The 72,089-nt window shown below is 40.7% G+C and overlaps 1 protein-coding gene across 2 annotated transcripts; it reads right to left on the bottom strand.

Annotated features, from left to right (window-relative positions):
* Positions 1 to 17,118: 17,118 nt before the first annotated feature.
* LOC129775219 (uncharacterized) lies at positions 17,119 to 67,981 on the bottom strand. 2 transcript variants are annotated; one of them, XM_055779636.1, is made up of 7 exons: positions 67,724 to 67,981; positions 66,922 to 66,986; positions 66,128 to 66,481; positions 49,033 to 50,055; positions 47,425 to 48,969; positions 47,012 to 47,119; positions 17,119 to 23,514 (listed from the first exon to the last, which is right to left on the bottom strand). In XM_055779636.1, the coding sequence occupies exons 1-7, from the start codon at positions 67,797 to 67,799 to the stop codon at positions 22,489 to 22,491; spliced, it is 4,197 nt and encodes a 1,398-aa protein (XP_055635611.1). In that variant the 5' UTR covers positions 67,800 to 67,981; the 3' UTR covers positions 17,119 to 22,488. The 2 variants fall into 2 exon arrangements, with proteins under 2 accessions (XP_055635611.1, XP_055635612.1); XM_055779637.1 differs by lacking the exon at positions 47,012 to 47,119.
* Positions 67,982 to 72,089: the final 4,108 nt, after the last annotated feature.

The following is a 72,089-nucleotide window of genomic DNA, read 5'->3' as shown; positions in this document are numbered from 1 at the left end:
TTTTTGCCAGTCGATGTTCCTTGTTAGATCAAATGGAACTCGAGATGGTTCAGTGGATTGCGGGCTACACTTGATTGATATATTGATTGGCAAGTGATCGCTACCATGGGGATCATTGATGACCTTCCACTGACAATCTAATGATAGCGAGTTTGAGCACAAAGATAGATCGAGTCGGCTTTCCCGAGCCGGAGGTTTTGCAATTCGTGTCACTTCACCAGTGTTCAAGATGGTCAAGTTGAAATCGTCACATAAATCGTAAAAAATAGCCGCCCTAGCGTCATCATAAAGATCGCCCCACCCACTACCATGGTAGTTCATGTCACCCAAAATTAGAACTGGGGTTGAGAGAATCGAAATTAGATTCCAAAGTTGACTACGGCTAATGGAAGTATTCGGGGGAACGTATACTGAAGCTATGCAGAGTTCTTTATTCTTTGCAGTTATTTGACAAGCGACGATTTCGACGTCTGATAGAGCTGGGAGAGGAATTTTATAGAAAGAGTAGCACTTTTTGATCCCTAAAAGTACACCTCCATAGGAATCATCTCTATCCAGGCGAATAATATTAAAATCGTGGAAGTTGAGTTCTGTGTCAGAAGAAAGCCATGTTTCGGAAAGAGCGAATATATCACAATCATAATTTTGAAGTAAAAATTTGAACGAGTCTAGTTTAGGCACTAGACTACGGCAGTTCCATTGTAGCACATTGATCATATCTTCCACTACGTTAGGTGAATTATCCATCGAAAGATATGATTGATGCAAGGAGGGGCCATGAAGCAGTCAATTGCTTAAGGTAAGACTTTAAAGATGGAAGCAAGGCAGAAATAAGGCTTCTGAGGGGGTCTTGAATTTTGAACGTGTTTAGTATGAAGTCCACAATGTCCGAAAAAGCTATCAATCCTCGATTAGACGCGAATTTTCTACGAGAAGATCGAGGAGCAGCGTTTTTATTTCTCTCTTCTCTGGGTAATGACGTAAAATCCTTGCTGCAACCAGGAACTGGCTGAGAAGGAGCCTTCGGATTCGTTTTTTTGCTACTATTACCCTTGGAATTAGACAATCTTCCGAGGGTCATTTTAGCTTTCTTACGGTGCACCATTGGTGAAGAGAGCTTTCTTTTTGATGATTCATCCTTTATTGAAGATTCTGGTGCAGCCGAAGTATGACCCTCATCAGAATCAGAATCCGATTCTTGAGATGACAAAACCGAAAATTGGTTTTCATTTTGAGCGGCTGATGCGGTCTTTAGCATTTCAGCATAAGTCCGCTTGGAGCGTCCAGCGATAGAACGCTTCACTTTATCGGAATGCTGTTTGTACCTTGGGCACTCTTGTAGAGGGTGAGGATTCTCGCCACAGTGAATGCATGTTTCCACTGTTTGAGTGCAAGAATCCTCACTATGTTTATCGCCACATTTGCCGCAACGAAATTTGTTGCCGCAGTGGCTAACCGAGTGTCCCAACTTTTTACATTTGGTACAATTATAAACCCGCGGTACAAACAGGCGCACTGGGAAAAAAACATTTTCTACTTTCACATAGTTTGGGAGAACAGAACCTGCGAAAGTAACTCGAAAAGAGTGCGAGGGCTTATAAACTTTTTTATTTTCTTCCAAAGATGCTGAATGCAGATTTCTAACATCCAGGATCTTTACAAGATCTCCAATCATCGAGTTTTTGAAGGAACCCGACGCTTGTTTTAGTTCATCGACACTCAGACTCGCGTCGGTTACTACGCCTTCTATCTCCACATCTCGAGAAGGGATGTAGATGTGATACTCCCTGTTAAAAACTTCGTGGTCAACAATCTTGTTGGCCACATCAAAAGTCGGTGCTTCTACACGCAGTTTGTCCGGTCTCTCTTTATGTATCGAGACGCCCTTATAATTACGCAGCAAATCTCTTGAAATATCAAGAGTTCTCAAAGCTTTTTCCTTGGGCCGAAAGAAAACAACCCATGGTGCCTTCGAGGACTGTTGATAATAACGCGTCCGCGCAACATTGGCATCAGCAGATGTCATAACGGTTGCGCAGACGGTGCGCAACCGCCTATGAAAACGAAAAAAAAACTCGCACGCACACACACAACTCACACCCACGCACTCGCGCAAAAACTCAACTTAAAACTAACTTAGACTAAAAACTAACTTAAACTAAAAACTAGCTAAAATCAAAAATCTTCTTGAAAAAAAAACAATAATTTCGTAAAAAAAAAAAATTTAATAAATAAAAACTCAATAAAAAAATTTAGTCTGATGAGTTCGAGCAACTTGAACAACCCTATTCAGGGATCTATACAACGCTGCACGCTACGGTATAAGCACAATAGCGAGACGGCAAAAACTATTCTATTGTACTTCTCTGTTTGATGTTTGGTGAAGATACAAATGTGACGCTCAATGGAACCAATTCACAGAACACCGGTCCAGCGTCGCTGGAGAGGTGCTGCTTCCTCGCTGTTCCGGATGCGTTGGCACGTAACTTGTCACCAATGGGCGAAAGAAAAAAAAACAACCAAAAATCACTTTGGCGGAGGGGGAAGAAAAAAACTTTCCAGCTTCGATATTGTAGCGGAGGACGGACAATGTGTGTCCGTCTCTTGCAAATAATCGACGAGGAATGAAGTGGCGAACTTTAATAAGCAATTTCCAAGGTATTTAGTATTTCGATTTAGATTTTACCAAAGAAGTCGGTTTTTTTCAGAAACGCAATTAAATTGGTTTCTTGGGTCTCGTCTCTACTGAGGATATCTCGGAGACTCTGACCTATGTTGTGTCGGACTCGAGCATCTTTGGTATGTTGACATTCAAGTAAAAGATGGCTAACGGAAACCAGAGCTTCGTTGCAAGCACATTGGGGTTTTTCGGCTCTGCAGAACAAGTGTGAGTGGGTGAAGTTAGTGTGCCCAATTCGAAGACGGGTAAGGACTTGCCTTTCCCTACTATTGAGACGGTCCTCCCAAGGGAGAGTGGAATTTTTAATTTTATGAAGATGAGTGGGACGGCAGTTTATCCAACCTATGTCCCAACTTTCACGGACTTGCTGTTTTACCCAGCGGACAATGTCAGATGGAGGACAGGGCATGTCTGGGGGTTCTATTTTGCTGCCCTTGCCGGCCAGTATGTCGGCGGCTGTGTTTCCGCGGATTCCTGAGTGACCAGGAACCCAGCAGAAGGAGATGTTTTTATTTGAAGCAGCCTCTTCTGTTTGCTTAATCCATGGGTGTTTGCTGTTTCCACTTAGAAGATCGTGGAGACAGCTAGCTGAGTCTGAGAATATTGTGGTAGGAAGAAACTCATGGGTGCATTCTTGGGTAGCTATTAAAAGGGCGAAAGCTTCCGCACTGAAGATGGAGCATTGCGGTGGAAGAGAAAAGCTACCAGTGTATCTACTCTCAAAGATTCCACATCCAACTCCATCGGCACTGACTGAACCATCTGTGTATACCTGGTGGTTGATTTGAAAATTGGATGCAACGAGGTTATTGAAGCAGGCTTTGACTTTTGGAGAAGGGTCTCCCGCCCGAACTGCCTTGAGAAGTTCAAGGTTAATGTTCGGCGGTTTGACGTTCCAATTTCTTCCCGTCGCAGATGAACGTTCACATATATCGGGAAGATCTTTGTTCGTGAGATTTTTGAACCATGTTTTAGCTCTATGTATTAATGGGACATTGTGGTCGCTTTCGGGGAGTGACAAGTGACGGATGGCTTTATTAGTGATGGCTTTTGTTACCAGGTGGGTGAAGGGAAGTTGCCCACTTTCTGCCATTACAGCAAGAGTAGGACTGGTGGGAAAAGCGCCAATTGCGAGCCGAATTGCTTTATTGTAAATTGGTTGAATGGTGTTTAACACCCTGTCCCCTCCACGGCTGAAGGTGCCTATTCCGTAAAGGATTTGTGGGACCAACCAAACATTTACAACATTTAGCAGCGTCTTTCTATGGCCAGAGGCTAGGTTGCCTGCGATAGCCTTGATGATGTTCAATTTCTTTCTGGTGGCTATTTTGGTCTTTTGGGAATGTGATAGGAAGTTGAGTTTCTTGTCGAAAGTAACCCCTAGTATTTTCAATGTCCTCATTGTAGGGATCGGGATTTTGTTGAGCTGAAGATAGGTTCTCCTTCTGAGAGCTTTTCCGATATGTATGTGTTTGGATTTCTCCGGGGAAATTTTAAAACCTGTTTTTAGAGCCCAGTTTTGGATGGAGTCTAAGGTTTTTTGAAGCCTCTTTCTCTGAATTAAGCCGAAGCAGCTCGTAGAGATAAGAGTGATGTCATCTGCATAGACTATGATCTTTATATGGTCCGGGATAATCTCGAATAGAGATTGCATGGCAATGTTGAAGAGGGTTGGTGAAAGTGCTGAGCCTTGTGGGAAGCCGTTTTCTGGGATTTTTAGAGAAGATTGGTGGTTGTTAATAACGGTTTTGAAAGATCGGTTTTCTAGGAAACTTTTAACGAAGAGACCTAATCTCCCACGAATCCCCCAGTCGAAAAGGCTTTTCAGCACTGGGTACCTCCTTGCCCGATCGAAGGCCTTGGATAAATCCAGGGAAACAATATCAATGTGGTGTAACTTTTCAGTTGCGTCGTCTAGGATTTTTTCGATTGCTACAAGGCAATCTTCTGTACCTTTTCCCGCACGGAAGGCGAATTGTCTGGGATCAATCAGCTTATTTGACTCTAGAAAAGTCGTTAAGCGTCGATTGATCATTTTTTCCAAGACTTTCCCAACACAACTTAGGAGAGTGATGGGGCGGAAATTGTCAAGAAGATGATTGTTCATGTCTGGTTTCGGGATACAGATCATTAAACCCTCTTTCCAGCAACTGGGGAGGGTTCCACTGTCCCAGACTTTGTTGAGGAGCTTCAGAAGTGCTTTTTTCCCGAGATGGGGTAGATTCTTAAGCATAGGGTAGCTGATGTCATCAGGTCCTGTGGATCCTTGTTTGACTTTGTTCAGTACCCAATCGAGCTCTTTGAGGGAGAGGTTTTTGTTGAAGTCAAATTCCACATCGGTATGAAAATCGATGGGAATTCTTTCGCATTCCGTTTTGTGGGTTAGAAAGGTTTGGTCGTAGTTTTGGTTGGAGGAGGCGGAAGCAAAGAAATCTCCAAACGCCTCGGCGATGATTTTCCGGTCATTGGTGTATTGACCGTTAATTAGAAGATTATATTCTTTGCTTTTTTTCTTTCCATGAAGCCTGCCAATCTTACTCCATAACTCCTTTGTTGACGCGTTGGGATTAATTTCGCTGACGAATTTAACCCAACTGTTGTGCTTGGCTGTGTTGATAGCAGTCTTAGCTTCTTTGCGAGCCCTTTAGAACTCTGTAAGCAGAGTGGGTCTCAGTGGGCTGTCCGGATGGGCCTTTCTTAATTTGCGTAGGGTCTTACGTCGACCTTTGATCGCTGCCTTCAGCTCAGGTGACCACCATGGGACACATTTCCTGCCAGGGATGCCACTGGTTCTGGGGATGTGCACCATTGCAACTTCTAGGACAACTTTGGAGAATTCCTCGGCTGTCCAATCTCGTTTAGCGGAGAGGTGGTTTTCAATGTCAAACTGATAGCCAGCCCAGTCAGCGTATTCAAATTTCCATCTTGGCCTTGTTGAAAACTCTGGAGAAGTTTGGCCGAAGGAAGTGAAGATTGGAAAATGATCGCTTCCGCAAGTATCATCGTGGATGTTCCAAGAAAGTTTTGAAGATAGTTTGTCTGATACTATAGTGAGATCGATGGCTGAAGTAGTACCAGAATAATGGATTCTGGTGTGTTGGCCGTTGTTAAGAAGGAGAAGAGAATGGTCGGATATGAAATCCTCAATGATGGATCCTTTTCGATCGAGGTATGCACCTCCCCAGGCGTATGAGTGGGCGTTGATCACCCATAAGCATGATTGGGGCGGGAAGTTGGGCGAACAGATGGTCCAGTTGTCCGCGTAGAGTGTTCGGATCGGGATCATTAGTGATGTAGATGCTAACGACGGTGATTGGAACGGGGTGTTTAATGCGCACTACCACTGCCTGAAGATCAGTGGTAATGGGAAGAAGATCATGTGGAGTGCCATCTTTGATTGCGATTGCAACTCCGTTTTTTGAGGGGTTGGGACCCTCTTTGAAATATGTGATATATTTTGAGATGAAGTGTTTATCGAAGTTGTTTGGAGTCATAGTTTCTTGAAGGGCTATGACTGTGGGATTAGTGTTTGAAATAAGCATTTTCAGTTCTAGAATATTTCGTCGGATACTTCTGATGTTCCATTGTATCCCGAATTTCTGTGTTGGAGTGAATGTGTTGGTGTTTTTAACTCTAATTCCTAAGTCTTAATTGTGTGTATGTTTGAACTATTCAAAGAGAATTAGTTCGATGGTCCTTTACCCTTGGAAAGAGAAGCTTTCTTTGAGGTATTGGTGTTGTTTTTGTTTGGTGTAGAAGTCTTTGGAGTGTTTGTTGTGTTTGTATTGTTTTTTGTTGAATGTGCGTTGCTGTTGTTGTTATTGTTGTTTTTTGTTTGATGTGTGTTGTTGTTGTTGTTGTTTTCTGTTGGTGTTGTGTTGTTATTTGTTGGTGGTGTAGTTCTTTGTTCATTCTTAGTTCTTTTCTTGTCCTTGTTTGTTTGGATTTCATCTTCGGATTTTTGATCTGAATCTGAAGATGATCCTTTCGCCATTTTCCTTTTATTTTTATTTTTGTTTGGAACATCAGAAGTGTCCATTGAAATGATTGATTCGTTTTCAGATTCCGTTGTTGAGCTGTCGGTTGTCGACTCTGTCATGGAAGTATCGATTGTAGTGTCAATTGGGGGAGTGCTTTCGCGGCTAGAAGAGGCCGAAGCGGCCGAGGCGCAGTTACATTTGCAGTTGCAGCTGGGTGTTGGCTTTTGCAAGTTGGAGAGTCTGTCTTGCAAAACACTTGCAAAAGTTGGTCCATTATTTTGACCGTTGTGTTTTTCTTTCGCCTCTTTGTAGGAGATACCATAATCGATTCTGATTTTTGTGATGTTGTTCTCGGTTTGCCATACGGGGCATTTCCTATTCGAAGAGGAATGGTCCCCTTGGCAATTCAAGCAAAATGCTGAAGCGTTGCAGGTTTTAATTCCATCCTTTTGTTCTGTATGTTCCTGTCCACAATTTCGGCAAAGCGGGTTCTCGCGTTTGCATCGTTTGCTAGTATGTCCAAATTTGCATCGTTTGCTAGTATGTCCAAATTTGTAACACTTAAAGCATTGCATTGGGTTGGGGTAGAAATTTCTAGTCCCAGCCCGAATAAATCCAAAATTAATGAAATCGGGAACAACAGTTCCACGAATCGTCAAAATAAGAGTGGCAGTTGGCACAACAATATTGTTCTCCTTTCTGGTGATGCGCTTGACATCGATCACACCTTGATCGGAAAGCTCTGTCACCAGTTCGGATTCTTTGATGTCCATGACATCACGGCAAGTAACAACACATTTGCGTTGGTTAAGGGTTGGGTGGTAAATCACTTCAATAGGGGTTTCATCAATTAATTTGTTGATTAAGAGGAGCTTACCAATGATATCTTCGTCCTTGGCCGTAAGGATATATTGCGTCCTCTTCTTTTCGTCTCGTTGCGGTCGCGCTGTGTAGTACTTCTTTCCTACAGCGTTGGCGATCGTCTTACTCACGACGAACGGGTTAGCCGGGATCACGTTCTCTCCTGTGGCACGTAGTAACAGGATCTGTAGGTTGCCGTTCAGTGGGTCGGCCCATCTTGGAGCAGTACGTTGGGTAGGTTTACCCTCGTACAAATTTGTAGCCCGGCCTCCCGGAGGCCCGGAGCTACTGGAAGCCATGCTGTTGTCAGGCTATCCCCTAGGTATAGCCGACAAGTGGGTTAATCTTCAGATGAAAACACTGAGAAATTTTGTTGGGTCTTTACACTTGGGGATATGTGTCCAGAAATTCGCACTTTTTTAGCAAGAGCACAAAACCACCAATTATCGCGAATAAACTTTCAAAATTATTTTAAAACTGTTTTTCCTACTGTCACTTCACTGTCCGTATGCGCGTGTTATTTCTTTTTTTTTTTAATTATAACTAGAGATAACTACAATCACTACAAAATAATTGGCAACACTCCCCGGAAAAAGGGGGCGTGGCGTCAGTGACGCCGTAAAAAGCGCGCGCTTTTCCGGTTTGCCGGTAAGCGCTCGCTCTCCACGGTCGAAACGAGCTATTGCCTTTTCCCGCTCTCCTTCTGCTGCCACTTAAAAATAATTAAAGTTAACTCCTTCGGAATCGCCAGGGGGAGACGTCCTAGTCCGCTGTCCAAAACGCCAAACTGCCGAGCTGAAAAAAACGTGACCTTCTCGGTCGGAGGTTAAAATCAGTATGATGTATTTTTTTGCCATCGCTCCCTTTTAACGCTCATTCGTTCGTCTCGTTGGACTCGCCCCTCTGGCTGAGTCTGCCGATTTGTCTCTATCCTGTGAGTGTGTACCGCTAGAGTATAAAACACGCGGACCCCAAAAAATATCTTATTTTATTTCAAACCGTAAACCCGTGTGGTTATACGGCATCGACATCGTGGACGTAACAAAGGAGGACAAGTTAAGGGAAAGGCAAAGTCTCACTCGAACCGTGCAGGTCTCCAGTTCCCTGTTGGTTGCATTCACTGATTGCTCCGCAAGGGTAACTAGGCCGAACGGATTGGTGTCGGAGCACCAGTATACCTAACAGCGGTTATAGAGTTTCGGTCTTCGGAGTGCTCGAGTTGGCTTGCAAAGCTGCTCACGACAATCAGAAAACCCGCATCAAGAACAGAGCTGCTTCGGTTCGGCGCTCATCAAGGCAACAATTAGTTTCAGTGAGTGGCAAAGTGTTTCACCGGCACGTCGCATTAAATGTAATTTACTGAACAACATGTCACAAGCTGGATGGGAAGAAATTTTCCAACTGTGAAAGCTGTGGCGAGTAGCAAACGCAATAGCTAAACAGGAAGGTTTAACAGAACAAGATGGGAATATCGAGTGATAACAAAAACACAACACCAAAGGTTCTTTTCAGAACCATCAACATATTCATAAAGAATAAACAGTAAACTAATCCATTTTCAGGTAGATAGGTAGGTATTCACGTAGGAGAAGAAAATAAAACAATATATTTAAAATATATATTTAACAAAAGCTGTCCCCTTTGTATAGTCCTACGTCACTCCGGTTATGTCCCCGACATTACCCACCCGTCTTTTTTATTATTAACATGTAGTCAGTTCCCTGACCCGGCGAACTTCGTCCCACCCATAATTGATATATTGATATAAATCATTTCGAACACTCTAGTTCCCACAGAAATTATATTTATTTACGTAATCTATACTCGCGGTATAAAAATCCTTTTTTGACATATAAACCTGATGCAGACTAAGACGCATCAATCCTGATACCGACTGTTTAAATCCGTGGCTCCGTTCTTGAGTTAAATCGTGAGGAACGGACACCAAATCATTTTTATTTATATAGATCAAGTATACAAATACATAGTTGTGTGATTTTAACCACAAAGACACCAGCCATTTTGGACATGCTATATATTTCGGTTCTCAGAACACGACTCACCTTCACCGCAGTCCGGATACGAAAGGGCACGAGAACTTGTGCTGCGTGATTGGGTTGAATAATGCAGGGCTGGAACAATCCTCAAAACGGGCGAAATATAGGTGACAGGGCTGCGTCGCATAGACATGGTATGTATAAAGGGTAGGCTATGAATTTCAGTCGAAATACTTTAGATGTAAAGGGAGGATTGCATTCACCAACCACACAATAGTTACCTTCACTTGATTTATTTGAAACTCGTTGTTGATTTGAAGTTCATTGTGAAAACATAAACATAAACGAAACATAACCGTCATTGAGTTGAATGCATGGTGAAAATAAAAACATTTTTCATTTGAATTTCATTTTGAATTGTTTATTTTTATTCCTCATCTTGGATTTCGGTCCTGAGGATTCCGACGCTTCGCCTTGGAGCGCTGATGCTTCGTTGCGCTGTTGTGGGGTTCGGAGAGACAGACGGTGGTAACATATGAAGCTAGAAGCCCAATCTCTTCCTGCTAGTTGAATTCGTGCTGGAGGTTGTTGGCTTCCGAAAAATCGAACACCATGCGCCGTAAATCTTTGAGAGTCATACCATAGAAAACATTGTCCAGTGGCCTGCAGATCCTCAGACTGCTCACTCGTAAATACCTATCTGAACCGCACGAGGTGCTCGTTAACACATTCCAGCAGAAGTAGAAATGTCAATAAAAGAAGATTCAAATCATAAATCACTTTCTTATATGAGCCTCTTCCTCAGAGCTGATTCAGGAATACCGAGGTCTGCCGCAATCCGACACTTCGAGACTCCCTCCCGAAGCCTCTGTCGGGCCATTTGAGCATTTCTGGAGTGAATTTCTTCAAATTAGTTTTTTTTGTGGGTCCCGTTAAAAATGTTGTTGAAAACATTTTATAATTTTTTTTCAGAGCAAAACTCTAGTGCGAGCTTTTACCCCACAACCACTGCGCACCTTTGCCCCACAAGCAATTTTTTAACTAATCGAATTTTTTAAAAGAGCTCTTGAACTTATTCACAAAAACGAACACGCACTATCATCTACTATAGAATGAAAATTTCCTTGACAGTGTAGTTTCGAACTCTCCAGTTATTTTAGGTAAGTAAATCGTCATCTCCAAAACTGAAAAAAAATTGGATCAAAACATCGCAAAACTCTTTTTACCTCATAACTTTTTGCCACTTTCATGAAATGTATCTTTTTTATATATGTGTGAGCTGCTGGTGTAATAATGTATCAAACGACTACACAGTTGTCGAAATTTTATACTCGTTTGCTTCAAAATGTCCAATGCGCACCTTTGCCCCGCATTACTCTATGTGGTGTACTTTATATCGTTTTGCGAGTTGGTTGAAGGTGGCATACTTTTCAATACACCAAGTGTGCAGAATTTTCTTTCTTGTCTAAAGATCAATTCTAGTCGTAGCGAAAACTTATACGAACTTAAACGGAATGAATCGATTGCACAAACTTGTGTTGACATGTAAACAAACTTTTGCTTGTATGCACACTACAACAAGTTCACCCATTTTTGAGTAGGATAATTACCAAGGAGCTGGAATTGACAGGTAGTTCGTTTTCGACAGTATGAGGATAAGGCATGGATGATGCGAGAGGGGATGAAAAATGACAGCGGCTTTTTTTGTTTATAAACAAAGTAGATCAAATCTTTATGCTACATAGCGGTCCCCACCAACATATACCTACGCTGGGCTGGTTTCAATCGAACTAGCTGTTGTGTCTCACAACCCGAACGATCAGGCGAGTCTTCAGCTAAAACAATACGGCACAAGCCCACCGGTTATTAAGAGCCACCTCTTTTATATACCCACTAGCAAAGCTCCCACAATCGCTGAGTTTCCAATCCCAGCAGCAACGGCAACAACCCTCACGTCCCGTAGAACAGCAATGCAGACAATAACTTGCAGCAGTCACCGAAACACTACAATGATGCCAACAGCGTAAACAAAACCAACATTTATGCGCAGCAAACACATAGCGGCATGCACTCCTCATTGCATGCCATTTGTTATACTCTTTCTCGGAAAACTCTAGCCGTTCGTTTGGCCGCTGTCAATTCGAACTCAAGTAATGGCTGAACAGCAGTTCTGACATAACGTTCCACCTTATTATACCGCCTTCCTAATTACTTTTCGATACAGTTCCAAGTCAAATATCTGCTGATCTATTCTTGCTTTCTTTCTCTTGTGCTAGGCGCAGCTGGTTATAACTTCCGATGCATTTTGTTACGTAATAGATGTAAGATTTTTTTTTTAATTAATCCGTTTATTTTTACAGGCTCAGTTACATAAGTTTAATGGAGCCAAACTCTTAACTATATTTCAACTAGCATATATCAACATGTTGTTTCCTTAATTCTATGGTTAATGAAATAGGAAACCGATTACCCGCGGTCGACTCGAGTTTAGAAGGGTGACACATTTTCATTAGGAAAAGGATGGGATGTAAGGAGATGTGTGCTTACACTCGCACTCACATTCACATTCACATTCTCATTCACACTGACACTTCACACTCAATTCTTAAAACTATCCTTACATCTAATATGTATTTACAATTTAACTTATTCTAATGTTAGTAGGAAGGGAACCGATAGCTCGCGAAGGACGAAAAGGAGGGGAAATGGATGTATGAACAATCACACTCGAAGATCGATAGCTTTAAGGAAAACATATATTTGGGACATGTAATCAAGGTCTAACCGAGCCAACACATCTCTCACTGGCACATTGGACTGCTTTCCTCCAGCCCGAAGGGAGTTTTCTAAATTCGATCTGGCGACAAGATACAACTCGCACGACCAAACAACGTGTTCGATGTCGTGGTAACCATGGCCACAACCGCAGAGATTGCTGTCGGCAAGATTAAAACGAAAAAGCAGCGCGTCTAACGAACAGTGATTGGACATGAGTCGGGAGAAGGTGCGAATAAAGTCCCGACTCAAGTCCAGACTTTTGAACCACGGATTGAGGCTAACCTTAGGGATAATTGAGTGGAGCCACCGGCCCATTTCATCTTCGTTCCATTTGCGTTGTCAGTTAACGATGGTATTTTTACGAACTAAAGAATAAAATTCATTGAAGGCGATTTGACGCTGATAAATTTCGCCTTCAATTGCACCTACCTTTGCTAATGAGTCAGCCCTCTCATTACCCGGAATTGAGCAATGTGAAGGGACCCAGACAAAAGTAATGACATAACAGCGTCTGGATAAAGCACTCAAAATTTCTCGTATTCTCTCAAGGAAGTACGGCGAGTGCTTTTCCGGCCTCACTGAACGGATAGCTTCGACAGAGCTAAGACTATCCGTTACAATGTAATAGTGTTCAACAGGTCGTGAGGCGACGCTGTCCAGCGCCCAGTGTATTGCTGCCAATTCAGCAATATACACCGAGCAAGGATACTGAAGACTGTGTGAGGTGCTAAAAAATTTGTTGAACACTCCAAATCCTGTGGACTCATTTATAGAGGACCCATCAGTAAAGTACATATTATCACAATTGACACGCCCATACTTTGCTTCGAAAATCGTAGGAACGATCCCCGATCGATGATAATCTAGAATTCCATGGATATCCTGCTTCATGGACAGATCAAAATGCACAGAGGAATTGATGTAGTTAGGGAAACAAACACGGTTGGGAATATACGAAGAAGGATCAACCTGCACGGAGACGAATTCATGATATGAGCTCATGAATCCAGAATGAAAATTTAGCTCGATCAGCTGCTCAAAATTTCCGATCACCAATGGGTTCATAACCTTACACCGAATGAAGAACCGAAGAGATAATAAATTGAAGCGATCTTTTAGTGGGAGTACGCCTGCCAAAACCTCGAGACTCATGGTATGCGTTGAGGGCATACATCCCAACGCGATACGGAGACAAAGATACTGAATTCGCTCGAGTTTAATTAGGTGTGTTTTGGCAGCTGATTGAAAACAGAAACTGCCATACTCCATCACTGAGAGAATAGTTGTTCGATACAACATTATAAGATCTTCGGGATGGGCTCCCCACCAGGTGCCGGTAATTGTACGGAGAAAGTTTATTCTTTGTTGGCATTTTTTACTCAGATACCTAACATGGGCCCCCCAAGTACATTTGGAGTCGAACCAGACCCCAAGATACTTGAATGACATAGCATGAGTGATCGGTTTACCCAAAAGTTGAAGCTTTGGTTTTGCTGGTCTATGCTTCCTAGAAAAAACCACCATCTCTGTTTTCTCCGTGGAGAATTCGATCCCTAGCCCAATGGCCCAGGTTGAAAAATTGTTCAAAGTATCTTGTAAGGGTCCTTGCAGGTCGGACTCGTTTGATCCTACGACAGACACCACTCCATCATCTGCAAGTTGTCTTAGGCTGCAATTTTGTGTAAGGCAATTGTCGATGTCGCTTACATAGAAGTTGTACAAAAGGGGGCTTAAACATGAGCCTTGGGGGAGTCCCATGTAGGAGACCCGACTTACTGTCGAATCCCCGTGAGAAAAATTCAAATGTTTCTCACAAAGCAAGTTATATAACATATTATTCAATAGAGGCGGCAGACCCCGAGAGTGTAATTTGTCTGACAGGACCTCTATTGAAACAGAATCAAAGGCCCCCTTTATGTCCAAGAATACTGAAGCCATTTGTTTTTTTTCGGCGTAAGCCAATTGAATTTCTGAAGAAAGCAACGCAAGACAATCATTCGTCCCCTTGCCCCTGCGGAACCCATATTGTGTATCTGAGAGTAGGCCATTCGTTTCAAAGATGTAAGATTAACAATAGGAAAATAGGTTGTGCGCCGAAGACGAACAAGAAACTGTAATGAAGACATGTGATATTCCACACGGCATCATCGACTCACGAGAATAAATTCAATATTTATTCCGATAGTTTATTATATTTTGCACAGAAAAATGAACTAAAAGGAAAGGCTTGTTTCGATGAGGGGAGTTCCCCCCTCTTCTTTGATCTACTATTGCAGGTGTATAATTCAAGTAGAATAGTGAAAACTTTCTGCATCACTTGCTTCAATATCATGAACATATTTTTTTTAAAGCTGCTCTAATTTGACATTGCTTTGTTTTCTTTTTCAAGAATTCGTAGTACTCTCACAATTTTGAATTAATTTAACCCTCAATCATGTTTTCTTGTTGAATGTTTATGAAGTGTTGCCTCACGTGAGAGACATCATCTAACGATTTTGTGCAAACTATAACAAATATCAAGCGAGAAACCGGAGCAAACATTGGCGAATGTTTCGCAATAATATTTAGCCTTGCAAATCAAGAATTACAAAAAAAAACAGATACCTCTTCCCTACAATCTCTCTCACGTTTAGCCTTAGTCTTAAGGTTCGAGTAAAACAAATAATAATATGTTATTACAACTTGCATAAATTGGGTACATATAAAATAGTAAAATCAATCCACCTTTGGTCTCTTATCAGAACACAACCTCCGCCTGTGGCGTTTCGTTTCTTGAGGACAAGAAGAACATCATTTAGATAAGAAAAGCACACGCCCACAGCACGGAGATTCATCTCACCTTATATAATATGTGTATGTATGTATAAAGCTCAAAAACGATTGTGGTTTCAAACTTCTGTTGAAATCGAAGGCACACAGAGTTTCATTCTTTTTATTTTTTTATTTTCTTCTCATTCTCGTGTCTGCACATGGCACGTCATTTTCTACTAATTTGCACTTGCTTGCTTGTTTTTTAGCTGGTTTTTTATATTATAAATAAAAATATATATATTTTGACTACTTTTTTCCTCTTTCGTAATTGTATTCTATTGAAAAATTTTGTTAAGTAAATACAGTTCTCTTCTCGCATTGTGCTCTCAGTGTTGCATTTTTGTTTTGGTAAAATTACCAGGGAAGACTCGTTTCCCGGTGCGTTGCCGGCAATCAATCTAAGCTGCTCCCTATGGGTGGTTGCTGTAGAATCTGTGCAAAAGGTGTAGTAGGTTGGCAAGAAACTGCAAATATTTATTCACGTATTTGAAGGCACATATCATAGGTTGGGTGTTTTGTGTCAGGCAGATGGGGGCAATATGACACACCGGGACATAATGGGCCATCACTCGTTTGGGCTTGTTATCAACACTTATTTTCCAACAAGTGTGTTAGAAATACTCTTATTATCTCCGTGAATACCTTATTTAAATTCAATTGTTTGATGATTGAAAACAATTTCACATCGACTGATTATCACGAAAAATATTGCTTTGCAGTTTCATGCAAAAGATGCAAAAGATGCATTTTTATTGGGGCAGGATGGGCATACCTGCTTGGGACAGTACGAACATGTTTTTTTTTCAAAGTAACCTGTATATACAGCTTAACAATTTGTAAATATAGTTGGCTAAAAAAAAATAGCTAAATGTAGAATCATGGTGCGGAATTGAATCAGAATATTCGATCCTACAAAGTTGTCACATACCAGCTTAAACGCGACCATCGAAGCAGTGAAGAGTGGTACGTCAATGCGATATGTGCCTTGTGTCCCGCGAGAAACACTTAAATTTTGTTTACGTTGTGCTAATCCTTTGCAGCTTCAGCTGCTCGGATCATTTGGTAATGTAATGGTAACCCTACGTTGCTACTGTGGGGCACAATTCAGTTCCTCTACGGTCGGCGAAGTTTCGTAAACGAGAGCGTGACACTTGGAGTGCAAGGTTTTGTACGTTTATAACTTTTTGGTGACTGAACGAAGTGGTATTAAAATCACTTCATTCGAAAGATAAAATGTATAAGATTTGTATGGATATTATTTATTGATTAGCAACATTGTTTCAATAGCTTAAAAAAATGGTTTGAAAACGAACTATTGAAATCACACAAATATGTATGTAAGCTGGTGCCCGCTCGGAAATCTGTTTAGCTGTGATTGCAAAATGACGGGAAAAAGGTTTCGCTCGCTCGCATCATTTGTTGACGAATGCCACAATCGCCCGTTCCGGCATCTACAACATCTTGGCACTATTGGACAACAATCAGAGCACCGAAAGAAAGCCCGGTTTCGGAAGGCCGACGATCCTGAGCGACAAGTAGCTTCAAAAGATGCTGAAGAGGAAGATCGAGAGATTAAGTGGCTACATAGCTGCGTGCGCTTGTCCAGGAGGTCGATGCAACCGACCAAACAGTGAAAAAGTGCCTGGCGAACATGGGCATACATGTCAGGAAGCGGAAGACCTGTCCACTGGTCTCGGAGCTGCAGGCAATGACGCAGTGACGGGGCGGTGGTGATGGACGACGAGACCTATTTCACCTTGGATGGCAACGACTGGCAGGGCACATCGTATTTTCAATTTTCATCAATTTTGTCGCGAAAACTGAGAAGGAATTGATAATTAAAACGAAGAAGGAACTCAAAATCATGCCTACACGCATGTCTTCGTCCGCCATGGTAAATGTTTCGGTTAAATGCCAGAACGCCGCTGGCAAGGGCGTAGATTTTTTTTGCAAGTAACCTTCCATGGGAAATTCATCAAACTCAATTATCTGTCTTAGTTTTTTAATCACCATCCGAAAAAAACTCCGTTTTTTAATGCAAACTGAATTAAATCCAATGTAATAATCATGATAAAGTGTGTTTCAGTTAGAATTTGGTCGCTTATTTTTATTCACTGAAGCACCCCTGGTTGTCACACCGAGAAAATATTGACAGTGTAGTTTCGGTTTATGTTTATGTAAATTCAGTTATCAAAATCTCATCACATTCAAAAGTTATCGACGATGGAACGCGGGAAAAAATTCTGCACACTCACGTTGAGTACCCGATGTGGTCAGGAGGAAAGATTGCAAAATTCCTGAAATTTTAAAAATAGACTGTAAATACCGTACTCGTTACCGGGAGACCCTTACGTTGGATCGGGCGAAACCAATCAAGTGTTGAAGTGCAACATATGACCGGAATGTGCGAGCAAGAGGGATTCGAGCAGTCCATAACAATCCTGGGCTCTTTTTGCTTTTATGGACGATGAAACATAGGGGAAGTGGGAGCATAGTGGTCCTCCTAAGGAATATGCCCATTTTCAGCGTCCACATATCGATTCAATTCCCGTTTCTCGAAGAATATTATAGTTCAACTCATTGTTCTTCAAGATGGCAAACGGTTTTTACTATAAAAATTCGAAATAGTACAATTTCCATCATTAGAAAAAAGGGGAAAATTCGAACATTTTTTTTTTGCTTTGGGATAAAGTGGTCACCAAGTGGGGGCAAAGTGGTCACTCGCACATATCAAGCTAAACGGGATAGATTTATGCGTTTTTTGATTTGTCCAATATATCAGATTGAACAAAATAAATTTCACGAGAAATTCTTTAGATCCATGCGCACGTACGGCCGAATGGCTATCGAGAGAGCAATTTCTTTTTGTATTTGTATTTTGACATGCGACAATTCTACTGGTACAGTCATTAAATTCTTCAAACAATATGACATCTAGAGTCAATAGTTAAACTACCACTTTGCCCCCCATGACCAATTTGCCCCCTCTACCCATATGAAAAATTGATTTCGGACAAATAGCCGGTAACAAATTCAAGGTGTTTACAAGAAGGAGTGTCTCCAGAATAAAATTTTGACATTTATTCTATCACACTAAGGTTCGGTGAAGTTCTGGCGAGACTTGGTAAGCTTCCATTACATCCGGGATGTCGCCAAGTGGTATAAAGAGAACAAGATCGATTTCATTGAAAAAAAAAACAGGAAGTGGGCTATATATGTGGTATGACCGCAAGGTTGACGTAGAACTATCATTGATTTAGTAATCATTTGCTTGAAGTTGAATCTGAATCCATTCTGAATAAATGAATATTTGGGGGAAGCGTTACGTTGGAGGCACAATATTGGATACGAAAATATTCTACTGATGAGGAAGAATAACTTGATTGAAAAATCACAAAACGAAATGCATTTGATCGCAGTATTATATGAATAGAAAACATTAAAATAAACACTTTCACTTGAATGTAATTTTCAATTCTCCATGCCCGCCAGTGGTTAATGCTAACTCGATAACCACCAAACGAAAAGAGTTGCGCGCGTGTATGTATGTGTGTGTGTGGCGGCTGCTCCGATGCCTCAAGCGGAACCAATTTTCGATGCTGTTACCTTCTTGGTCGCCTTTTCAGTGGCGTCACTCTCCTTCCGATGGATTCCCTTCTGACCTAAAGTGCACAAACAGGCTCTTCGTGACACCGTTCATCAGCGCTTTCATGATGAACGAAGTTAGCTTCGCCACAACAGCGACAACATGCTCCAATCTCTGTTCAATTATAACTGAGTGGACTTCCGAGCGGCGCTCGCTTGTATACCGATTGGTGATTTCAATAGCCTGTTTTGAAAGCAATTTTTGACGTAGGACTACGTCTAACCGGAAGATATAGGGGGTGAAATGGAAATCTAGGCACTGAACAAGTAGGAAAAAATGCAAGATTTGGAACGCTTATAACTCGAGCATTTCTCAATAGATCGCGAAGGTTTTTGCATCAATCGATAGGAAATATATCTACGCATCTATCATAACGAATAACATTTCATTTTTCTTGAGATAAATAATTGAATAATTGTTAAATATCAAGCATTGTCCAAATGCCCTATGTGCCCATTTTTGATTGGTCCATTTTGTGCTCCTCAAATCGTACCGACCAAAACGGGCAACCAGAGCAGCAGCGAAATAGAATGAAGCACGATTGGAAAGGAAAAAGAAAAAAATGAACGAAACATTGGTCGCAGTCTCACACATGCGTAATTCTCGAGCCAGCCAGTCAGCTTAAAAATCCCCGCTCCGCTGCAGTAACGATCATTCTTTGTGTGGACACCGACTGGACAACATCGTTGCTGGACGAGCTGGACGGCGAGGGATCGAGTGCCTTTCTCAAGGCAAGAGGGTGGAGATGGTAGCGCTGGAGTAGAGTAGGGTAGAGTTTTTAAAGGGCCTTTCTCAAGGCTAGAGACGAATGAACTGAAAAAGTTTAAAGTCTCTATAATACAATACCTTCCTTCCTTCCGTAACGATCATTCTCATCCAAACCGTACACCATATCGTTTCGCATCACATCACATCAACAAACCAACACAAGCAGCCATGGTTGGATATGGCAAAGGAGGAAAAGTGAAGGGAAAGGCAAAATCCCGCTCGAACCGTGTTGGTCTGGAGTTCCCCGCAAGGGTAGCTAAGCCGAGCACCTTAGTACTAGTGCACCAGTCCACCTAGCCGGCGTTATATAGTTTCGGCCGCCGAAGTGATCGAGTTAGCTGGCAATGCTGCTCGTGACGATAAGAAAACCCGCATTCAGAACAGAACACATTCGGTTCGGTGGACATCGAGACAACAGACAGTTGCAGCGAGTGGCGAGTGACAAACGCAATAGCAAAACGGCAGCAGGTAGCAGAAGAAAAAAGTTTCGTTCTTTATACAAACTGTTTTGGTGGCAAAACCAGCCACCGTAAAACACGGCGCTTTTCAGGGCCATTAAACCTTTTAAAGAGGAGTTATCAAAAGTTGCATGGTTCCCGAATTAAAAATGGCTTCAAATTACAACACATTGTATGCATGATGGCATTCACGAATTTTCGTGGTAGCAAGAACTGCTTTCTTTGGTTGATAACTGATGTTGAAAATTGACTGAGGTTACATCTGCATTGTATAGAAACATAACTAAGGAGCAACATGATGAGCTATGTATTTCCTGCTGCTCTGTTCTTATTTTAAAGGACTTTAATCCGAAGGTCATCCGTCCCTGTATTCACTGTTGGTTTTTCAGAACGCTTATAGCTCGTCTATTTCTCGACAGATCGTAGAGTTCGTCTCCAAAACCTCAGTTCTTTTTCATTTTTATTTATTTTGTTTGCGGAGACTACAAATCTTACAATTCATTCGTCTCCGAAGCCACAGTTTAAGTTACGGTAATGTGCTCAATAGTGAAATATATGATAGTGAATGAGCTGAGGACCACTATGCATTCCCTATCATAGCCATCATTTTGATTGTACGATATGTGCATACGCCAAAAGATGACCGGCGTTGAACATTTAATAAGTACAAATCCTTCAGAAAAATATCAAGAAGCAACTATAAGATAGTGAGAAAAAATTGAAACACAACATCAAAAGTTCTTTTCAGAACGTTCAACATGTTCATAAAGAACAGTAAACTAATCCATTTTTCAGTTATATAGGTAAGTATTCATGTAGGAGAAGAAAATAAAGCAGTATATTTAAAATATATATTTAGCAAAATCTGTCCCCTTTGTATAGTCCTACGTCACTCCGGTTATGTCCCCGACATTACCCACTCGTCTTTTTTTTTTTTAAACAAGTTTTTTGTTAAAAAAGGAACAAGTATACAACGAGTAGACATTTTATCTTTTGAATGAAGTGTTTATCATATCATTTCGTTCAATTTTTTGGGAGCTATTAACGCTCAAAATCTCGTGCTCCGGCGTAACGCTTTCGTTTTCGAAACTTTGAATTTACACCCCAGTCTAGAAATGAAAGACGTAGTCCTACGTCAAAACTATCAATCCATCAAAGTGTCCGGATTTTCGTTCCATCGAGAGATGTAGGGCAACTATCAAAGGCAAACTGAAGAAATGTGGCAGAACCATAAAAAATCAGATCAAATTCAAAAGTGGTGGAACAAGACAGCAAATATTTTATTACAATATAAATAGGAAATGATGGGTGGTATTAGACGAAATGTTCGAAAATTCCTCGGACGAGCTAACGAATAATTTTCATGTATTTTTCCCTCAAAATTCATTAGAAAACCTACAAAAAGGTATCCTTCACATTTTTGTACGTTATTTCTATGCAAAGAAATGTCCTACTTTATGCGACCAAATTCTAACTGAAACAGGCTTTAGTTGCAGAATAGAATAAACTTTCGTTTTACAAAATTTTTACGTTATTTTCTAGCGAAAACATGCTTAAATGATTGAATTAACTAACATGGTCGTATTGTCCCGAATGGTGGCCCATTTTGCCCAGTAGTACTTTCGATCGACGGGAACGGAACGAATTTTAAAAGTGTAAATTTTCCACATAAATCTTTATTAAAGCATATTCACAAAATGACCAGCGATCAATAGAGCTTCAAATCGTGAGATTTTAACAAGTGGCATAATTTATAAATGTTCCTACATGGTTTGGAACGTTTCGTTCTTATGGACATCACATTGCCCCTATCTACCCTGTATGTATTGGGGAAGTTTTGGTTGTATGGTCAGCATGCGGGTAGTGGAAATGGCACTTTCCGACTAGCTGTGCTTCATTTGCACAAAATATCGAGCCCCATAGTGGGCAAAATTCTACAGCAACCATTATGAAATAACCTACACACAAACGAAACAACAAGAACTCTAGAAAAACGGTTCGATTGATTTTTATCGATGGCCGAATTGTATATATCGCAGTTCCTGCTGCTTTTGGTAAAAAATGTACGTGCTATTCAACGGTCACCTCTTGGACTGCTTGACAACCTTATTGTCACTTCTGCAACAGGCGGTCCACTCTAAGAGTTTTCCCTAGTCGTAGATAAATATAACTTATCTCATAGCGTCTTGCTCACATTCGCCTAACGTATGTATGCCTGATCAATCTACACAGGATCGGGCCGTTTTCAGGTGTACATCTCTGTGTACAGACACACATGATAGTCATAATAAATATATGCAATAAATATAGATATCGTTAAATAAACGAAAAAGCCGATGCACGAAACAGAAAAGCACTTGGATGTAGGCTTAAACTCTAAAAGAAACGTAATCCTACAACAAATAAATATGCAGAACGTATAAACAAAAACGACATTTAAACCACGCATCTTTCACTTCCTCTTTTTCTCTCTTTTCGTTCACACCCTTATTCCTGTCCAGCCACCGCTCTAAATCAGCATAATATTTTCCTCCACATTCAGCAGCTTGTCACCGATTTCGTTTGACGAATCGTTCGTCATCAGATTATTTTGCCACTTCAACTGCTCACCGTCGAACGACAGATCGGCATCCAGTTTCTCCTGGATCTGATCGAACGATGTCGTCAACCGTTCGTCCAACAAATTGTACGACTGTATCGACGTGTTATCATCGAACTCGTAGTTCTCGATGGAAATATTGTCGAACAAATTGTCCAGTATCATCTGATTGTCCATCGTGGAACCGTGCGTTCCGTTGTTGTTAGTCGCACCGCCGCTACTTCCGGCCTCACCGATGCCGATCGTTTTCTTCCGCAGATATTTCAGCACACCGTTTCCGGCAGGCGCGGCTGCCGTTGTTGCGGTGATGTATCGCATTTCCTGTCCACTGGCATCCACTAGTTTGATCTTTTTCCGGGGATCGTCCGAATGGCTGATGCCACTGCTGCTACTGCTGCTGCTGCTCCTTTGCATTGCATCCACTGCTTCGTTGGATTTCCGTTTAACCGCCACCTCATCGTCACTCAGGATTTCACTGCCGCCTCCATTTGTACTGCCGGGTTCAACGCTTCCGATCGATTCGTACCCACTCTGCTGCGAGTGATGCTGATCACTGTGGTATGTGGTCGCATGATTCAGCAGTTCCTGTGCATTTAACGATGACTCCTGTTGATTTAGACTGTGCTCCAATGTTTGCTGGTGATGCTGTTGCTGTATTTGCTGCTGCTGTTGCAGCTGCTTCGCCTGTAGCTTGGCACATTTGTTTCTGATCTTGCGCTCGTTTTTAGCATACAGCTCACGCAATATCTGCTCGTCTTTCACCACTAGGGTTGAGATGAATTTGTTCATCTCCTCCTTGGGAGGGGCACGCTCCGGATGCACCGTGTTCAGGTGTTTGCGAACCGAGGTTTTCGCCTTCAGTGGGGACCGATCGCAGTACGGGCACATGTAGTAGGTGCTGTCATGGATCTCCATGTGGCGCTTCAGTTGATAGTTCTAAAAAGAAAAAAAAGAACATAGAACGGGAAACAATGCTTTATTAGAAAATATCTATTCTGTGAACGGAGTTTTTTTTATTGTACGTTGTATTGAAAAACCTTGATCATTCATGAATCATATGAACGGGGTAAATATAAGGTAGATATTCAAAGGCACAGAGGATACGGATGATGTCCCAACTCTCACACAAACTAATCATCAAAGCTTTTTGGAGCGCAACTTTCAAACAAAAATCGAATATCGACATGTTTGTGGTTCTAACGGATCTCAATTGATGCGTGTATGTCCACCTTAATTATGGATGAATCTGGGCGGTTGCGGAATTGAGAACATAACAACGTAAGATACGAAATATTGAAATTCATAATATCGAAATTCGGACCTTGCTAATGGAAGCAGAGTTGAATTGCTGAAGTTTGAGACTCCGTACACTCATATTGAATAATCGAGAGGAGCTCAACACCCCGACTCGCTGCGAGTCGCTAGAGTCGTTGAATTTAAAGTGGTAGATTCAGACGAGGTCCACTCTTCGTGGAAAAAAACCTCACCAAGGGTCAGAGAAGGAAGCTGAAGAACTTGATCGCAGCTGGGATTCCTGCAAAGGATTCTCGGCTGCAAGCACTGCGTCAGCACATTTCTGGGCCAACAGAACGCCCCCGAGGATCGGAGTTACCTAGTAGCGACGAAAACCCGATTCCTGAAAAATCGAAACAAAATCTCTGCCCCCGCAAAAGAGCGGGACAAAATGAGCAAAAAAGATGCTTATAACACTTTTCAAAACACAAACACTACAAAAACCTCTGTTAAATCCGGAATCTCCTTCAGGGAAGCTTTGGAGCAGATCAAAGTTGGAATACTCCCGGAGGACTATCCCAACACAACTAACTACGGCTCAGTTAGATTCCATCCAGAATGCTCTACTCACTGCAATAGAGCAACAAAGAAACGAACCGGTGAAACCCAAGTTTTTCAACTGTTCTGTTATGGACCCAGCTTAGATACCAGGGCCGGCAATAAAATCATAGTATAATTTGAAGCGCATAATAAACATGAAGCGCAACAGGTGCATTTTCAGTCAGCTCGCGCAGTCCGAAGCCGCCGGACGCAAAGTTGTTCGTGTCCGTTACCGTTATTGTGTTGGAACAATACCGTTATCGGTTTCGCTGAAGTGATTGTTTCGCCCTAACGGGGTTTCCTTTATTGCGAGAGTGAAGTGATAAGTAATCACAACCAGCGGAAGGGAGAAATCCTCCACTGCGGGCGCTGTGAGCGTGTGCCGTTCCATCGTCATCGTATTGTGGTGCGATACACCATTGCTGTTGTGCCAAGCGATCATCACGTGGTTCGATTGGAGCACCGTTACAAATCATCCGCACCGTGCGCTTCAAGCATTTAAGTATATATATATTAGGTTTATGATTTAAAAAAAAAAAAGAAAAAAAGCATTATTGTATATCTGCCATAATGGCAGAGTGCGATCCTCTTGATATGGACATTGAGTCTGATGTTTCCTCCTCACTAACTACTGGGAAGTCGCTTAAACGCGTTCCCCCCTCAGACGATGTCTTTTCGGAGGAAGAGTTAATCAACCTCAACAAGCCCCCTTCAAGAAAATTGGCAAACTTTTCCACTTCACCCCCTCAATCTCCCGCTCCCGCTTCCGATTATCTCCCGAACTTGCCTCCCAGCCCAACTGTTCCCGCTCCCGCTCAACAATCGACCTCGTCCTCCCCCTCAGTTGTCCACTCTCCGCGTGTCAAGGTCTATCCAGAAGATACAGCTGGATCTGGCCCATGGGTTGTTTTCTTCCGGCCAAAACCCAACGGGAAATCGTTCAACGTCATTCAGATCATGAAAGATCTGACAAAAAATTATTCCTCCGTGGTCGAAATTAGAAAGGTTCGACCGAACAAACTGCGTGTTGTCGTGGCTGACCGGAAGCAAGCTAACGAGATTGTTGTCGACAATAGGTTCGTACTAGAATATCGCGTCTATGTGCCCTGCCATAACGTAGAAATTTCGGGGGTGATTACAGAAACGGGTCTGACGAGCGCATTAATAAAAGAGGGAGATGGCAGACTTAAAAAGCTCCCTTTGACGAAAGTTAAAATTTTGGACTGCCATCAATTAGGAAAAGTGTCCCAGGAAGAAGGAAAAACAAAATTCACGCCGTCCGACTCGTTTCGAGTAACTTTTGCTGGTTCCGCCCTCCCTGACTACGTTATGGTGGACAAATTGAGGCTTCCGCTGCGTCTCTTCGTGCCAAAGCCCATGACTTGCAACAAATGCAAGTCAGTTGGTCACACAGCAGACTACTGCGCCAACAAGGAGCGCTGTGCCACTTGCGGAGAGCAACATGTGGGCAAATCTTGCAGTGCGACTGAGCATAAGTGTCCATATTGCGGGGGGACCCCACATGAGCTCTCAGCTTGTGAAATTTACAAGAGTCGCTGGGAGAAACAGAAGCGCTCTTTAAAGGAACGCTCGAAACGCACTTTTGCGGAAATTTTAAAGGACGCTTCTCCACAGGCCCAACAACAACAACATCTAATCTCCTCACACAATATCTTTTCCACGTTGCCAGTTGACAAAATGGAAGCGGACACAGCTCACGGGGGCACACGGTTTATTTCCCAAGGGAATCCCCGGCGCAAAAATGTGACCACTCTCAAAATTCAATCACAAGTCCCTCCGGTGATATCCCCTGTTAGCTTGCCTAAAAAATCGAGTGCAGCGGACAAGCAAAATCAGGTTCCTCCTGGCTTCCGTGGGAATAGTTCACCTTCGAACGACCCAGCACTCGATGGGACATCAAAAACCCCAACTGTCCCTATTTTTCCGTCCAGCTCAACTTCCCAATCGGGATTTATAAAGTTGTCTGACCTTTTGGATCAAATCTTCAAGTGTTTTAACGTTTCCGACTCCATCAGAACCATTGTCATTTCAATGCTTCCAGTATTAAAGACAATTTTGCAACAATTGATGCAAACATGGCCCCTCCTTGCAATGATTATCTCTCTTGATGTCTAATTTAAATAGAGAGGTCGAAGATATCACTGTTTTACAGTGGAATTGTCGTAGTCTTATCCCTAAATTGGATACATTCAAATTTTTAATTCATAACTTCAATTGTGATGTTTTTGCTCTGTCCGAAACTTGGCTTTCTTCGCGAGATGATCTCTCTTTCCATGATTTCAATATTATACGCTTGGACCGTGATGACAGATACGGAGGGGTGCTATTGGGGATCAATAAGTGCCACTCATTTTTTCGAATTGACCTTCCACCTATTGGAGGGATTGAAGCTGTTGCTTGTCATGCAAACATCAGAGGAAAAGACCTCTGTATTGTCAGCTTGTATTGGCCTCCGAGAGCTGCGGTAGCCGCAAGCAACTTGTTGACATGTGCTCACTCCTTCCTGAGCCACGATTGATCTTGGGAGACTTCAACTCTCACGGAACTGCCTGGGGGGAACAGTACGACGACAATCGTTCACTGTTGATATATGATCTTTGTAACAGCTTCAATATGACACTTTTGAACACTGGGGAAACAACACGTGTACCTAAACCTCCTGCTAACCCAAGTGCTCTTGACCTCTCGCTTTGCTCGAATTCACTATCGTTAGATTGCGAGTGGAATGTAATCCAGGACCCCAACGGTAGTGATCACTTGCCAATCAAAATTTCCATCACCATTGGGTCGAATTCTTCTGAATCTATAAACATGGCATATGACCTCACAAGACACATTGGCTGGAAAAAGTATGCGGACGCGATTGCTCTAGCCATCAATTCCAGAGATGGTTTACCTCCATTGGAGGAGTATAACTTCCTTTCTCGTTTGATCTATGACAGCGCGGTTCGCGCTCAAACGAAACCCGTTCCAGGTTCCACCATTTCCCGAAGGCCTCCCAATCTATGGTGGGATACCCAATGTTCCAAGCTTTATATAGAAAAATCGAATGCATTTAAAGCTTTTCGGAAACGTGGAACCCCTGAAAATTTTCAAACGTATTTAGCCCTTGAAGATCAATTTAAAAACATAATCAAAGGGAAAAAACGTGCTTATTGGCGAAATTTCGTGGGAGGTTTGTCACGAGAAACGTCAATGAAAAAATTATGGAAAGTGGCTCGAAACATGAGAAATCGCTCTTCAACGAATGAAAGCGAAGAATATTCACATCGATGGATTTTTAATTTTGCACGAAAGGTTTGTCCCGATTCCGCTCCCGTGCAAAAAATTGTTCGAGATATACTACAAGATAGGTGCGATCTTGATTCTGAGTTTTCGATGGTAGAATTCTCTCTTGTTCTCCTTCCATGTAACAATTCTGCTCCGGGATCGGATCGAATTAAGTTCAACTTGTTGAAAAACCTCCCTGATGTGGCGAAACATCGCTTGTTGAATTTATTCAATCGGTTTCTGGAACATAATATTGTTCCAGATGATTGGAGACAAGTACGAGTTATAGCTATTCAAAAACCCGGAAAACCCGCGTCCGACTTCAATTCGTACCGCCCAATAGCAATGCTGTCTTGTATACGGAAATTGTTGGAGAAAGTGTATTGTTTCGCCTTGATCGATGGGTTGAAACGAATGGCCTACTCTCAGATACACAATATGGGTTCCGCAGGGGCAAGGGGACGAATGATTGTCTTGCGTTGCTTTCTTCAGAAATTCAAATGGCTTACGCCGAAAAAAAACAAATGGCTTCAGTATTCTTGGACATAAAGGGGGCCTTTGATTCTGTTTCAATAGAGGTTTTGTCAGACAAATTACACTTTCGGGGTCTGCCGCCTCTATTGAATAATATGTTATATAACTTGCTTTGTGAGAAACATTTGAATTTTTCTCACGGGGATTCGACAGTAAGTCGGGTCTCCTACATGGGACTCCCCCAAGGCTCATGTTTAAGCCCCCTTTTGTACAACTTCTATGTAAGCGACATCGACAATTGCCTTACACAAAATTGCAGCCTAAGACAACTTGCAGATGATGGAGTGGTGTCTGTCGTAGGATCAAACGAGTCCGACCTGCAAGGACCCTTACAAGATACTTTGAACAATTTTTCAACCTGGGCCATTGGGCTAGGGATCGAATTCTCCACGGAGAAAACAGAGATGGTGGTTTTTTCTAGGAAGCATAGACCAGCAAAACCAAAGCTTCAACTTTTGGGTAAACCGATCACTCATGCTATGTCATTCAAGTATCTTGGGGTCTGGTTCGACTCCAAATGTACTTGGGGGGCCCATGTTAGGTATCTGAGTAAAAAATGCCAACAAAGAATAAACTTTCTCCGTACAATTACCGGCACCTGGTGGGGAGCCCATCCCGAAGATCTTATAATGTTGTATCGAACAACTATTCTCTCAGTGATGGAGTATGGCAGTTTCTGTTTTCAATCAGCTGCCAAAACACACCTCATTAAACTCGAGCGAATTCAGTATCTTTGTCTCCGTATCGCGTTGGGATGTATGCCCTCAACGCATACCATGAGTCTCGAGGTTTTGGCAGGCCTACTCCCACTAAAAGATCGCTTCAATTTATTATCTCTTCGGTTCCTCATCCGGTGTAAGGTTATGAACCCATTGGTGATCGGAAATTTTGAGCAGCTTATCGAGCTAAATTTTCATTCAGGATTCATGAGTTCATATCATGAATTCATCTCCATGCAGGTTTCTCTGTTTCTCTGACTACATCAATTTCTCTGTTTTGATCTGTCCATGAAGCAGGATATCCATGGAATTCCAGATTATCATCGATCGGGGATCGTTCCTACGATTTTCGAAGCAAAGTATGGGCGTGTCAATTGTGATAATATGTACTTTACTGATGGGTCCCCTATGAATGAGTCCACAGGATTTGGAGTGTTCAACAAATTTTTTTGCACCTTACACAGTCTTCAGTATCCTTGCTCAGTGTATATTGCTGAATTGGCAGCAATACACTGGGCGCTGGACAGCGTCGCCTCACGACCTGTTGTAACTATTACATTGTAACGGATAGTCTTAGCTCTCTCGAAGCTATCCGTTCAGTGAGGCCGGAAAAGCACTCGCCGTACTTCCTTGAGAGAATACTAGAAATTTTGAGTGCTTTATCCAGACGCTGTTATGTCATTACCTTTGTGTGGGTCCCTTCACATTGCTCCATTCCGGGTAATGAGAGGGCTGACTCATTAGCAAAGGTAGGTGCAATTGTAGGCGAAAATTATCAGCGTCAAATCGCCTTCAATGAATTTTATTCTTTAGTTCGTAAAAATACCATCGTTAACTGGCAACGCAAATGGAACGAAGATGAAATGGGCCGGTGGCTCCACTCAATTATCCCTAAGGTTAGCCTCAATCCGTGGTTCAAAAGTCTGGACTTGAGTCGGGACTTTATTCGCACCTTCTCCCGACTCATGTCCAATCACTGTTCGTTAGACGCGCTGCTTTTTCGTTTTAATCTTGCCGACAGCAATCTCTGCGGTTGTGGCCATGGTTACCACGACATCGAACACGTTGTTTGGTCGTGCGAGTTGTATCTTGTCGCCAGATCGAATTTAGAAAACTCCCTTCGGGCTGGAGGAAAGCAGTCCAATGTGCCAGTGAGAGATGTGTTGGCTCGGTTAGACCTTGATTACATGTCCCAAATATATGTTTTCCTTAAAGCTATCGATCTTCGAGTGTGATTGTTCATACATCCTTTTCCCCTCCTTTTCGTCCTTCGCGAGCTATCGGTTCCCTTCCTACTAACATTAGAATAAGTTAAATTGTAAATACATATTAGATGTAAGGATAGTTTTAAGAATTGAGTGTGAAGTGTCAGTGTAAATGAGAATGTGAATGTGAATGTGAGTGCGAGTGTAAACACACATCTCCTTACATCCCATCCTTTTCCTAATGAAAATGTGTCACCCTTCTAAACTCTAGTCGACCGCGAGTAATCGGTTTCCTATTTCATTAACCATAGAATTAAGGAAACAACATGTTGATATATGCTAGTTGAAATATAGTTAAGAGTTTGGCTCCATTAAACTTATGTAACTGAGCCTGTAAAAATAAACGGATTAATAAAAAAAAAGGTGCATTTTCATAACAGATGTAATTGATGCTAGCGAAAGGGAACTGTTTCTCCTTCCATCTTTAGCTTCCAGAAGGTAAGAGCGCGCATGATTTATGGCGCTAGAAATATGTAGAGCCAGAATGCTATGCGAAGAGGCGCATAGCAATTATCAATAAACAAACCCAAGCGGGCTGTGTTTATCTCAGCTTGGGTGAACGGTGAATACGTTCGAAAAATCTAGGTGTTGCACTTGTTTGAACAAATCTCATTGCTAACAGCATGTTTAGAGAGGTTTCGCCCTTTATCGCATGAGCGCGAAGGACAGAGAAAGAATAGGACGCTAAGCATGCGTTTAATGGGGTATTCTAGTGTAGAAACACGAATTTCGAACGTTTTTCGAAAAAATTAAACCAAGAATATTTTCACTATCCATTATATCATTATTTGTTTCATCTATCTTTTAACAATAAAACAAAAATTGAACGTAGAAAAAATATTCATAACTAGAATAGTTAACAGCTGATGAAGTGAGAAAGTTAAAAAAAAAGTTATGCCATGGCGTACATGATTCCAGCCCTTCTGGTTATCTGAAATAAAAAAATCGAACAGATTTTAAATCAGTAAAGATGCCACTATCGCATGAACCTCGGACAAGTCAAAAACATATTATTTGACAAAATGGCGGCCGTTTGAAAAACAAAATGCGATTTAAAACGTTTTTTCTTACATTTCCCGCTTTTTTGAAAATAATAAAATTTAAAAAATATCGTTTTTAGAGATTCATGCGATAGAGAGATGCATACAGATTATATTCATATAAATTCAAAATAAATGGATTCAGTGGAACTTGAGATATCGTGTACGCCAGTTTGAAAAAACTAGTCTCGGGAAAAACGCGTTTGAAGCTCATTGTTATTGCCGTACCAGGTTAGATACCGCATCACAAAAATGGCTCTAACTCGGTAAATAATAGGATTTTCGATAACTCATTTCTAGGGTATATTCTTGAATGCTTAAACTACAGAAATATGAAGGATTTTTTTTATTTTCTTCAAATTTGTAGGCTAGAATACTGCCTAAGCGCGATAAGCGGCTCATAAGTTATGACGCACGAAATTAGGGAAGAAATAATCAGGCATATGTTTGTTTGAAACCCTACGCAGGTGGCGTAAAATTTAAAATATTTTTTTTGCGAAATAGTTGCAAAAGATCCATATCAATGGAAGCAGATTGATTATTCAAAATGTTCCACAGAAACAATGCAAACTGAACTTTGCAATTGTATAGCCGGATTAGCTGAATATGTTCTCACGTAGGCTTTGTGCTTTTTGCCCTGGAATGCTGGTCTCGTGAAAAAGTAGAATATAATGAACAGATGCTCGAGCTCACGTTAGAATGCCTCCTTGTAAAAAAATGCCTCCACAAAAAAGCGATTTATTATGCTGAAATTAAGAACATATTCAGCCAGAAAAATGAACCAACCCTCAGTTATTATTTCCGGGTAGCTGAATGCTCTGCGCAGAAGTAAAATATGTTTATGAGCAAATTAATCGGAAACGTAGAAAATCCATCAGTTGGCCAATTCATGGAAAATACAAGGAGGCATTCTAACGTGAGCTCGAGCATCTGTGACTTTGATCTTGATCCGTACATGTTGATAATCTTTTGACGTAGGACTACGTCTAATCTTTCAATATAGGGGCCCAATTCAATATTTCGATGTGAAAATGTGTTCAGTTTTTGAACGCTAATACCTCCTCAATTAATGAATGGATTTTGGTTCCAAATAAACACATTGATAGGAAATATCCTCAGCAATTGTTTATATGCTACACATTACGGGTTTTCAGCTCATATGAAGTTCAAATTAATGAAAAATTGGAAGAAAAAATTCCCTACTTTCCCATACATTTTGTCTGCGTTCCCGCAGCAAACAGCTATTCATTACAAGCAACCACGGGTACGGGCGAACCGTATGGACAAGGTGAAGGAGGGAGACAAAAAAGAGATTATAAATAAATGTAGGCGGTCGCTACAACTTTAACTATATAGCTATATAAAGTGAGCGATGGTGGGCATTGGCCCCATTCTATCATCGGACGCCAAGCAGGAAAGACGCTACCTTGAAATTGATTTTCAGCATAAGAGATTGCTGCATTTTCAGGGGATATATGCGGTGCGATACCGCAAGGGTGAGAGACAGGAGTTTCAATGGGATGTGGAGCAGGAGAGCCTATCGTGTTAAAAGCGGTTGAAGCGTCACGCCGAGTGAATGAGTGGCTAATCGCGCTCGATTTGATAGAATGCTGGAGTTTTAAAACGGTTTTATTTAGCTGTGATATATTTGTATGTTTGTATGTGTTCGTATCACATACTCTATGATACATGAGAGCGATATCAATTACAAGAAACCCGTTCGTTACCCTATAAAGAGCGAATCCAGGAGAAGCATCGCAGGAGGCGATGTGTGAAAAATCTTGTTAGCCGTAACTATAGTATCAGACCTTGCAAAGAGTAGATGAAAAAAATAAAATTGTGTTCAGTTAAAATAAAGCACCTTTACATACAGTGGCGTCGATTCTCCGCCATTCCACTCCAGTACCCACGCGCTATCGTACAGTATGTAACATGTTTGTCTATGGCGCTGTACCACTTTAATTGAAATTTGACCCCTTTCCTATTGACCGGTTGATCTAAAATTTGGAACACACCTTTATTTCTGCAGTCATTATAAAACTGCATATTTCATGTTTTTGAAAATCCAAGATGGCGACCGCTACAAAATGGCGGATTACATATTTTCTCAAAGCCCCATCAATATGGGTATCAAATGAAGGACTTGACTAGTAGAACACAGTTATTCACGAGGAGTGCAAAGCCCAATTATATCACGATACCAGACGGTAAATTGCTATTACAATATGCTTGCCATCAAGTATGTGTTCGTTGCCGGCTGAACAAAAACCCCTGCAACATTTGCACCGCACGACATTTGCACGACAAATTTTGATTCTTTCGTATTTGAATCTAATCGTTTGTGTTTGAGAGTGCTGAGGTTTTATTTTATCGTTTGATTTTTTCCTGTAATTTTGAACATCTGTGCTCCATGATATTCGAATAATGGACACCCCTTGGTTTAGTCCTACGTCTCTCCGGTTATGTCCCCGACATTACCCACCCGTTTTTTCTGCCAATTTTTCGATCCAAATCTAGGGAAAGTCGCTCAATGAACATTTCGAAATGAGTGCTAGTAAATTAAGTAATAGGCGTCACACAAAAACTCTTGTTAAGGAAATAGCTTGCCTAATTGTTTCACGAGGTTCATGTTACTTCTGCTAAAAATTTCGCGCCAGTAGAAATCATATTGAAATCTTCTACAAGAACGCCGATTGATGATAAATCCGCTTATGCGGCATAGAAAATACGAATATAAACAAGCGATGTGTACCCAATCACATGCTCTGCATGTATGTGGTATGTGGGTAAGAATTTCGGGTATATATACTCGCGATTCTTGCCTATACTAAGAGAAATAATTAGTAAATATAACGAATTTTTTGGTAAATACTACCAATCTATAGTAATTTTCGACCGTACTAATAAACACATATGTCAAGCAGAACCATGATGAACCATGAACCTTGGATGACAATATCCAAGCTTACTAATGTTATCGAGTAAAATATACTAATCTCTGGTAGGGATCCGGGTTTGTTGACAATATGGACAAAAAATTTGTACATTCTACTAATTTTGCATTACCAAATGTATTTGTTAGTTTTCGATCGAGGATTTTTCTAAGTGTAGCAAACCAGTTTAAATCGTAAGTTCAAATCGTAACTGCAATCTTATGGTCAATACTTCAGTTCAAATCGTAAGTTGAATTTTGGTAGCAAGGCTGAAACATTCAAAGTTCAAAATTTCACAAAATCCAGGGAATATTTTTCCCTAATTTAACATGCTCGTATAAGCCAGGTTATCTGATCCTTTCTTGCAAAGACCATCAAATTTCGGAATGGTTGAAGAAAGTGGTTCCCAGGATAAACCTAGATGATGATATAAAACTGGTTGCTCCATAATTTAAATAAAACAGATGGGATTCCGATTTTCCAAAATGAACTCCCAGGTCGGACAAACCAACCCAATGCGGAACACTAAAGTTCTGCAAATAAACCTCCATCACGCTAAAGCAGCGTCAAGCGTGCTATCCAGGAGATTTAAAAAAAGACGCAGCAAGAGCCTTGGGTTCACAAAAGAAGAATACATGGTATTCAAACAGGTTCATGTAAGTTGTGCTACGATGACAAGCATGACTCCCCAAGAGCTGTTGTCTTAGTAAATGCAAACATTAAATTCTTTCCTATTATAACTGGGACCGGTATTCCTTTGAACTCGAGCCAAAAACTTTAAACTCAAAAATAAGGTCGATTGAGCAGCTTGAACTAGCTTCAAAAGAATTAAACGAAACGATAGTCTCTGTCTACAACAGCAATTGCCCACTAAGAAGAGTTTCTTCAACAAGAAACGTTCCTTAGTGGAATAAAAGGCTCGAACGGCTTCACAAAACAGCGCGGAAACTGTTCATCAGAGCAAAAATTACCTCGGACTGGTCTCAATATAAGAGAGCACTAACTGAGTACAGCAGAGAACTGCGACGATCAAAACGAAAATCCTGGGTATATAACTACGAAAGAATTGGAAAACCCCCAATAGATGCTAGACTCAATAAGACTCAGGCAAAATACCACTCGAACGGGCTTGGTTCTCTTAAAAAGGATGACGGTTCGTTCACAAAAACCTCCTCAGACGTACTAGACTTACTGATGAAGACTTACTTCCCGGGATCTACATCTGTCCATCCGGACACAAATCCTGGCCATAATGGCGACACAGAATACTCTTGAAAGGGCCTCACAGGACCTGAAGGAAATTTTTAAGGCAAGTCTGATACTAGAGCACATTCCTTCGATATGACAATGGAAATGAACCATTGGAAAAGCGGGAAAGCGTGACAAATCACTCGCAAAGACATTCAGACCAATTAGTTTATCAACAATACTGTTGAAAACTATGGAAAAAGTATTATATGAATACGAAAAATCTGTATTCATGTCCAAATACCCATTATCTACATAACAGTTTGTGTACCAATCAGACAAATCCACAGTAACACACGCTACAAATCCTTGTAACAAAAATTGAAAAATCTCTCTCGTCAGAAGAAACCACATTATGCGCGTTTATTGACATCGAAGGTGCTTTTGATCATGCTTCTTATCTATCAGTGACACAAGCTATGAGAAAAAGTCACAGGAGGGTTGTGTCCGAGACACGACCGCATAGGTGACGTAGGGTTCCGTAAGGTTATCTGTTGATTTTGGATATGTTTGAAGCATTACATCGTTGAACTCTTTGATAATGATTTGGTTTCAATGTTTCTGTTAGAGAACTCATTTCGGTAAGAACAAAAGTTCCCCACACTTTCATGTATTTGCAATGTCGATTTCCCCCAGGCTGCTTGGTTTTGATATCTCTGTTAGGAAATACTTTTCGGTAGGAACAAAAGATACCCCTACTTTCATGTATTTGCAATGTCGATTTCCACCAGACCGCTTGGTTTTAATGTCTCTGTTTTGGAAAACCTTTCGGTGGGAACAAAAGCTCCTACTAATTTTATGTGTTTACAATGTCGATTTCTCCCATGCAGCATGGTTCTGATGTCTCTGTTAGGGAACACATTTCGGTGGGAACAAAAGCTCCCCAATCAGAAGAGGGAATTTCCGTTAGGATAGGGGTTAAGATTGTTCAATTTTTCGATAGTTAGTTTCATGACATATATTATTTACTTCAATATAAAAAATTGTTATGGAGTGCCGAAATCGATTGACGCAAAAATTTCATCAATCCATCATGAAATGACTGAGCAATGAGCGTTTGAAATTGGACAATTTTCACGATGTGCTCGATTTTCGATTTTCGATTTTCAATTTTTACACCAATATGTTCCCGAAAGACGTAATCCTATGTCAAAATCACTTCAATCACTTCAAAGACACTTCGATAACTGTAAAGTCCAAGACATGCTCACACATAGACGAATCACCTCGGAGCTGGGTAGATCGTCTAATTCTGTGATTGCAACAAAGGGTTGTCCACAAGGAGGCGTGCTATCACCTCTCCTTTGGTCACTTGTTGTTGATGACCTTCTGATAAGCTTAGAGCTAAAAGGATTCGAAGAGGCGAGCTTTGCCAATGATCTACCCATAATGGTACGTGACAAGTTCGACGACGTGTTATCGAGCAGAATGCAGATGGCCTTGAAATTTACATATCCCTCAAAAACAACAGTTGTTCCTTTCACCAAAAAGAAGAAACAACATCTGTAGTCTCTAAATCTTGGAAGAGAGGAAATCAAATTCAGCGTTTCAGTTAAATGTCTAGGCGTAATCCTAGACTTTAAACTAAACTGGAACGCATACTTAGATGCAATTATCAGTAAGGTCAAAATTGCTCTATGGGCATGTTCTTAAATGATAGGCAGAACATGGGGCCTTAAACCAAAAATGGTTATGTGGGTCTACACTGCCATTGTGCGGCCTAGGATAGCCTATGCCTCACTAGTATGGTGACCAAAGACTGAGGAGACTGTTGCTACTAAAAAGCTAAACAAACTCTAACGACTGGTATGCGTTGCTGTAATAGGAGCAATGCGAAGCACATCCTCAAAGGCGTTGGAGGCTATCCTTCACCTGTTACCTTTGAGTCAACATGTTCAGCTGGAGGCTAAAAAAAGCGCTCTGAAGCTAAAAAGATCTAGAAAAATATTGAACGGGGACAAAACTGATCATTCGAGCATCCTGAATCTCTTACCCGTTAGACCAGCCTCAGAAATGAACAGTGATTGGCTGGATCCTAGGACTAATTATGACATTCCATTCAGAGTGATCGAACTTTCTTGTTCAGTATGGAATAAAGGTGGTCACAATGTTCGTAATGGTTCAATCCTGTTCTATACCGATTAGTGAAAAATGGGTAACAGAACAGGTGCTGGAGTGTATGGTCCCAGAATAAAAATTTCTGTAACTATGGGGAACTGGCCAACAATTTTCCAGGAAGAATTAGCTGCAATAATAGAATGTACAAATTTCTGCCTCATAAGGAAATATTGACATGCTATCATACGCATATTCTCAAACAGTCAAGCGGCTCTTAAAGCTCTAAATGCTCTTCAAAAATTGTCTGGGAATGCATCTTTTAGCTGAAGAAATGGGAAGACCGGGAAGTGACGGCCAATTGGATGTCAACTTAATCAGCCAAAAAAAATTATCACGCCGAGTATTAAAATTACTCAACAATTGCTGAGTCTTAATAAGAAAGACTCCAGCACATTCACTGATCTTATAACAAGACACTGTCCGAGTAAATACGATCTCAAACATAGGTTTAGTGCGAGATGATATTTGTCGCTTTTGTAATGCCGAAAGCGGAACCTCGGAACATTTGCTCTGCAATTGCGGAGCACTAACAAGATGCAGACCTCAACACCTTAATAAGGCTATTCTGTGGCCGAAGGAAGTTTGGTCTGTGGCGCCGATCAGGACTATAAATTTCATAAATTAGATTATTCCTGATTGGCACCTAACTCGCTATAGCTTTCAGTCTACTTCTTCAACAATAAGCAATAGATAAGAATGAATGCGATGGTTCACACCCAACAAGGGAAAAAAAGTTTTGCAGCTCATTCGCCTCTAGTAGTGTTAATACGGACAAGTCATGTCAAGCAATTTGCTTTAGAAGTTTTGTTCGTGAGAAGCAAATTGGTCACTTTCTACTTTGGGTACGTTTTACCGATATAGCTTATATTACATCTAGAGATGGGCAAACCGTTCACGAACGGTACGAAAGAACTAGTTTGCCGAAAAGAGTGAACGAACGGTCGTTCTTTTTCAAAGAACGGTAGTTCTCCCCACGAACTGATTGCGAGCGAACGGTTTGTGAACGAACTGAATCCGAAAGAACGGTTTGCGAGTGAACTGTTTGTGAACGAACTGGTTCAGAACGAACTGTTTGCGAGTTAACTGTACGGGAAAGAACTGATTGAGAGTGAACTGTTTGGGAACGAACTGTTTGCGAACGAAGTGTTGGCGGGCGAACTGTTTGCGAACGAACTGTTTGCGAGTTAACTGTACGGGAAAGAACTGATTGAGAGTGAACTGTTTGGGAACGAACTGTCTGAGAACGAAGTGTTGGCGGGCGAACTGCTTGCGAACGAACTAGTGCAGCTGAACTGATTTGCGCTGGACGGAATGGATAAATATAACGAGAACGCTTGTAAGGAAAATAAAACGATATTGTCATTTATGAGCAAAACGCATCTAACGCAGGGTTTATTTTGTTAATGTATACTCAATTTTTGGTAAAAAATTAAATACATTTCCGTAGTTTTAAAAGCAAAACTATATATTTTCAATTTCATATATTCTTTCAATTCCGCGTAACATTCATATATTTCCTGATTATCAGAAAAAAATCTTGGCGATGCTGGGGCGATTGATGGATTAGGTAAACATAAAATCTTATAGTGAGGGCAAAGTTTTTTTGTTGCTTTCAATTAATTGTTTGGCCTATTGCGTGTACGTGTTATCGTGATTGTTTGTATGATTGATTATTAGTGAAAATCGCTGCTGATTTTTTCCCCTGAATGAACATTATGAAATATGATCTTACATGAAACCTGTGTGTTGTCCAAAAAGAGAATATGAAAAATTGCACATATTTTGTGCGCATCAGATTATTACATAAACTTTTGTCGACCGATAAAAATATTTTCACATACAGTTTGCGACTTTTAAAGAAGAAGCAGCTTATCTTCCCCCACTAAATTCCAAAAATATAATCCAATCCAACGATATCAATTGATAGCTGTCTATTGATGTTGGGTGCCGGCTAACATTCTATGTTGTTCTTAATACCGCCGAACGAAAGAGCGAAAGAACGGTTCAAAACAACAGATTCACTTAGATGAACGGTTAATGAGTGAACCGTTCATCAAAATGAATTGTTTTGCCTATCTCTAATTACATCACTACTTTGTTTACATCACATGACAGATGATGTTCAAAGATTAAACACACTCACAAAATATACCAGAAAATGATAAAAAATACAAAAAAGTTGATGGGTCTGGGCCTAATGTCACGAACGGGATCTTGATATAGGACTGTGATTGTTTTGATTGAATTTGAATTGATCTTTTTCATTGTTCAAAATCTATATTTTTTTCTCTTTTGATACATCAAATGGAAGCCCTAGAAAACCGTTTTTTGTATGAACTTGTATCCTTTACGGGTTAGATGAGATAACGTAGTAGAATCCGGAATCACATTCTGTTCAAGAAAATGGGTGGGTTATATCTAGGATATTGCCGCAAGGCTGACGTGGGACTACCGTTGGCTTAGTAATTATTTTTTTGTATTGATTAAATTATTGCTTGAATGAACCCCTTTTTTGAATTCAATTAAATTCAACGTATTTGCTGCTTAAGTAAAGAATTTGAACTAACACCATGTAATGTAAGGCACCTTGGTTTTAAAGTCTGTGTTAGGAACACATTTCGGTGGGAACAAAAGTTCCCCCAACTTGCATGTATGTGCAAAGGGGATTCCTCCAGGCACATTGATTTTGAAGTCAGTTTTAGGGAAACACAGCCCGGGGGAAACAAAAATACTCACTACTTGCATGTATAGTATTTACAAAGTGAATTCCCACGGGTACATTGATTTTGATGTATGTGTTGGGGAAACAGTAAACCGGGCCAATCAAAACGAGGCAGTCAGGGCGTTTAGATAACGCTTGACATATAACAGATGTTCAATCATTTATCTAATGAAGAATAACATTTTATTAATTGTGATAGACGCGTAGAAATATTTCCTATCAATTGGTGTGAACATTTTCCCGATCTATTAGAAAATGTTCGACATATAAGTATTTGAAATCTTCATTTTTTCCTGCATGTTCTGTGTTTAGGTTTTCATTTCACCACCGTATACTCCGGTTAGACGTAGTCCCACGTCAAAATGTAAACAAAATGCCATTAAAGCCATTACTACCCTTTTCTTTTGTTAATTCAATTATGCAGAAGAAGACAAAGAGTCATCATTCATCATTTTTACACACAAGTTCAAATAGTTAAGATCTACAAAAATTTAAACCCAAGTCAAATAAATCTATGACTACAGAAATATATTATGAATGAAAATAGCATTTTCTCCTTGGTAGCCACGACGTCCGGAACATTGTTTGTAGGGGGTTGTATTAACTTCATAGCCATGTGACGTATATTGAGTATCCTATGGCCATGAGTACTCTCTTGGGAAGTTCGTGTATCTGCTATAGTGAACTGATCTCATTGGATGCTATGTTCTGCCTATGTATGGGAAAGGGAACGGAGAATAGGCAAGTTCATTCGAGGAAGTGAAGCGCGTTTCTAAGGAAGACATATATGGGGAACATAATATTAAGATCGCGACTACTCAAGCTATCATAATCTGATATGCGTGAGTATACCAGTTCGAACTTCTAGATCAGCAGCCAGGTAAATTCATTAATTACATTTTTTATATAACCAAACAACATGCTCGATATTATGACATTCTGAACCACAATAACATAAATTTTGTTTAACCATTTTAGGCCAAGTGTTCGAAAAATCGAACAGCAACTTTGATAATTTTTCATGTCTTCGGACAGGAACCATATGGTAATGTTTTTGCACCAAAAGATAGCTTAATTTATTAGCTACCACTTATATCGATTTCATTAAATTTTGAGTAGCTTTGTTGAATAATAAATCCGATTTAAAGCAAGTATGTTTGGAAGATGTTTTCAATTTCAATTAGAAACCCCAATTGCTTTAGAAGACGGAAGGTTTTTCATTTATTCTTGCATTTTCAGTTGTGAATGTTTGCAAATATCGATTAATCTAGCAAATATTATTGAAAATCTGTATGATTTTTTGCCCGTAACAACCTTAGGTGATGGCGGCCCGTAGAATTTCTTTTGTGGGGGAGCTGGAGGAAATGATCAGTACGTGTAACGAGGATTCTAATGAGATTGTTAGTGTGAATATTATTCCGCCGGATCGCTCCGCTCCCACCCCTCTATGCCATTGTTTTTTAGCAGTACTCTGGTACTTTGCAGGTTTTGGAAAATGTTCGTTTTTTTCGGGAAATGTTATTGGATTTATTTCGGGAAATGATAATTGAAGAGACTAGACTAGCATTGACATTTCTCCACAGTTAACAATAAAAATAACAGCATGTGCTTTCGTTTGAAAGAAAAGCCTGTCAGTAATAAGTTAAAATTACATGAAATAAGAAACGCCACATCCCACCTTAGGTGGATTAATCTGGATTTATACTTAGAGACCTCCATTCTCCTGTTCTTGTTCTTCCGGGAATCCAAAATTGATGCATTTATGAATACCGTATATTTGCTAATTGAAGTGACTTTTCGTTCGAAGTATGTTTGTACTTGCAAAAAAAAAGTGCTGGTTTCGGCCAATGTTCGATTTTTCGAACAGTCATTTCCCGGAAAATGGAAGATGGGAAAAAAATAATTCTTGAACATTGGAGTTCCTTTAGCGTAATCGAAAATACAACAATGGCTTTCATCAAAAAAATAATTTTTACAACTTGATCGTTAATGGATTGATAAAATTTGTTTGTAGCAAGACCTTTATGATGAAGACGTGAATTGAACCCGAATTGATTGAACCTTGGGGAGAATAGAGTAGAACCATCTTCCATGATTATCCCTCCATTGGTTCTGCCAACTTATAAATGCCTATTTGCCCGAGAAATGGAGAGAAAAACTCGTGATAAGCATCATATTGTGAGCTAACGTCGAATTGTAGGCAAAAAGATTGCTCGATGTGTCGGGGAGGAAAATAATCGAAGAAAAAATACCCATTTTAATCGTCAAATGGTTCAACTTTTTGACGTAAGACTACGTCTAACCGGAAGATATAGGGAGTGAAATGAAAATCTAGGCACTGAACAAGTAGGAAAAAATGCAAGATTTGGAACGCTTATAACTCGAGCATTTCTCAATAGATCGCAAAGGTTTTTGCATCAATTGATAGGAAATATATCTACGCATCTATCATAACGAATAACATTTCATTTCTTTTTTAGATAAACAATTGAATAATTGTGAAATATCAAGCATTGTCCAAATGCACTATGTGCCCATTTTTGATTGGTTCATTTTGTGCTCCTCAAATCGTACCGTCCAAAACGGACAACCAGAGCAGCAGCGAAATAGAATGAAGCACGATTGGAAAGTCGAAACATTGGGCGCAGTCTCACACATGCGTAATTCTCAAGCCAGCCAGTCAGCTTAAAAATCCCCGCTCCGCCGCCGTAACGATCATTCTCATCCAAACCGTACACCACATCGTTTCGCATCACATCACATCAGCAAACCAACACAAGCAGCCATGGTTAGATATGGCAAAGGAGGAAAAGTGAAGGGAAAGGCAAAACCCCGCTCGAACAGTGTTGGTCTCCAGTTCCCCGTAGGTGTATCCGCCAATAGCTCCGCAAGGGGAGCTAGGCCGATCACGTTAGTACCAGTGCACCAGTCCACCTAGTCGGCGTTATATAGTTTCGGCCGCCGAAGTGATCGAGTTAGCTGGCAAAGCTGCTCGCGACGATACGAAAACCAGCATTCAGAACAAAACACATTCGGTTCGGTGGACATCAAGACAACAACAGACAGTTGCAGCGAGTGGCGAGTGGCAAACGCAATCGCAAAATGGCAGCAGGTAGCATAAGAAAAACGTTTGTTTTTTATACAAACTGCTTTGATGGCAAATCCAGAACAAGGTGGCATCGAGGGCGTTCGATATGGTTCTTTTTTCAAAACCACGAGTACTAAGTTTTCCAAATTGGAACCATTCCATAAAACAAGGCGCTTTTCAGGGCCATTAACCCTTCCAAAAAAGAGTTTAGGAAATACAGTTCAATGCTTTCTAAAACAATATCCAAAATAATAATAAAACACAAATTGATTTTTTCATAATTTGTTTGCCAGGATATGATGAGTATGTGAATTTGGCAGTTGCTCTGAGCTTATTGATGGTTGGGGACTTTCCTGATTATTCAATTTTCACCAATTCTTAAATTGCTTCTAGATAGAAAGTACAGTAATTTACATTTAGCTCGACATTTAGCTAATTTGACGGACCAGTAATGCGACATATTTAGTTGGACATTTACATAGAGTTCGGGGTCCAAATTAGGACCCCACATTGAAAGTCGACACTGTACCACTGTCATCGCAAATGTTCAATTACAGGTTAAAATCGGTTAAAAAGCAGGATGGGAAGAAATTTTCCAACTGTGAAAGCTGTGGCGAGTGGCAAACGCAATCGATAAACAGGAAGGTTTAGCCGAACAAGATTGGGATATCGAGTGATAACAAAACAATAAACTCTTTAGATTAAAGATAATTTTGTGATCCTGAAAAGGACCCTCTTTAGCCTGCATGTGAATCCAACGAGCGAACAAATCGTAATGAATGTATTTTTTTGCCATCGCTGCCTTTTAACGCTCATTCGTTCGTCTCGTTGGACTCGCCCCTTTGGCTGAGTCTGCCGATTTGTCTCTATCCTGTGAGCGTGTACCGCTAAAGTACAAAACGAGCGGATCCGCTGAAAAATATATCATTCTCTTTCAAACCGTAAATCAGTGTGGTTGTATGGCATCGTTTCACATCACATCGCATAAACGGATTGGTGCCGGAGCACCAGTATACCTAATAGCGGTTATAGAATTTCGTCCGCCGGAGTGCTCGAGTTGGCTTGCAAAGCTGCTCACGACAATAAGAAAACCCGCCTAGAGAACAGAGCACATTCGGTTCGGTGGTTCGGTTCAGCGAGTGGCAAACGCAATCGCAAAACGGCAGCAGGTAGAAGAAGGAAAAAGCTTGTTTATGCAAACTGCTTCGGTGGCAAAACCAGCCACCGTAAAACACGGCGCTTTTCAGGGCCATTAAACCTTTTAAAGAGGAGTTATTAAAAGTCATTCACAATATCAAGGCGTTCTAAAGTGACATAATATGATATATAATATGAACTGATTTATTTTGTTTATGCTTGTTTTTGAACTTATTGGTGGTTGGGGTTTAAATTGATCATTCAGTTTTCACAAACCCATGCATGGTTCCCGAATTGAAAGTGGCTTCAAATTACAACACATTGTATGCAGGATGGCATTAACGAATTTTCTCGGTAGCAAGAACTGCTTTCTTTGGTTGATAACTGATGTTGAAAATTCATCAGTTCTTTTTAATTTTTATTTACATTGTTTGCGGAGACTACAAATCTTACAATTCATTCGTTTCCGAAACCACAGTTTAAGGTACGGTTCATCTCTGAGGATGGTCCTCTTACCCGTAGGACCATCCTCAGAGATGAACAGTGATTGGATGGAACCTAGGACTAACTATGACATTCCATACAGTGTAATCGAGCCTTCTCGTTCAATATGGAATGAAGGTGGTCCCAGTGTTCGTAATGGTTCAATCATGTTCTACACTGATGGGTCAAAAATGGGAACCAGAACAGGTGCTGGAGTGTATGGTCCCAGAACAAAAATCTCTGTAGCTATGGGAAACTGGCCAACAGTTTTTCAAGCAGAAATAGCTGCGATAATAGAATGCTCAAATGTCTGCCTTAAAAGAAAATATAGACATGCTAACATCTGCATATTCTCAGACAGTCAAGCGGCACTTAAAGCTCTAAATGCTTTTAAATGCTCCTCAAAAATTGTCTGGGAATGCATTCTCCTCTTACGGCAACTAAGTCGGATAAGTTCGGTACAACTGTACTGGATTCCTGGCCATTGTGGAATAGAGGGAAACGAGCGAGCAGATGAACTTGCCAGGAACGGCTCAAGCTCACCTTTCACTGGTCCAGAACCTTTCTGTGGAATATCTGACTGTGTGTTGAAAGGTGAGCTGAAGAACTGGGAAGACCGGGAAGTATTAGCCAATTATTAGAGTATTAAAATTACTCAACAATTGCTGAGTCTTAATAAGAAAGACTTAGGCACAATCACAGGCCTTATAACAGGACACTGTCCGAGTAAATACCATCTCAAAAACATAGGTTTAGTGCAAGATGATATTTGTCGTTTTTGTTATACCGAAAGTGAAACCTCGGAACATTTGCTCTGTAATTGTGGAGCTCTAACTAGACGCAGACTGCAATACCTTGATAAGGCTATTTTGGAGCCCAAGGAAATTTGGTCTGCGTCGCCGATCAGGATTATAAAATTTATCAAACAGAGTATTCCTGATTGGCACCTATCTCGCTATAGCTTTCAGTCTACTTCTTCATCAATAAGTAGTAGGTAAGCTTGAAGCGGAGTACAAAAAAATGGGATATACCACAATAGTTCAGAATAATGGACGCAGTGGTTCACATCCAACAGGGGAAAAAAAAGGTACGGTAATGTGCTCAATAGTGAAATATATGATAGTGAATGAGCTGAGGACCACTATGCATTCCCTATCATAGTCATCATTTTGATTGTACGATATGTGCATACGCCAAAAGATGACCGGCGTTGAACATTTAATAAGTACAAAGCCTTCAGAAAAATATCAAGAAGCAACTATAAGATAGTGAGAAAAAATTGAGAAAGTTTGTAAAAAAAAAACGCGAAAACACAACATCAAAGGTTCTTTTCAGAACCTTCAACATGTTCATAAAGAGTAAACAGTAAACTAATCCATTTTTCAGTTAGATAGGTAGGTATTCACGTAGGAGAAGAAAATAAAACAATATATTTAAAATATATATTTAGCAAAAGCTGCCCCCTTTGTACAGTCCTACGTCACTCCGGTAATGTCCCCGACATTACCCACTCGTCTTTTTTTTCTATATTTTCTGTTCATGTTCCGAGCAAAAAACTGCTCGATAAATTTCCTGTCCAATGGTATATAACACAACATATGTCACAATATCGATTTTATGTAATATGCGTTTGAAATCTCTTAATGAATGGTTACATTTTTTCGTAGAGTGACCCCCTATATAGAAATCAAAGACATAGTCCTATGCCAAAAAAAAAATATTAATTTTCCGCGAAAAAGATCATTTCAAGCCGAACATTAAACCTAAGGCGGCGGTGACACTGGATGCAGAAAAGTGGTCGTACGAATTGTATGCAATAGTGAAAGTAAACAACCACATTGAGTTGTATTGGTGTGGTTACATTGCTTTCTCCTTGCTTCGTTCGAATTCGTCTGCTTCTATAGAACAAAATTGTTTGTTTCTATTCGTACAATCATATTTTCGTGCGTACTCCTAGGCAATGTCACCTTACCCTAACAAACAAGCAGTGTGACATCGCAATAGAAAAACAAGATAGCATACCTTCGGAAACACCTTATCACACTCCTCGCAGGCAAAGCTGGTGAGGGTTGTTAGTTGGGCACTATCACTGTCACCATCGTAGCAGTTGATGTTATCGTTGAGATCCGCCTACAAGAACCATTTTTTCGTTGCACACAAGCGAGCGATGTATTAGGCGGGTTGTTTGTTGTAACAGTAGTATCAGTAGTGTAGTAGAAGTAGAAGTAGAAGTAGCAGTAACAGCAGCAGCGAAGGCGGTAGCCAGCCGTGTCACAAAGCAGCATGGTCATTATGGAATAGAGAATGTTGGATAATGAGTTAAAGCAAAGGAAGCAAAAAACACCGGTGAAAATGGAGGAACTCATGTTCGTTCCGTCAACAGAATCAACTGTGATTGTTAGTGGCTTCGCGTGTGAGGAGTTCATTTTACTTACAGAGAGCTCTTCTGGACTGAGGAAGCCTACGTTCATCGATTCGGATGTCTGATCCACGGTCGGAGCTAACGGTTGTTGCTGTTGATTCTCGTTGCTCTTGATGGATGATAGGGTTAAAAGCTGAGGTTCACCACCGGCTGCGATCGGGGAAGATTCGGTGGTAATCATATGGCTGTTCTCGTCGACGAAGCCACCGTTTTCGATCATGGATCCCGAATGGGGTGACGTGAGCCCTTCGAGAAGAATTGAATTGCCGACGGCGGTGCCGCCACCACCACCACCAGCACCACTCGCTAAGGTTGTCGTAGGGTGGAGACACGGAATAGATACAGCTTGAAATTGGCTGGTTGGGATTGCTTGAGGAGCGCTTGGCGGTGGAGGTGGTGGTGGAAGAAGCGCCGTTGACTGATGATGTTGATGGTGATGATGGTGTGAGCCGTGGTTTGAGATTGGCACCAGCTTTGGTAACTTATCGGTTGAGTTTAATACTTTAACATCTATCTTATTGCCTAGAGCGTTGCTGTTTTGGTTCAGAAACAGTTGACTAGTATCGATAAGGTTGTTGTTGGTTAGCTCGAGATTGGAGATTATGATAATGCTGTGAGATTTGTTAGGACTGGTGGCTGTTGGACCGGGACTTCCCGAGACTAACGTCGGAGCCGTCGACGGCATCGTTGACAGAGGCGCCATTTGCATGGGTATTGACGGTGCCGTCGTTGAAGCGGTCAATCTGTTCAAATGTTTCTTTTTATTATATTGTCGTGGCACATGAACCGGTTGTTCCGAAACTACGGTGACAGTAGAATTGGATGTATTTATTGCAGTGGCCGCCACCGCTTCGATCTTCTTATTTTTCTGGGATAACTTTGTAGCAAGTGCTTTGGCGATTGCAGGTTTGATCGGTGAAGTTTTTTTCTGGTTAATTTGCGTTAACACTTTCTTCTCCGATTTGTAGTCATTCGAAACGGTGTAAACCGTATGAACTTTCCTCAAATGCTTTTCCAATGCGTTTGGATTTTTGAACAGTTTGGCGCATACGATGCACTTGTACAGTTGTTTGCCGTTGGCCGCTTGTACATCTGTAATCATATCCTGACTCGATGTGGTATTAGTGATCGGTATCGTTGTGATGCTCGGTATTATTGCCGCCGGTATCGTTTGAGTGTGCTCGAACACTGGTTCGACTTCCATTTCCTGCACGGACATCGATTCCGGTTCGATCAGAACATCACTCGTTTCATCTGCCAACAGCAAGCTGTCGCTTGGCCCATCAAGGGGATCCAGGCTTGCTTTCAACTCCTCCAATGGTGTGGATTCGATCTCCTCTAACACTGGATCCTCTTTTGGTTCCGAAAGTATCTTATCAGCCGACTCCTCCGTGCTGCTCAGCACACTTTCGTTAGGGTCTTTGTGAATCTTCATGTGACGCTGCAGTGACCACGAATTGGAGAGCACTTTTAAACATTTGGGGCAATGCAGATAAGCTGTCTTTGATTTGCGTTCAGTGCATTCATGATTCTTGAGTTCCTCAGCCAATTGAAACAGCTGAAAAGGAAATTATAATTTGTTATTTTACAAATATTAACTGAAAAACAAAAAACCATTTACCTTCATACAGAACACACACAAGAACAAATTATGCTTGCGCATGTGTTTGTCCAGGTTGGATTTAGTCATATACTTCCGCAGGCAAATCTCACATGGATACTTTTTATCGGCGTCCGGATCGGTCCCATTTGCTCCGGATATGGATGGTGCTGGCGTGGCCGATACCATCGCCAGGCTCTCGTTCAGCGTCGCCAAAGAGTCTGTGGACGATGAGTATCGGCTGTGCAATTTCTCCATTCCCGGACCGCCCCCGACACTAATGCCGGAATCTCCCAGATTACTACCGCTACTGCTTCCCCCATCGTACCCGATCATTGTGCTGGTGCCGAACGAGTCAAACGAGATGTTCATATCGCTAGCCCCCAGTGAAATATTAATCAAATCGGCTGGACTCAGAGTGTCCTCCGGAAGCGTTTGATAGCTCGAATAAGAGCCGGGATCAACCAGCGGGTGTGACTGAATCGTTGACGCATGATGCTGAAACTGGGTCTGTGGCGAAGACTGATGCTGACTAGAATGGTGCATTTGTGCTGGTGGGTTAAAATGACTGAAATCATCGCATGATTGCGAGGCCACACTCGAGGTGATCAAGTCCAGATCGAACATGTGATAGTGATTGGTATACTTGGGTGACGTATTCTTCATGAGACTATCAATCGGTGGCAACGAGATTTTATCGTAGCTTGAAACCATCTCCCCACTGCTCATCATGGCTGTGCTTAAGGAACTGCTATTGTTATTCACGTCACTACCACTGGTCATCAGGACATCTTGCGGAACGGTTGTGCTAGACGATGACGCCGTTGACGTCGACGGGAAATTTTCCACGTAGTTTTGATTCTGATCCAGATCGAAACCATAGTCTAAGCTGACCGATCGAAGAATGTTATTGCAGAGGTCATACGAGCTCGGCTCTAGCAGGGTTGCGCCTATCTTGGCCGCGTAGCTACGTGAGTACCAAACCCGCAGGATGTCACCCAACTCGATGTCCTTAATTGCGGTGTAGTATATTTCATCATTTTCCTGCAGGAGATATTTTTCATTATTTTTTTATTATTTTTTCAGAACATTTAGTCTTTCACAGAATGTTATAATATATTGAGTTTTTAAAACGTTTTCATATTACCCAAAATCGCCATACAAATGAAATACAAATTAATGCAGAACTCGAGAACTAATCAATAAAACGGAACCAAATTTGGCATATAGAGGTTTTAGAGGGCAATACATGTTTCTATGGTGGTTCGACACTCCTCCCCAAGGATGGAAAACAAGGGAGCATGATAAGATTTACGAATAATTGCAAACTGCACAGATCGTAATCTGTGCAAACTGCGACTAACTGATAATCATTTCCCATCATAACCAAATGATTTTCTCTTGGTAATTCTGAGTTGACCAAAGCATTGTAAGACTGAAACTAGTCCGAATAATTGAGTTACTCTCCTTCCTCGCTCTGTTTACAACTCCTAACAAGAATTTGCTCCATGGGAATGAGTATCTCTATGACGTACGCTTTACGATTCTCGCTCTCTCGTCCGGGCGTTCAATTTTCCTCTCCGAACGCGTTTACTTCGATGAAACTATGTGAGGAAAAAAACGCGTTACAGCAGATAGGACTACATTAATGTTTAATGTTCCACAGAGGATTTCTCAGATGGTGTTTAAATTCATCTACAAGAGACTACAAACAGTAATCCCCCTCAAATCGCTAATTTTATGAGTTAATGTAAATGCGTTATTGGGCAAGGCTATTACGATATCGAACACGTGGTCTTGCGAGATGTATTTTTCCGCCAGCCCAAATACAGAACACTCCTTTCGGGCACGAGTAAACTTGTGACTAGAAAAGACCTTAATTACCTTGAATTAATCAAAAACATAAATTAGCGCAAATATTTCAACATGTGTTTTTTGTGTAAGCACGTAAATATTTACTCATAACATTTTAGGATTGTGGAACTCTACATAATTTGTATGCAGATAGACTATCCACAATTTGTGGGGGGAATACTCATACAACTCAAATAGGTAATGATTATCTGCTATCACAAAGCTGAGAAATTTTTTGACGTTTTGTTTTACTACTGATTCATTAAAAAAAAGCTTTATTTTAAAATGTTTTCTCATCCTAAGACTGGCTCACCATATCGACTGCTACTAACACCGTAGGCTAACCTCAAGGATATTTTTTATCCATTTTCGGCGAATAATCAATAGAGTGCCGTGTTATGCAACATCAGAACAATGGCAAAAACAACATCACGATCATAAGGTGTTGGTTCGGTTATTCCAGACGACATCGACGACATGTTTAGGAAGGTTAATGACCTTCAAAGGATAAATTTATCTTTGGAACATTAAATTGAAGTTCATGACTTCCAGTCGGACGTTTATCCGCTCTGATAATAATTGTGTGGTCCTCACAAAGCATATATTCCAATGCCGTCAGTTCACTTAAATTCTTCGCATACCGTTTGATGATTAGGTAGGATGTTGATAATCATTTTCTGCGATACCGATTGTTCCAATAGTATTTATTCGACAATATGGAGATTGAATACCTGAAATTAACCAGATTCAACCAAACAAATCTGCAGACAAAGCAGTATGTACACTCAAGAAATGCAACAAGTTTGAAGGGATATGAAAATAAACATTGGTCGTTCAATAAATCTACTGCCACATATGTCGGGAGTCCACGAAATATGGATAACATATGTCCATACTAATTCATTACATTTATTTGCAACTAAAAACGTAACCACACAGAATTGAATTAATCAAATATTTTTTATTTTTTATTTATAATGATACTACATCCCATTGAGAGATTAGATCTTCTTCACAATTTTTCGCCAATAATCCCGATCCATGGCTGCAGTTCTCCAACTCCCGGCTGCACCGATTCTTGCCAAGTCCTGCTCCACCTGGTCCAATCACCTCGCTCGCTGGGCTCCTCTCCTTCTAGTTCCTACCGGATTCAATGCGAACACCATCTTTGCAGGGCTGCTGTCAGGCAATCTTGCAACATGCCCTGCCCATCGCACTCGTCCAGCCTTGGCGACTTTCTGAATGCTGGGTTCGCCGTAGGGTTGTTCTGAGCACTCGGCGTTCGAAAACTCCAAGCGCTTGTGAGTCCCATAGAGAACAACCGGTCGAATTAGGGATTTGTACATGGTACACTTCGTACGGGGTCGGAGTTTGTTGGACCACAAGGATTTGCGTAGCCCATAGTAGGCTCGACTTCCATTGACAATGCGTCTTCGAATTTCACGGCTGTTGTTGTCAGTTGTTATCAACGAGCCAAGGTAGACAAATTCCTCTAGCACCTCGAGCTCGTCGCCGTCGATCACAACACTACTATCTACGCATTGATTCCAAGCCCAATCAGCCCTGCTTCGTGTTTCAGTTGGGTATACAAGTCGGCTACCGTCGCATGTGTTCTTCCGATTATGTCCACGTCGTCGGCGAAGCAGATACACTGACTAGACTTGTTGAAAATCGTGCCCCGCATGTTGAAGCCCGCTCTCCGCATAACACCTTCCAGCGCCACGTTGAAGAGCAGACAGGAGATTCCATTGCCTTGTCGAAGTCCCCTGTGAGTCTCAAATGATTCCGACAGCTCACCTGAGATCCGCACACTGCACCGCACACCGTTCATCGTTGCCTGAATCAGTCTTGTCAGCTTTCGGGGAAAGCCGTGTTCGTCCATGATCCTCCATAGCTGTCGTCGGTCGATTGTATCATATGCGGTCGACGAAGATGTGGTGTGTAGGGACCTGATACTCGCGGCACTTTTGGAGGATCTGCCGCAGTGTAAAAATCTGGTCCGTCGTCGAGCAACCGGGCATGAATCCGGCCTGATAACTTCCCACAAATCTACTTACTATTGGCGATAGGCGGCGGAAAAGGATCTGAGACAAAATTTTGTAGGCACCATTCAGGATTGTGATGGCACGATAGTTCCCACAATCCAACTTGTCGCCTTTTTTATAGATGGGGCAGATTACCCCGTCCTTCCACTCCTCCGGTAGCTGTTCTGTGTCCCAGATCCTGACTATCAACCGGTGCATACACTCTACAAGTGTATGCTCCCTTGAAGAGCTCCGCTACGAGGCCATCCTTACCAGCTGCTCTGTGGTTCTTGAGCTGATTAATGGCCTCCTTAACTTCACCCATAGTCGGGGGTGGTACGTCGTCGTTGTTCATTGCACCGGTGTAGTCCTCCTCAACGCCGTCTAGGTCTCCGTCTGCGCGCTGTTCAGGTGTTCATCGTAGTCCTGCCTCCACCTTTCGATCACCTCGCGTTCGTTCGTCAAGATGCCTCCTTCCTTGTTTCTACACATTTCGGCCTGCGGCACAAAGCCTTTGTGCGAGGCGTTTAGTTTCTTGAAGAACTTCCGCAATTCTCGAGAACGATAAAGCAGCTCCATCTCCTCACACTCTTTCTCTTCCAGGCGGCGTTTTTTTCCCGAAAGAGATGTGTTTGCTGCCTTCGTTTCAGTCTGTATCGTTCCACGTTTTGTCGAGTCGCTCGTTGCAGCATGGCTGCGCGTGCTGCATCCTTCTCGTTCAGGAGCGCTCGGCACTCGTCGTCAAACCATTCGTTCCGTTGTCCTCGTTGTTCATACTCGATGACGGTCTCTGCTGTGCTGCTAATTGCTGATTTTAAGGAGTTCCAGCATTCATCGAGGGGAACAGCATCCAGTTCGTCTACCCCCGGTAACGCAGCTTCAAGACGCTGCGAATATGTTGCAGCAACGTTCGGCTCCTGTAGTCGTCGTAGGTGGTACCGTGGTGAGCGCTGGTGTCTTATGTTATTGACGACTGACAGTTTAGAACGCAGTTTGACCATCACCAGGTAGTGGTCTGAATCGATGTTAGCGCCACGATAGGTTCTGACGTCGATGATATCCGAGAAGTGCCGACCGTCGATCAAAACGTGGTCAATTTGTGTTTCTGTTTGCTGTGGTGATCTCCAGGTGTAACGGTATTGGAGGCTGTGCTGGAAGAAGGTGCTACGTATGGCCATGTTCTTGGAGGCAGCGAAGTCGATAAGTCTTAGGCCGTTTTCGTTGGTTCGCTGATGAGCGCTGAACCTACCAATTACCGGTCTGAATTCCACCTCCTGGCCGACCTGAGCGTTCAAATCACCGATGACGATTTTGATGTCGTGTTTTGGGCAGCGATCGTATTCACGCTCTAGCTGCGCGTAGAATTCTTCTTTATCGTCATCGGTGCTAGCTAGATGGGGGCTGTGGACGTTGATAATGCTGATATTGAAGAGGTGGCCTCTCATCTGCACATTCTCTCATTGATCGGCCACCAACCTACGGTTTTGACGTAGGATTACGTCTTTCGGGAACATATTGGGGTACAAATTGAAAATCGAAAATCGAGCACATCGTGAAAATTGTCCAATTTCAAACGCTTATTGCTCAGTCATTTCATGATGGATGAATGAGATTTTCGCGTCAATCGATTTCGGCACTCCATAACAATTTTTTATATTGAAGTAAATAATATTTGTCATGAAACTAACTATCGAACAATTGAAAAATCTCAACTCCTATCCTAACGGAAATAACCACTTCTGATTGGTCGAAATTGACGACACATGCGGCGGGTCCCTAACAGAGACATCTAAACCAAGTTGCCTGGGAGAAATCGGCATTGCAAATACATGAAAGTAGGGGGAGCTTTTGTTTCTACTGAAATGTATTCCCTAACAGAGACATTAAAACCAAGCGGCCTGGGGGAAATCGACATTGCAAATACATGAAAATAGGGGGAGCTTTCGTTTCTACCATAATGTATTCCCTAACAGAGACATCAAAACCAAGCTGCCTGGGGGAAATCGCCATTGCAAATACATGAAAGTAGGGGGAGCTTTTTTCCCACCGAAATGTGTTCTCTAACAGAGATTTTAAATCAAGGTGCCTGAGGAAATCGGCATTGCAAATATATGCATGTAGGGGGCATTTTTATATTGCAAGCGAGGTGAGTGATACGATAAATTCTAGCATATAAAATTTTAATTTGGAACTTGAATTGTGGTTGCTTCGTGAAATTTCTTATCAATGATCGATCGTTCATTGTGAAAAATTTAGCACAAGTGGGAGTATCATGTATGGTAGCAGCTGTGTTAAAAATGACTTGATATATAAAATGATTTATTTCAATTTAAATAAATAAAAACCATGGTTTGTTCCCGCTCGCGAACGGATCGTTAGGTTTAATCTTGTTGTGTTCATTTTCACCCAAGGAAAGTTAATACTGCAGAAAAATTGTAAAAGTGAAGATATATTAGAAAAAGTGATTTTCCATATGCTCTACATATAGTATTAATTGTTGTTGTCCAATTAAAATTCGCATTGGGTTGAATAAACACCCAGAAAGTAAAAAAATATAAAAGAAAATTACCTTTTCCATTTCAAATGAGTTTCCCCTATATAAAAAAAAATTGATAATTGTGTTCGGTAGTATCTTATATTACATTGATGTTTTTCTTTTATTTATTTCATTCATACATAACACAGGAGCCATCTCGTCTAGGAGCACAAAGGGCAGTTTTCATCATATCTCGTTCCACTTCGGTATCTTTTATCTGATACGCACCATCCAACGACTGTTTACCATCCTTGTGTCATCATCACTCGGTAAACACTGGTGGAGTGAACACCACACCCACACCAAACAAAACGGCCCTTTTCATGGCCAACAAATCATTATCAAAGAGTTTTACGATGTAATTCTTCAAACATATGCAAAATCAACAGATAGCCTAACGGAATCCTACGTCAACTATGTGGTCGTGTCTCGGACACGACCCTCCTGTGACTTTTTGCATCTCCCCCATCACGATGAAAGCTGTACCCAGCTCGTGTGTGTTGCCGCAGCTCTGATAGATGGTATATCCACCATGGAACGATCGCACCATCGAACCTTTCCAGCACACCTCCTGCAGCGCTACGATGTTGAAATTGCGGGCTCTCAATATTTCCGAAAGAATTCGGGTATTCGTAAGAAAATTGAAAGACTTGCAGTTCCATGTTCCGAGTTTCCAATCTCTAGTCCGTGTTCTTTGCGTGGGTCTAGTCCGATTGTTCTGTCTCGAATTTCTTTGTGAATTTTCCTGTGCGTTTTATTTTTACGGATGGCTTGCAGGGCCTGCACCAACCCCCTCGCCGAAGGACCGTCGTGCACAGCTCTTTTTAGAGTCCCCGCTGGCACGAAGACAGTGATCAGCCGCCCCTAACATGGGGATCAGACGCTGTTTTGAGCCGCACTTCCATGGTGAACAGACGCTCGGATAGGCCCCCTTCCCTGTCAGCATACGACCAAGATCCCACCGGGGTTGGTTACCCGATCTTCACTATGGTTACTCGTACCCCAGCCGGCACCACGGGGAGGTAGGGATAGGAGTTACTGGACAGGAAGCTAAGGACCACGAATGGGGTCTATTTTATGCCTGCAGGTACGCGAAGTACCGATGGTACGCTTAGTCCAGTCATTTACCAACCAATATAATCAAATATGTGATCCGTTTTATCTACAAATTAAAAAAGATATTAAATTCCATTGAATTCGAAAAGTGTTTCGTGAAATCACTAATTAAATTATTATCAGAAAAAATATTTGAAGAGAAATGTGAATGTTCAGAATTATTGGAATCTAAAATAACGATTTTGGGCGGGATGGGATTCGCCCAGATCTGCTGGTAATAAAATTAATCAATTGCATCCATTTCCCGTCTGCTGTTTATCGGGCGGGAGACGACAGCAAAATAAAATCGACACGCCACTCACTGCGGTCAGTGCAATAGAGAATTAAAAATCCCTCGATGAGTGTCGTGAGATTTCAGTTGATCGTCTCTTGTACACTTTCCGATCAAGAACTCATCATCCGCTCCATGGGATGGGATTAATCGTTTGTGGCTTGCACTCACGAGTAGCCTTGAGTAGTAGAAGTAATGCTTCGAGAGTGCATACAGTGGGTATTCCTCTTTCATATTGCTTTTTGTGAGATCTTGGTAGCTCACCGTTCCAAGTATTCTCTCTATGTACATATGAAGGATAAAAGAGCATCGCCTGCTGGGGGTGATTTAAAAACATCCGACTAGAGGAATATACTTATTTATTGATCGTTGAATGTGATTTTTTACCATCACTGCTCCTCCCCGCTCCCTAAAGGTGGGACTGCCATACAAATGAAATACAAATTTATGCATAACTCGAGAACTAATTAAGCAAATGAAACTAAATTTCGCATGTGAGGGTTTTAGAGGACAGTAAATGTTTCTATGGTGATTCGACACACTCCCCTTCTCGATAGGGAAAAGGGGATGCCATACAAATGAAACTCAATCTTTTGCATAACTCGAGAACTAACCAAACAAATGGAACCAAAATTTGAATGTGAGGATTTTACAAAACAATAAATATTTCTAGATGGTATGACACTCCTCCCTTCTCTGGAAGGGGAAGGGAGGAGTGTCATACCATAAAAATATCACACATATTTCAACCAACCATATTCGAACCAAATATCTATATATATAAAAATGCAGTGATGTCTGTCTGTCTGATTCTTATAGACTCGGAAACTACTGAACCGATCGACATGAAAATTGGTATGTAGGGGTTTTTGGGGCCGGGGAAGGTTTTCGTGATATTTTGAGACCCCTCCCCCCTCTCTAAGGGGGGGCTGCCATACAAATGAAACACAAATTTCTACATTACTCGGAAATTAACCAAGCAAACGAAACCAAAGTTGGCATGTGAAAGTTTTAGGGTGCAATAAATGTTTCTATGATGGTTAGACAGTCCTTCCCCCACTCAAAGGGGGGGCTGCCATACAAATGAAACGCAAATTTCTGCATTACTCGAGAATTAATCAAGCAAATGAAACCAAATTTGGCATGTGGAGGTTTTAGGATGCAATAAATGTTTCTATGGTGATAAGATACTCCTTCCCCCTCTCTTAGAGCCATACAAATGAAACACAATTTTTTGCATTACTCGGAAATTAATCAATCAAACGAAACCAAAGTTGGCATGTGAAAGTTTTAGGGTGCAATAAATGTTTCTATGATGGTTAGACAGTCCTTCCCCCACTCAAAGAGGGGGCTGCCATACAAATGAAACGCAAATTTCTGCATTACTCGAGAATTAATCAAGCAAATGAAACCAAATTTGGCATGTGGAGGTTTTGGGATGCAATAAATGTTTCTATGGTGTTAAGATACTCCTTCCCCCTCTCTTAGAGGGGGCTGCCGTACAAATGAAACACAAATTTTTGCATTACCCGAGAATTAATCAAACAAATTAAACCAAATTAGGCATATGGAAACTTTAGGGTGCAATGAATGTTTCTATGGTGGTTAGATACCCCTCCCCCCTCTCTTAGGGGTGGCTGCCATACAAATAAAACACAAATTTCTGCATTACTCGAGAATTAATCAAGTAAATGGGCGGGACGAAGTTTGCCGGGTTAGCTAGTCTATATATATATAAAAATGGATTTCTGTCTGTCTGTCTGATTCTTATGGACTCGGAAACTACTGAACCGATCAACATGAAAATTGGTATATAGGGGTTTTTGGGGCCGGGGAAGGTTTTCGTGATAGTTTGAGACACCTCCCCCCACCGTAAGGGAGGGCTGCCATACAAATTAAACACAAATTTCTACATTACTCGGGAATTAATAAAACAAATGAAACGAAATTTGGCATATGGAGGTTTTAGGGTGCAATAAATAATTCTATGGTGGTTAGACTCTCCACCCCCCCCCCCCCCTTCTAATGTTAATTGAAAATTTTCGGAAAACTCTGAAGGAAAAAGGGAAAATTCGGAAAATTAAATTCACATATGCTCTACAATTATATAGTGACAAGTGCTGTTAGTCCGTTTGATGTTTGCGCTAGCGAAATTTACCTTTGTTCGAAACTGGAAATGGATTTTAATGTGATGAAATGCACTCCTATATTTTCTTCTATCTATACCAAAAAAATGGATCGACGGATGTGTTGATAATGCAGAACTCGAGGAAGGAATTGTCCGATTTAGGGCTGTCTTTATTCTATCATATTTTCTGTATAAAACATTCATTCCATGTAACGGAGAAACGTGTTATTTGCAAATGGTTGAAAAATCTTGAACGAGAATTGTGTCTGAAAATAATCTGATATTATAATGAGTTTTGTTAGAAATACTAGGAATTTCATAGTAAAAAGTAATTTCAACGGAGACGAATAGAAGACCAATCAATGAACAGTTCTGCGATTGGACCCATGAACTTGCTCATAGTAAGAAAACGTGAATGTTTGAAGTTATTGATAGCAAAAAACAAATTTTGGGCGGGACGAAGTTTGCCGGGTCAGCTAGTGACAAATGAAAAACACTGAAGAAAAATGGGAAAATGCGTAAAATTCCCATATGTTCTACAATTACACCGTAATAAGCCTTGTTAGTCCATTCGATGATCGTTGTCAATACAAATAAAAATGGATCGTCAAATGTGTTGGTGCACAAAACTCGAGAAAGGAATCGCCCGATTTGAGCTGTTTTTATTTTATTATATTTTTATATCAAACATGTATTCCATGAAACGGAGAAACATGTTATTTGTGATTGAAGAATCTTGAACGATAATTGTGAATATTATACGAGAATATTATAATGACGAGTTTTGGTAGAAGTACTAGGAAACTTATAGTAAAATAAAATTGTAAAGGGTCAATTAGAACGTTGAACGTTCGTTTGTTAAAAAAACGTGAATGTTTGAAAGTATTCATAACAAAAACCTATTCTGGGTGGGATGAGGTTTGCCGGGTCAGCTAGTTGAATAATAAAAATAATGCATTCATTTTCCCAAAAATCCCCCGAACTTTCCGTACCACCCAACATGAGCAGTACTGATTGCTTCCTGATTATTATTTTCATTCTTCCTGATTTTCGAAAATTACCGTTGGCAACCCTGGGTCAAACCATTCGCGAACGGTACAAATGAACTAATTCGCCAAAAAGAGTGAACGAACGGTCGTTCACCATGGGCACTGTTTGGGGACGAATGAAGCATAGAAGAACTGAATACACGTGGAAAGCAGATTACGCTGGCGGAATAGATGAATTTTACGATAGTGCTTGGAGATAATAAAAAAAAACGATATTATCATTCATAAGCAAATGATGCTCGAATGGGCTATATTCATTAGCATTTGAATGGCCTATATGTCAGTTTCAGTTTCACATGTTAAATGACGATCGTTGTTTTCAATTGAAAATTCCATTCTATTCCATTTCTCCAAACCGGATTTTCCGGACCGTCTTTCTAAAAAAGTGGAATTAACCCCTTCCCGTATTATTTAATACGTCACACATCAAGTGATTTCGCTATTCTGCTGAGCGTTCTAGCACCCTATGTTATGCATGTACCCACGAGTGAGACTCGATGTTGAACGGGAAGGGGTTAAAAGAGGCATATGAGGGCATATTAGTCTTACAACCAGCGTCGACAACTGATTACGCCTGATGGCATACTGTACATTCAGTGGATACAGTGGATATTCCTGCAAAATGTTGATTTGCACGATAAAATCCTCTATGCAAAATATTAGCTCAATTTGACATGATTTCGAGGGGTCATCGACGTCGAAATTTACAAGGCAACGACAAATAGGAGTTTTCGGGTTAATGGGCAAATTTATTGGCCCGCTTTTTTAACTGTTTCAATAACTAAATTTTTATCAAAGGTAAATATGTATTCTTCTTCATGTAAGGATTATGTTCTCTGAAGTTGAAGTCGATTCTTTGCCTAGTTTGCCTTATAAATGGATAAACGTTAGTACAAAACGAGTCATTTTCATTTTGATTCAGATCAATTTCATTGAAAAAAAACGATTTTTACGAAGTGTTTTTTTGCAATCGTTGGACTTCATTCTGTGCGTTTTTCATTTTTTTCGTTTCAGTCCAAGAGCTTCTTTCTTCGGGTTTTTATTGTCTTCTAGATAAAGAAAGTGAGAATTTCGAAATGGTTGAATTAACTAGCTCGATTTTGTTAATAAAAAATCCCTTCAAAATGAAACAGTTTTTCTTTTTCATTTTTAAATTCCAGTTGTAGCTCACGTAAAATGTTCAGTTCACGTTGGTGTCGTCTATCGCTTTCTTTAAAGACTACGAGTTGATCTGATGCTTGGGAACGTCCCAAGAACATTGATGTCATGTAACGATCCATCACCTCCTTCTCTTCTACATCAAAAAATCTGACATTGAGATCCATCATAAAGCTTATTTTACCGCACCCTAGTTCTCAGTTTACTAGATGTCATGATACATTCTCTCCAATGCAACCGTGTCTTTTGCAGTACAGAGTGATTTGTGACACATAACTGCTTCCAGATGCCAGGACACACAGACAGACTGAAGCTCCAGCGCGTTCAGTTCAGAACAAGTTCCTCAAGATAATTCTTAATCTGCCTCCCTGGGCGAGAACAACGGAGGCTCGCGAAAGAACCTGCCTGGATACCCTGGAAGTGAAATTCCACAAATATATTCAAAAACTTGGAGAGGTGCTCCTATTCCGAGCATTTCTTTGTCCGGCATTTGTACAGTAATTTCATAGGTTTAGGTTGAGAATAGGTTAAGAAGGTAGTTTGTTTTAATAATTAAAAAAAATTGTAAGGGGTTGTATCTAGGACACGACCGAATGTTTTCGACGTAGAACTACGCAATTTTTATGCAATCCACTTGTTTACCACTTCGAATATTATTCTAGAATGCATGAAAATTTTTGTAATAGATTATGTTCTCCGTTACAAATAAATTTGATGAACGTCCTTTTACGTTTGATATGATGCCTAGGACTACCAAAATATGTGAACGGAAAAATTGTCAAACAATCATTGTATTTTACATTTCCCTCTGAAATTATTGCACATCTCATGTTTACGTAGTTCTCGAACCGCGGGAGTTCATTCACCTCTAGTATCTGAAATGACGATTTACCGGGCTTCTCGGTTTAAAAGAACGTTTTAGGGAAACATATTCCGGTCTGCACAACGACAAGCGAGTACAAAAGTACTCAACACCAAAAACTACCCCCGATTTACATGTAAGCGGATTCCCCCAAGCGCATTGATTTTGAAGTCCGTGTTAGGGAAACGCAGCTTGGTGGGAACAAAAATACCCCCCGACTTGCATGCATATTTACAAAGCGGATTTCCACAGATACATCGATTTTGAAGTTTGTGTTGGGGAAACTGTGAATCGGGCCAATTAACCCTTGGTAGTTTGGGCGTTTAGATAACGCTTGACATTTTACAGCTGTTCAATTGTTCATCTCATGAAAAATAACATTTTATCAATTGTGATAGACGCGTAGAAATATTTCCTATCAATTGATGCAGACATCTTTCCGATATGTTAAGAAATGTTCAAGTCATAAGCATTCGAAATACGGAGAGGGTTAGCACACAAATCGGGAGAACAAATGTATGCAAAAAAAGGAAGTTCTTCCAGTTTTCATGAATTTAAACTGTTTAGGGATTAGCGAGTTGTAATGTATAGCATATCATCTTATCTCTTTTAATACATCAAATGGAAGCCCGTTTCCTGTATTAATTTGTATCCTTTACAGGTGAGATGAGGAAACGTGCTAGAATCCGGAACCTGTTAAGCAATTACTACATTATTCTTCTGTTTATTCAATTATGTAGAAGAAGATAAAAAGTCATCAATTATCATTTTTAAACACAAGTTTAAATAGTTAAGATCTTCATTAATATAAGCCTAAGTCAAATAAATATATGACTACAGGAATATATTATAGATAAAAATAGCATTTCCTCATTCGTTGCCACATTGTCCGGAACATTGTTTGTAGAGGATTGTAATAACTTTATACCCAGGTGATGTGTTTTGAGTATCCTTGGGCCATAAGTGCTTTCTTAGGAAGTTAGTGTAGCTGCTGTAGTGAACTGATGTCATTGAGTGCTAAGTTCTGCTTACGCATAGGAAAGGGACAAGAGAATGGGCAAGTGCATTCGAGGAAGTGAAGCGGGCTTCTAAGGAAGATATATATTAGGAACATAATATCAAGATCGTGACTATTCAGTAGGATGCCAATGAAAATGGTCATCTCTAATTTCAAAAAGTTATAGAAAATGTTCACCACCTCGAAAAAACACCCTATGCCAAATATTAGCTCAATGGAACTTAAGAGAGAGTGGCGCAAAGCGGTCAAAGTTTGAGTTTTTTGAAAATCAAAAAATCACCCAAAGGGGGAGTAAAAGAAAACGGGGTTTTCGAAAAAAAAATTTGATGCCAAATGTCTTAAAATTGCATGAATTGTCGAGATCTAGTGTCATCTAGAAATTTTTTTTGTCAGAAATCGACACTCTGGGACTTTATTTCATAAAAACGTGACCAGTTTTCTGATTTGACACCAATAATGTAAGACGTAGTCCTACGTCAAAACATAAGTGCTGGCTGAGATTTCTAGGCCGAAATCCGAACATTCGTTCCGTGAACCTAAGGGTGGGTTTAGACTAGTGATATATTCATGTGAAGAAATATGATGAGATTTATAGAAATCGCATCAACCGTTTACACTAGCGTGACCTTCTATAATGAATATCTTCATATTTTCGGTGAATTTATTCACCTGAAGTAGAACTGCATCCAACTTTAGTGATTTCTCACCAGTGAGAAATTCACAAGCGTTTACATATGCTGAATTTATTCAAGTTATATATACCTCGAATAAGTGTATCATATTTATTCTCTTCCGTTTACACCTATTTTCACGTGAATAAATCCATCTATAGCTATAGATCTCCCTAATGTAAACCCGCCATTAGGTGAATTTATTCACCTGAAGTAGAACTGCATCCAACTTTAGTGATTTCTCACCAGTGAGAAATTCACAAGCTGCTGAATTTATTCAAGTTATATATACCTCGAATAAGTGTATCATATTTATTCTCCCCCGTTTACACCTATTTTCACGTGAATAAATCCATCTATAGCTATAGATATCCCTAATGTAAACCCGCCATAAGACTGCATCAGCAGCGAGAGCAGTGGGGTTCAATAAGCCATCAGTGAACAATAGGGTGCCAATGAATGTGACCATGTGACCCTAAAATTTCAAAAAGTTACACTATAAAAAATGTTCACCACCTCGAAAAAACACCCTATGCAAAATGACAGCTCAATTGGACTTAAGGGAGAGTGGCACAAAGCGGTCAAAGTTTGAGTTTTTTGAAAATCGGAAAATCACCCAAGGGGGAGTAAAGGAAATCGGGGTTTTCGAAAAAAAAAAATTTTGATTCCAAATGTCTTAAAATTGCAGATGATCTAGTGTCATCTCAAAAAAAAACTTTTTTATCAAAAATCGACACTCTGGGACGAAATACGAAACAAAACGTATGGTTTTGGGTACCAATGAAATTAGTTATCTCGAGTTTTCATTCGGAACTGCGAAATGTTGATTTGCACGATAATATACCTTTTGCAAAATATTACCTCATTCGAACTTCATTTATCAGTGTCACAGACGTAAAAATTTAATTTTTTTTTTTTTGAAAAACCGAAAGATTACCAAAATTCGAGGTTTTCAAAATAAATATATTAATGCCAAATGTCTTAAAATTGCATTACTCGTTGAGATTTACTGTTATCTCGAAAAAAAAAAATTTTGTTCTGGCACTTGGTCGTTTTCCCGTCTGAACAGTCGATTTAAAAAAAAATTTTTTTAGATAACTGTTAATCTCGATGTGGCATGCAATTTTAAGACATTTGGCATCAATTTTTTTTTTTGAAAACCCCTATTTTCGGTTTTCAAAAAACTCTAATTCTGCATCTGCAACACTAATAAATTTTGAATAGGGTATATTATCGTGCAAATCAACATTTGGCAACAAGTTCCGAATAAAAAACCGAGATAACTAATTTCATTGGTACCCTAAACCATACGTTTCGTCTCGTGCTCCGAAAAAAAAAAGTCCCAGAGTGTCGATTTTTGACAAAAAAGTTTTTTTTCGAGATGACACTAGATCATCTGCAATTTTAAGACATTTGGAATCAATTTTTTTTTTCGCAAACCCCGATTTGGTGATTGGGTGATTTTTCGATTTCAAAAAACTCAAACTTTGACCGCTTTGTGCCACTCTCCCTTAAGTCCAATTGAGCTGATATTTTGTATAGGGTGTTTTTTCGAGGTGGTGAACATTTTTTATAGGGTAACTTTTTGAAATATTAGGGTCGATTTTTTCCCATACATTCATTGGCACTCTATTGTTCACTGATGGCTTATTGAACCCCACTGCTCTCGCTGCTGATGCAGTCTTAGGTTCACGGAACAAATGTTCGGATTTCAGCCTAGAAATCTCAACCAGCACTTATGTTTTGACGTAGGACTACGTCTTACATTATTGGTGCCAAATCAGAAAACTGGTCACGTTTTTATGAAAAAAAGTTAATGTCAATAACTATTTTTGCTGCGAACGGATTTTAACGAGTTGCATGCCAATCGAATCATAAATTTTCTAAGATTTGTTTGATATGCTATACATTACAATCCCATAGTCTGTATATGGTTTAAAATGATGAAAGTTGGAAGCATTCCCATTTCCCCATACATTTGTTCTGTCCATTTGTGTGCTTTCCCGAACAGAGCTATCAATAATGATCAACTTATGCAGCCTCTAGAATAGAAACAACGAAGGGGGATAGCGAAAAGAGAATATTTGCGAAGTAAATGCCACACATGCATGTAAGTTAGCTGTCGCTAGCGATAAGTATTGAATCTCCTCTGTGGATTATTCTAAGAATCTTTCTATGCCCGAAACAACAAAGGTCGCTTATTCTGCTCGTTTTGCGTTTTATGTTTCCCCTCGAGCTGTGAACGTTAGCGAATATTTCGAGGTTCAAAGATAGAAACATAAGACTAATGGGAGCTAATGTGTAGAGATATGCCTAACCTAAGCTTTGCATTAATAATAATATGTACAGAAAAAAAATGCTCTAAGAACGTCCAGCCTCCCCGAATTGAATGAAGCCTTCTGGTGAGTGACGGTAACACGAACACTCACCTGGTAGCAGATTAGATTCTGCTCGTTGGAGAATCGTGCCAGGCTAACGTGTATCATCCAGTTGCACTTGCTTTCAATCCTCGTGTCCAGATACACGTTCCGACCGTTAAGCAGCGTCTGCAAATCGAAATCGAACTCGTTCCCATAGTAGAACGGCGTGGAGAACAGAACCAGTGGGAAAGGTATATTCTTGATCGGCGTGTATGACTTCTGTGCCAGCATCGGCCCGAATCGTGTTCCTTTCGCAAACTTTTGTGACGTCACCACACAACTGCTGCCATCGGCAGCATCCATTATCAGGAGCCCATTGGGAACCGATGACCTTGAGAGGTTGAGCGAGGGTTTGTCTTTGATCTGTGGTTGAGCAGGAATTGCATTCCAAACGGTCCATTGTGGTGTGTCGGTGTGGGAAACATGCAATAGAGAAAAAAATAACGTGATTAATTGCTCGGTTGTTGTTTACGCATGGAGCATGAAAGGTCTGCTTGGATCCGTCCATTTGCAAAGTGGCTGCAACATGGGGATAAAAATATTGACTTTTTTTCGCCGAGATGCGCAGAGACAGGCTAATGGCGCACGGACTGCGCACATGTTGTCATGGACATTAAAATGCGTAAATTATATAATTAAAATGGGTCGAGCCGTACTTCCGGTGCTGCTGTCAGATAGGGATTAGCGATCCTCATCGGTGAGAGCCCGGATGGGGTGCATTTTCACTCAGCAAACAGTCGAAATCGGCAATACTTCCATAAAAGGCATAAAATGGCCAACCGCGCACACTCGATTCTACTTACATGATCTCCCTTGGCAAACTCTGGACAATTTTGGGTGTAATGTGACGCTCCACAGATGCTGCACACTAGTATCATGTTGACCAATCCCACGGCGGATCGGGAATGCGATGTTTTGCGGTGTTGGTCGATTCCGTTTCGGGAGCCACAGTTAGCACCAGGATATATTGACGTGATTTGCAGCACGGCAGACACGGGAAGACAGAGAGAAGAGATCCAGGGATTAGAGTGTTCGTTCCAGATTTGCGTTTTTTTCTTCGTTGAGGACAGCGAGAGCGAGAGTGTTTGCCTGAGCTGTACCAGTACCAGCACCAGCAGCAGCACTGACGGCAGGGACCAACACACAATCGTGTCCACCACCCAAACTCGCTCAGGAATGGTTTGGTTATTGGCGAGCGAATGACACAGTGCGAGTGAATTTCAATGCAAGCTTATGTGTGTGAGAAAATTCAAGTTGTGCGGAAAAATAAGTCAGAAAATGGACACCACTTTTCCCTGCCCACTTTCCCAACACTCACCAAATGGGATTAGGTAAAACACCGAGTTAACCTCTTTCAAACCATTTTCCACCCACAAAAACAACGTACATTCGTTCACTTGACACTCGGAAACACTCAACAATCACCAATGTCTAACATACTGATGTGCATCGCACGGAATGTTAATCCGGAAAGTAGTCTCATTTTCTTACTTAGTCTGCACTGCTGCTGGTGCACTCTCTAATGTTGGTATCAAGAAGACCCACGACCCCCGAAAGCCAGAAACCTCTGCCACCGGATCAGGAAAAAAAGCTCTCGAAGCTTACCATTTTCGACCAGCTGCACATTGCTATTCAGCACTGATAATGCATCAAAACAAATATTGGTTGATAGGTCACTCATAACTAAGGCCTCGAAGCCTGACTTTTAGCTACGCTTAGCTACACTTTTTTGTACTACGATTGGCGCAGAAAACCAACAACCGTGGAGTATGAAATAAATAAATAAAAAGGCTAAAAGAAAAGAGCAGAGAGGAAAAAGTCCGGACTATGGTGAATTCAGTCAAGAAAATACGCTTATACTAATCCAAATTTTCTTCTGTCTCTCGACTCCCCTACCCATGTGTACTATACTAGTAAATTAAGGCAAAACACACAAACACACGCCCAAAAGCCGTAGTATACATTGCGCTTTTCCATACTTATCCGATCCAAAGGCCCCCGTCCCAGTCGCGGATACGGTACCGCACACGCACATATTCAAATCAGTGTCAAATGCAATCGGAATATGCATGAGTGCCTAGGGCTGCCAGACGCAACTGGCTTAAGCCGGGTTCAGACGGTGCGAGTAAGCATACGAGTCGGTCTAGTCAGTTACTGCAGTGCAGCTACTCACACCGTGTGAACACATCATGCCAGTTATTGTCATGTGTGATCCGGCGTGCGAGCTACTTCAAAGTTTTTTGAATTTACTCGCACTTGCATGCTTCACAACGTCAAAAACAGAATTTAGCGTTCGAATCAGTGATGCCAAATGTAATGAAATGTCTCTATTTTTAAGATATTTGAAAATATGTGAAGATATTTATAGACTTCAAAATTATTGGAAAAACAAATAAAACCCTCATAGTTTCTAAACGAAATAATTGTTATTTCGTTTTGCACGCTGGCGGGGCACGCTTTCTTTTTGAGATAGTTTTCTTGAGAATCTCTAATATAGAATCATTATCAGATCACAACTTACAAAAAAAAGTATTGTTCTAAGAAACAGAATACATATTCGATTTAAAAAAGTACATTTTCATTCATTATTAAAATTTTTGAAGCGTATTTATTGCACCTGCAAATCGACTATCATTTTCATTTCACAAAATAAATAAAATTAAAAAAAAATCTTTTAGACTACCATTTATAACATCACATCCTTTCGGAATTATCTGAGCTATGGATGTTTTCGAGATTCTAAAAAATATCGACAACAATCCCAACGATATTCCAAAACAAAGGCACATCAATGTCATTTCTAATTTAACTCTTGCAGGTACAGCATCCCTCATGACTGTATCTTGGCGTTGTATTCGTGGAGCAATTAAATCCAACAGTTTTTTTCACTTGTTCAGGTGTTATTATCAACACTGCTCTGTAATCTCGGGGATCCTCATCGTAGAGTTCCTTCAATATTGTATTTGTTGCTCCTTTTCTTTGCATCTAATTCCTGGCCCGAATCCTTTTCTCTTTCTGCTTTTTCGGATAGTACCTTCAGTTCAAAGAAATTCAGCACAAAGTATGTATTTTTAAACACGATCAGCGTTTGTTTTGCTATAAAATTGTGTGATGATACATTCAACTGAAAACCTAAGATGAAAACTGCCAATAAAGAAGTCGATTTTGGACCAATCATTTGACAAATTCGGACCTGATTGCTGTTTCTGACTATTTGATGGACATTTGAAAAGTCGCCTGGCATCCCTGGTAAACCCGTGCCGTAGTATCTAGTTTCTCGCCAGCAGCTCACACTGTGTGAACGGACAAGGCGAGTCAACCAATTGTCAAGCGAGTCCACCGGGTCAGTAGCTGCTCATTGTCAAGTCAGCTACTAGCAACGTATAAATGGGCCTTTAAGCTTAAACGGAACGATGTTCGGAAACGACGATTTCGGTCGGAAAAGTTCTATGTTTTCCTTTTGATATATTTGATGATGACGTATGGAAGTATGAAATGAAAATTAATCAAAGGTTAGGTTTTGAATTAAAGAGACTTTCAACTCTGACAGTTCATTCGTCTCTAATGTCAACAGAAAATTTGATGTGCAAATAATCCTAAGTGAATGGCGCATAAGTAGACAAGAAATGGTTCTGAGTTTATGTTTTATGCATTGAAATGATTGTGCTGTGTCGTTTGACGTAGGATAACGTCTTTCGGGAACTTATCGGGGGGTACAAATTGAAAAATGCTCCCGTGGTCGAATGGTTAGCGTCCCACATTATCATGCCAGGGGTTCGGGTTCGATTCCCGTTCTGGCCGGGGGTTTTTTTCGTTAAATAAAGTTCTTCCGGCTTGCACTGTGTTCACGCGTATTCTAGAACTTGCCATTCCAAAATACATTCAGGGCGTTTTATCCGGAATAGAAATCTCAACTAAGTACTACTAATAAAAATGACGCAAGTAATACCTACGTTGAGAAGGCCAAAGTTCTAGTGGGAACGTTAGTGCCATCCAAGAAGAAGAAGATATTGAAAAAAAATCGATCGCATTGTGAAAATTGTCCAATTTCAAACTCTTATTGCTCCGTCATTTCCTGATGGATTTATGAGATTTTTGCGACAAATTATTTGGGCACTCCAATGTACCACAATTAAGAAAAGAGTATATTTTATGAATCTATCATACAATTGAAAAAGCTCAAACTTTTTCACAATGAAAATCCCGCCTTATGATTGGTTGATTCTCCAAAGTAATCTTATTTCTCACATCCAGTGTACCTGCACTTGTTTGTCTTGTCCCCTCATGTCACCGTCGCCCACCTTCGACAGCCAGTCGAACACTAGATGCCATTTCTGGTCCTAATGCACAACACTACAGTGCGTGTGGCAAATCTCGGTTGAGACTTTACCCAATTTTCATATCCCAAATCTGACCAGTCCCACAAAATTGTTGCCCCTTAATCTCGAGTAATCCGCGAGTAATCGGTCGAATTCTTCTAACCATAGATTTAAGATTAAATTATGTAAACAAAACTGATTGCAAAGCTTCTGCGATTGAGCCTTACAAATAAACGATTTGGAAAAAAGAAGTCATATGCATCATTTGTTAAAACATACCTTATGGTGGGTTTAGACTAGTGATATATTCGTGTGAAGAAATATGATGAGATTTATAGAAATCGCATCAACCATTTACACTAGCGCGAACTTATATAATGAATATATTCATACTTTTGGTGAATTTATTCACTTGAAGTAGAACTGCATCCAACTTTAGTGACTGGATGTCTATCATAACAGTTTTCCATAATTGCTTCCATTTTTTCAGATATCTACAATAAGCGGTCGAATCATAACAGTGCAGAAGGATGTTTTTATTATATCTTTCCGCTTCTAGTCGAGCAATCAATGCCTTTCTTTCCAAGCAAGATATACTTCTGTTTGGTTCCCATCGGCGGGGAAAAGAGTACTATCAGCTTATGGCGATGGTGACAAAAAATAACGCCATATATTACAGGAAAGTAACCAGTTGCGTTGGATATTAGAGGCGAATAAACTGAAAAGTTTGAAGCCTCTTAAATTAAACATCATCATCATTGCGTTGGATGTTTCAATCAAGGGAAATCCTGAGCCTTGAATTTTGTGTTTTGACGTAGAACTACGTCTTTCAGGAACAGGTCACGTTTTTATGAAATAAAGTTAACGTTAATAACCATTTTCACTGTGAACGAATTCTAATGATTTGCATACCAATCGAATCGGAAATTCTAAGATTTGTTTAATATGCTATACATTACAATTCGCTAATCTCTAAACGGTTCAGATTCATGAAAACTGGAAGGACTTCTTTTTTTTCAATACATTCGTTCTGCCGATTTGTGTGCTAACCCTACCCGTATTTCGAATGCTTATAATTCGAACATTTCTTAACAGATCGAAAGATGTTTGCATCAATTGATAGGAAATATTTCTACGCGTCTATCACAATTAATAAAATATTATTTTTCATGAGATGAACAATTGAATAACTGTAAAATGTCAAGCGTTATTTAAACGCCCTAACTGCCAAGTTTTGATTGGCCTGATTTACGGTTTTCCCAACACAGACTTCAAAATCGATGTACCCAAAATCGATGAAATCCGTTCTGCAAATATACATGCAAGTCGGGGGTATTTTTGTTTCCACCGAGCTGTGTTTCCCTAACACGGACTTCAAAATTAATGTGCCTGGGGGAATCCGCTTTGCAAAACCGTGCAAGTCGGGGGTGTTTTTTGGTGTTGAGTACTCGCTTGTCGTTGTGCAGACCGGAATATGTTTCCCTAAAACTTACTTATAAACTGAGAAGCCTGGGAAAATCGTCATTTCAGATACTAGAGGTGAATGAACTTTCGCGGCTCGAGAACTACATAAACATGAGATGTGCAATATTTTCAGAGGGAAATGTGAAATACAATGATTGTTCGACAATTCTTACGTTCACATATTTTGG

This window comes from Toxorhynchites rutilus, chromosome 3, assembly GCF_029784135.1.
Source record: "Toxorhynchites rutilus septentrionalis strain SRP chromosome 3, ASM2978413v1, whole genome shotgun sequence".
Taxonomy (NCBI): Eukaryota; Metazoa; Arthropoda; class Insecta; order Diptera; family Culicidae; genus Toxorhynchites; species Toxorhynchites rutilus.
This window is presented reverse-complemented; position numbering and strand designations above follow the sequence as displayed.

What these genes read in the sequence shown, in the direction of transcription:
- LOC129775219 (XM_055779636.1), bottom strand. Translation starts at nt 67,799, where the DNA reads ATGAGTGACCTATCAACCAATATTTGTTTTGATGCATTATCAGTGCTG. An exon ending in AGTTTGCCAAGGGAGATCAT is followed by an intron (nt 66,482 to 66,921) that starts GTAAGTAGAATC and finishes GCTCAACCACAG; the next exon opens with ATCAAAGACAAACCCTCGCT. An exon ending in AGAATCTAATCTGCTACCAG is followed by an intron (nt 50,056 to 66,127) that starts GTGAGTGTTCGT and finishes TATCTCCTGCAG; the next exon opens with GAAAATGATGAAATATACTA.